The 60,832-nt window shown below is 33.5% G+C and overlaps 1 protein-coding gene and 2 long non-coding RNA genes across 3 annotated transcripts; 2 read left to right on the top strand and 1 right to left on the bottom strand.

Moving 5' to 3' along the window:
* Positions 1-4,671: 4,671 nt before the first annotated feature.
* On the top strand, positions 4,672-5,475 carry LOC134244164 (uncharacterized). Its single transcript, XR_009987173.1, has 2 exons — positions 4,672-5,055; positions 5,150-5,475. It is a non-coding gene; the product is annotated as an uncharacterized LOC134244164 (long non-coding RNA).
* A 16,400-nt stretch (positions 5,476-21,875) lies between these two features.
* On the top strand, positions 21,876-38,560 carry LOC134244163 (calpain-3-like). Its single transcript, XM_062726430.1, has 9 exons — positions 21,876-22,075; positions 23,664-23,853; positions 24,229-24,382; positions 24,665-24,875; positions 25,103-25,168; positions 34,356-34,447; positions 36,520-37,307; positions 37,753-37,967; positions 38,339-38,560. The coding sequence occupies exons 1-9, from the start codon at positions 21,881-21,883 to the stop codon at positions 38,558-38,560; spliced, it is 2,133 nt and encodes a 710-aa protein (XP_062582414.1). The 5' UTR covers positions 21,876-21,880.
* LOC134244162 (uncharacterized) lies at positions 31,622-32,742 on the bottom strand. Its single transcript, XR_009987172.1, has 3 exons — positions 32,443-32,742; positions 32,051-32,151; positions 31,622-31,665 (listed from the first exon to the last, which is right to left on the bottom strand). It is a non-coding gene; the product is annotated as an uncharacterized LOC134244162 (long non-coding RNA).
* Positions 38,561-60,832: the final 22,272 nt, after the last annotated feature.

Genomic DNA, 60,832 nt, shown 5'->3' with positions numbered 1-60,832 from the left:
AAAGAAAATGTTCAGTGAAGGGCTCATGAAGAAATTCGATTGCGAAAATAACGTGGAACTCTTACCACCTTACAAAATAGTATTTTTGGGTTCCTTTCTCTGTACTTTGTCATCATTGATTTTGATTTTGAAAAGGGGGGGGGGGCAGCCATAGGAAATGTTTTTTAACCTACCAGAAAAAAACTTGACAAGCAAAATTTAAAAAAATAAAGATAATTGCCCAATGGAAGGGGGTGGAGGGTAGGTAAGACTTCTTTTTCAGTACAAAATTTTCTAGATATAATACTACATTACACTTATTTGACCTTACTTTAACTATAAGTGGGGGAGGGGGGGGGGGGCAACCAGCCTTCAATGAAAATTTTAAAAAGTAAAAAGTTATGTTTGCAAAAAAAGGTGGGGGGACCCCCCTGGCCCTGTTGCTGCGTGCCTGTTTGTAAAGAAACTTTCAGGTAATCTATAATTTTCCCCCGGCTGATGACCTCCCATTTTACAAACAATACAACATCCTTATAGTTATAACCTATTAAGTTGTTTAACTATAATATATATATAAACGTACGTTAAAACAAAACGTTTCCCCCTTCAACCCCTCCCCCTTTTTAAAAAAATTCTAGATCCGCGACTGCCTTAAACTACCCTTTCATATCATTATGAAAAAAAAGTTGCCTTTATTTAATTATCATTTCATATCATCAGGATGAAAAATTTGCTTTTACGAGGGTTGTCCGGTAAAATCGTGGACAAAGCGTTTTTCTCGAAAAATAATGGGCCCATGAAGCTAAAATTTTCAGCAAATGTTTATATATCATTTTTAAGTGCATCATATTTTTTAAAATAAAATATACACAAAAATAAAGATTTTATTAAGCTTGAATGTGCGCCGGGTACGGTCCTACGGCATTCTCTCACCAGAGGACGCTACGCAAGATTCACTTGTACAAATTTGTCCGATGTCAAACATGCAGCTCACATTGCTTTAAGATTAACCCTTGGATTTCAACCATTTATATATAAATGTAACTCTTTCTTTCTGGTTCACTCTCTCTATCCTCTCTCTCTCCTAAAAATTATTATAACGTTGGTGTTGGAATTCACTTATTTCTAGTATTACATGAGAGCTAGGTGAATCAAAGTAAGGAATAATCAGATTATCATCATGCATGATTAAATAGTTTGGTATTGTGATTTTTCGAAATTTATAACAGTGTAAGGAGTCTTTTACACACAAAAAGTCGCATCTTGGTGCAGTGATAGTATTTGATTTTGAAAACAATAGCATTAATCGGATTGAAGTGTCTTTTTGTCCAATTTTGCCCCGCAAGCTATGCTATAATTGTTTGAGATTCTTCTTCTCTGTTCCTGGGCATTAAATAAACTACATGTAACTAAGTGCATAGCTATGTTGAATAAGTCTGCCTCTTCCAAAATTGTGAATTTCATGGCCCCAGGGTCAGGGGGTTTTAGTTTTAGGGCGGGGCTATATAGATTATATAGTAAAAAATGAATTATTTCTTTGAAAATCTTCTCTGCTCCTGAATATTAACTTAGCTAACCAAGTACATGTTGAATAATTCTGCCTCTTCCAAAGTTGTGAATTTCATGGTCCCTGAGTAGAGGATTCAGGAGTTATGGTGGGCTTTATTGATTATATAGTGAAAATGCATTAATTCTATAAAAATCTTCTTTTCTGCACCTGGGCATTTGACCAATGAACTATGTACATAGTTATGAGGAGGGAGGATGCTTCTTTGAGATTGAATTTCAGGGCCCCTGGGTCAGTGCTTCTTATGTTAGGGCGTATATAGTGAAAATGCATGGATCCTTTGAAAATCTTTTCCTTTGTTCCTGGGTATTATGACAATGATCTTAGTATGTATTTATGATAAAGAAAGTTGCTTCCTCCAAAAATGGTTAATTTCCTGGCCCCTGGGACAGAGGTACTTGGGGGGGGGGGAAGTACATAGTCTGGAAATAATGTAATGCTTTGAAATATGCACTTTGGTATATAATCAACAACATGATGAAATAAAATTTAAAAAGTTTCCAACATTTTGAAAGATGTGGCGACAGGGTCAGTCTTTCCTGTGGGATGGGGTGCATAACTGATAAAGTGGAAATGCATTTTCTCTTTGTTACTCTGATCTACCTTTAAGTATTAAGTAACCAAAAAATTGTGAATTCCATGGCCTCTGGTTTAAAACATGAATCAAATTCATTTGTTAGAAAGTTGTTGCATGATACTCAGGTGACCTATAGCCTCTTGCTTTTTTTTTTTTTTTTTTGAAAGGATGGGGGGGGGGGCGTCAGAAAAATTCATCTGATCTGAAAAACATTGACATGGAAAAAAAATGAAAGGAAAATACCACAAAGTTAATTTTTTTTAGCGGGGAGCTAACTTCGGCTTATTTAGCAGATTTGTTTTAGCCCGCTAAAATTCTCTAAACGCTAAGTTTGCACCCTAGTTTAGTGATAAGTAAGTAAGTAAGTAAGTAAATTTTATTTAAAGTCGGCATTGTATACATTACATAACAAGAAACATGAGCTCTGTAGAGCTCTTAAACCGATTATTACAGTTAAAATATCACAAGAAAACATTTACAACATAAATAAATATACAAAAACACATGTACATATATACACATACATATATGGCAGATAAAACGAATTTCAAGAATTAACAAATGTTAAGAATTTATATTTTCTTTAGAATTAGTTAAAGAAAAAAAAACAAACTTGAAAAGCAATATGATTGCATTAAGAGGAACAAAAATAAATATAACGTGAGTATTTTAAATAAATAAATAAAAGTCATATGACAATAATAAAAATTAAGCACTACGTTTAACCCTTAAAGTCAGATTAAAAATAACTGTTCTATTAATAATAATAAAAAATAAATAAATAAAAAACGATAAATAAATAAATTTAAAGTTTAGAAAATTAAAAATTCACACAGACATAGCTAAACCAAATTGAGAAAGAAAAAAAAATGATATATGTTCCTCATCAATACACATCCTGCCTAGTGATTGGGTCAGTCCCTACCTACATAGGCAAGATATGCATTGTTGTGAGGGTAAAGAAAAAAAAAATCTTCAGGAGGCCAAATATTGAAAGAAAATAGAATCCTGCATGGAGAGATTACACCGTTGCCATCATAAGATGTTACTCCAAAGGTTTCAGTTTCAGTCCCCAGGGCCCTTATTATAGGAAATTTTTAAAGTAAATAACAGGGTTTAATTTATAGATATAAAAGAAACACTAGAAAACAATAAAATAAAATGAGGTGATATCAGTAAAGCAAATGAAAGATTTCAAAAATAAATGAAAATTTCAAAAATAATAATAATTAAAAAAAAAAACTACATGAATAAATAAATAAATATTGTCTCATCAGCTATGCAGCCCCCATGCTGTGGTTTCTGCAGGAACTACATTTGCATTTTTCCTCCGTCCATGTTTCAATGATGATATCGAGAACAAGAGACACAAAAACGATCAGCCTATATTGCCAAATGTTATATAGTTTATTAGTTTATTTTGTATTTTTCTTTTTGTTTTCAAAAACTCCTAACGTAATGAAATTCATTTTAAATCTGAATTTCATCTCTTGCAGCAGCATGGAATCTTATCCGCAAAAATAATTGGCATGCTTTGATCAAGCAAATGATTAAAAAAAAAACGCTTTTCGATAATGTTAATGCCGAATACAGGAAATATAGGTCTCTTTTAGGAATTCGTAGCAGCAAAGGTTTCGGCAATAATTTCCCATCAAGTTTTATGTACATGTAGATGGAAATTTTCGTAAATGAGGATATTCATAAATGCAGATAATTTCAGTACTAGTGAACAATTCTTTTCAATTCTATACTTACATTGTGTATATGAGGTCTATAGTATTCAATTCTCGGATTTATCAGGTCTTGCTGTAAATGTATCTGATTCTGTGGAAAACCGTGAATAAAGGGAGGAAAATAAACATCTCCTACATTTTCAGAGTTGTTCCTCTTTGATCAGTAAGGGTCTGAGAACAACATCGATTTTACATTGTAAAAAGATTTTTGTTTATTTATTGTTGTTTTATTTAATTAAAGAAAAAAAAAACAATATTTATATCGTAAATGCATAAATTGTATAATGAAGACCATTAATCGGAATGTTATATAGCCAATTGAACATAATGAGAATTTCGGCAATGACAATGTAAAATAAAATTTTCAGAATAAAAAAAATGCGCTTTGATCAAAAATACAATTTATTGTATATGAAATGAAATAAACATTAAGGGATGGTATTTTATGTCTTGCTTTTTACGGAGTTTAATCGAGTTAATTAAAAAAATGCTTATTGATTGAGTATGGTACGCACAATCACAGCCAAGCCCCATATCCCAATTTTCTTTCATGCTTGATATGTATCGGGATCGTTTTACTCGTCGTTTTGACGCTTTATTTTTGACGTTAAATTTGACGTCACATCAAACGTTCAATTGAAACCGCAAGAGTTATCTCCCCCAGTGTGTTGTACGTCTTTAACAGCCACAAAAAAAAAGAAAATTTGAAACAAAATGTGAGATGATTGGATATCGTTTCATCCACTGTGACGTCATGTGACTATGACGTCACTATAGTCCCGTTTCTATTATCTCAACAACAATGGAATCGGAAAACAGACCTCGCAGGTTTATGAATTTTTTTAGACGCATAAGAAAAAGAAATCGTGTTAACGTTTACATTGAAAGACCTGATACAGAAGCATGCCAAGCCCGTCCAGCAAGGAAAGGTCTGCTGAATAGAATGAGGGACGCGTGGTCAAGGATCAAAAGAATAGGAAGGAATCGTGTACACCCTCAGACTCAAGAATCCTCTGGTTCATTACCTGATGCAGAGTCAGAAAGCTTATCTGAATTATCACTTACAGAAGGGATAGTTCTGTCTATTGATAGAACGCCATCCCTTATTTCACTAGTAGAAAGTCCGGCCAGGACTTGTCTGATTCCGTATAACGAGGAACCCGACAATGTGTTGATAGCGTGTTTTGATAGAGACTGAGGTAATAACAGTTATTTATTTTAAGAAATGTTCAAAATATTTAAGTTAACTTTGAAAATACATGCACTAATACACATTCATAACTTCTTTTTCAGCTTTCAGTGAAACTGTTTTGCCTTTTCCAAGAAAAGAAACCCTTGCAATGCTGTCATTCTTCAACCAAGGGATCAAGGGAAAAACATTTATACAAACGAGCTGACCCCATACTTTTACTTAGAAGTATGCATGTTGCTGGAAAGTGAAAAAAGGAAATGTATTAACTGACGGGATGTGGGACCATGTTGTAACTGTAGAAAATGTCACAGTGCAGATCGAATGAAAACATACACTTAAAAATTACTTTTACTATCAAGTTATTCATTTTATCTGGTATTATTTCATGTTTTGTTTTTGAATTGAGCAAGTAATATTTTTTTCTTTGCGTTGTTTTTGTTTGTTTCTTCTTTTTCGTTAAATAACCTAGCTGAGTCGGGTCAGTGAGCTATTTATCTTTGTCTTGCATTGTGTCTCTAGCATTAAAATGTTTCAGCGTCTTCCCTGAAACCGCTAAATCGCACGATTCCAACCAATTTTGACCGTGCAGAAAAATATCTATGGGTAAACCGTAGTGGGAAGTAAAAGTCAACCTCCGGGAGGATGGACTGAGGCGTGGGGCTAACTCAAAATGTGGGGGGGGGGGGGGTATATGAGACCTGAGCACGGAGAAAGTTTTAAAAACTACTAATTTTTGTGTGCTCTCATTAATTATCTTTTGTATAAGAGTGATGTTGATTCAAAGTTATGCAGTAAAACATGGAAACGCGTCAGTATAGGTACTTTGCAGTTCCTAAGTAGTACTTGTATGAAAAAAGTCAGAGGTGTTCATATAATTATGCTGAAATTGTCTTTGTTCATACAATTCAGGACCATGTTATAAAACAAAGGACTATTACCAATTCTACTTTCGTAATTTTTGGTTATTCTTTACGGTGATTTACATGAAATTTTATTACGATTAAAGAGAATTCAATTAATTTATATAATTTTATATAACTATACTCTCCAAAAATTTACAAGTTGTAGATACTTAAAAATGTGTACAAATTTAAGGCTTTGTTGTTAGTTCAAAGGTTCTGTTGAATCTCGAGAGAAAAAAAATAACACATGCATTTATTATTATATTTAAAGCAATATGAGCTGCAATTTTGAGAATTTTATTATTTTTTGCTGGTAAAATGTGTTATCATGATTAATTTGTAAATAATTTATACACTTATGACCAATAAGCCCAAAATATAGTTTTATAAATGTTTCAGAAGAAATATTGTGTACAACCGAATATACAGTATTACACAAGAAATCATTATTGTACAGGACGACAATAATTCAATTTTGCTTCAATCAAAGCTAATAAAAAATTTTCCATCGCAAATATGAACAACAGAAGTTTATAAATGTTTTATTTTTCTGTCATTGAAATAGTTACACTTGTAAGTGAAGCTTGCGTAGCGTCCTCTGGTGAGAGAATGGGTCCTACGGCGCACGGTCAAAAAGCTAAGGTTTTATTTGAGAATACACGAGTATTACTTCGAAATAAAAGTTTGAAATGGATAAGATTGGGGTAAAAATTATGCTTATTCGATTCCATAATCCATCTTGTCGTCTTTTTAAAAAATTCAAGGCACTTGGTTAACTTGGTTAAACACGGCGCACCGGAGAGCAATTCAGTTTCATTAAGATGTTGTTCATAATGACACCTTAAGAGACTTTAAATAAATACAGAAAAAGAAAAATATTAAAACATCACCAGATCTTTAGTATACAAATGAAATGGGAGTTTTCTTAGCGAAGTCTTTTTTGATCGAGTCCCCGGGTATTACAAAACATACGGACAAACTGCTATTGTAACAGCAAAAGACGCTGTCACTGTCGACCGTCGATAAAAGATTGTCTATTTAGTTAAATGATGCTGGGAAGATTGTCCGTTACTTACTCATAAATCTTCAGAAGATCGCATGTGTGTGCCATATTGGTTCCTCAACTGTTTTTGGAGACTCGAGTATGTGTATCAATGAAATTTCTGAATTGTAGAGACGCTGTTTTAGACACTTCAATTGACGTTATCATCCGTGCGCCGTAAGGCTATACAATGCATGAAATCTCATAATTTGTTTATTTATGCATATATCTATTTGAAATTTGCTATGTTTATTCATAAAATATGTTCTAAAGAGTAGTGCGAATTTCAGAACGTAGTGATGATAATTTTTCTCACCAGACAACTTGTCTACGATTTTATCGGACAACCCTCGAATTTCAGGCATTGTTAAATGATTTCATAAAGAGTGTAACTTGAATGTACTCTGTCATGATTGAACCTGGGAGGAAATAACGCAGATTCTGTTAATTAAATATCCTAACCAAAATGATATTTATGATCAAAACAAGATATTATTTCATACAAAGAAAAAAAGATGTGTTTGTGAAACACTGATGCCCCCGTATGACAACATATCAAAGATTAAAATTTTCTTTAATGCAAATTTAATAATATATTGGTACCAAAAGTAGGGTATTCCCACTGGAAATACAATTGTGAAATATGAAAGTAGGCTAAGGTTAAAATTTTCATAAGTACAGAAAACTTCAAGGTCATTGGTATCCAATAAAAGGTCTTGCCACAGAAAATACATATGTAAAGTATGGAAGCTCTAACCCTTACCGTTCAGAAGTTATGACCAAGGTTGAAATTTTAAAAAAGTAGGTCAAACTCCAAGGTCAAGGTCAAAGGGTCAAATGTCTTGCTATTAAATGAAAGCTTTGTCACAAGGATTGAATATGTAAAATATGAAAGCATTAGCCCTTACCCTTTAAAAATTATGTTCAAGGTTTGCTTTATAAAAGTAGGTCAAACTTCAAGGTCAAGATCAAAGGTCAAAGTTCTTGGTATCCAATGAAGGGTCTTTTTACAAGGATTATATACTAGTATGTGAAGTATAAAAGCCCTATCCCTTACGGTTCAAAAGTTTTTTCACAAGTATAAAAATCTCATAGGTCAAAAGGTTAAGATTATTGCAGCCCGGAGGACCGGGCTGCTCTATACATATAAGTTTAAATGTTGGTGCATGGAGATTGGGGTGGGAGTAGTTATTGAGAATTAAAGGTTTTCTAAACATTGAAAAGATTGTTAATCAGAATGTTCTAAATTACGAGATACATAATATATTTACTTCCATAAAGTGAATCTGTAAAAATAGATATCCTTTACATATTTAGTATAAAAAGTTGCTTAACATTTACTATCGAAAAAACGACAGATCCCTTTTTTTAGAACATCGAATTTTACTTCTCGCATAAAAACGTACTCTGCAAAATTCATGTTTCAAATTCTTAAATTGAAATGTAATACATTTTTGAATATAGGTGATGCATGTGTCTAACTTCAATTTATAATTCATGCAGTCAACATTTACATGAGGAATTGATCAAGTTTAAAATGGTATCGTTTTTGTTTGATTTTTATTCGACTATAAGTTTTCAAAATATTCGCGACTATCGTCGCCATCAATTAGACGCATGCCTTTTCACACATATCACAGCGGTTTGATGATCAAGTCTCCTTTCCATTGTTTACTTTATATATTTCCCGGGCGACAATTGATGGTTACATCAATGTTTACTTGTTGGTATCCAGTGGAAGGTCTTGCCACAAAGGATGCATATGTGAAGTAAAAATGTCCTGGTTACTACAGTTCAAAAGATATGGCCAAAGTAAAAGTTTGGAATTTTTGTGTCTAAGTGGGTCAAACTGCAAGGTCAAGGTCAAATTTGATGGTACCCAAAGAAAGGTGAAGTAAAAATGTCCTGGTAACTACTGTTCAAAAGATATGGCCAAAGTAAAAGTTTGGAATTTTTGTGTTTAAGTGGGTCAAACTGCAAGGTCAAGGTCAAATTTGATGGTACCCAAAGAAGGGTGAAGTAAAAATGTCCTGGTAACTACTGTTCAAAAGATATGGCCAAAGTAAAAGTTTGGAATTTTTGTGTTTAAGTTTGTCAAACTGCAAGGTCAAGGTCAAATTTGATGGTACCCAGAGAAAGGTCTTGTCAGAAGGAATACACATGTGAAATATGAAAATCATAGCTCCACTAAATCAAAAGTTATGGGAAAGGTTAAAGTTTTTGCGGACAGAGAGACAGACAGACGGACGGACACGACAAAAACTATATACCCCCGAAACTTCATTGACGGGGGCATAAAAAACAAGAAGAGAACAGAAGGCATGTGTGTGTTGTCCCCACCCCAATGGATCGCGCAATTCTGGTATTCTATCTACTAGTATTTGAGATCCAGTTATCCGAGGGTCTTATCATAAACAAGATTTAGTGTCGCTAATTGGTGTGAATAATACGTCGCTAAGTGGCTAAAATGTCAATGCATACATCACTAACAAACGAAGACAATCGTGATTTCAAACCTCGAACTACATTACTATGAAAATATTGGGCAAAATGTGTATGAGAAAAAGGGAGGAAATTGTTCAAAATTAAATACACATGTACCCATTTATTTGATAAATAATATGATAAAAGAAGAAATGACAAATTAACTACTGGATTTCCCTTTTTAAAAGTATTTTTGACAGATGTAATTTATCAGACATGTTTTTTAAGCAAATTTTTCAGAAAATAAAATGGATAACTGAAACGACAGCTGTTAAGACCAGTGCATTCAAATATTAACAATGGTAAAGCTCAGAGATCTTCATAAAATTTGAATTATAGGATTTTAAATCCAATTTTGGTTTGACTTTGGGATGGGTCTGCACGGCTAGGAAAGCTCGTTCCCCGGGTAGTGAGGGGTGCATGGTATATATATAGACTAAAGAAGTACCGTGAACCAAAGCAGCATAATGAAAAGACACCCTGATAGAAAACAACAAGCCCTCCAAGACTGGGGGTTGTACAGGAGGCCGACTTCCTCCTGCCCCCCAAAACAGTTGCAGAAACAATAGACATCAAACGGCAAGGAAGACCGAGTGAAGCAGGACAGCTAATAGACGATGTGGGATGAGAGCCTTTAAGAAAGCTCAGCATCCGAGAAGATCCCCTGTGACAAACAAACGTTCATCATTGGTCACTGGGGTGCAATATCTATGTACAGGGGAGGGGCACAGATTGCGTGAAAAATAGAGGGATACCAGCTGGACATTTTGGGGATCAGTGAGTGCAAATTGACTGGAGCTGTGAAGATGAGACTGGCCTCGGGGCAGACCCGTTATATACAGCAGGGATGAAACACTTTATAAGAGAGAAGTGGTAATAATGATCAAGAAGCAAGCAATGAAATCACTCATTATGGACACCGATCAACAAGATTCTATACAACAAGATACTGGAGAGTGTCGGTAATCCACGTACATGTGTACCACACATTGAAAAGGAAGAGGAGAAGGAGGTCCAATTCTATCTGGAGCTACAGGAGACCATGATTGGATGCAACATGAACGACATCATCATTATCATGGGAGACCTCAACGCCAGAGAAGGAAGTGACAATAATGGATTTGAGACAACTATGGGTATAAATGGACCGTAATTTGAAAATGAGAACAGAGAAATTAAGGCTGATTGAATTTTGTCAGACTAACGGAGTTGTAATCAAAGGAACAGTGCTTCCATAAAGACATACAAAAAGCAACATGGGTGTCTGCTATTGGAACAACGAGAAATCAGATTGACCACCTTCTCATTAGCGGTCAGTGGAGATCATCTGTTCTTGACACCAAGATCCAGAGGGGAGCTGATGCCAATAGCGACCACTACCTGGTGAAGACCCGAATCAGGCTACACCTCAGCACACATAATAAGAACAAGTTGAAACCAAGACTGGATACAAAACGCCTCAAAAATAAAGAAGTAAGACAAAGTTCAATGACTGCGTGAGAAAGAAATACGGAGAACACATGGAAAAGAAGGAGATATTAAGAAAATGTGGCAGCAGCAGAAGATGGCAAATGTGAATTCAGCAGAAGAAGTACCTGGTTTCAGTAAAGGCAAAAGCAAACCTTGGATCAGCAAAAACACCCGGAGGTTGATGAAGCAAAGAAAATACATTAAGGCAAAAATAGAGAGCACAAGATCAGAAAGAGTCAAGACTAGATGGAAGGAAAATTACAGGGAGAAAGACAAAGCAGTCAAGAAAGATGCGAGAGAGAACAATAGAAAATGAATGACAGAGACAGCTGAGCGGGCATAGAAAGCAGCCAAGAACGGGATGCAGAAGGAACTGTACAGCATAGTAAAGCAGCTGACCAGAAAGAGATATAGACAAACAGTAGCGGTGAAGAGCAAATATGGAGAACTGCTGAAAAATAAAGGAGTGAGGTTAGACAGATGAATAAAAAAAAACATTTTTGGGAAGTGCTCAACAGGGACACTCCAGAGTTACCACCACAAGATGAACAGGAGAAGGGAGAAGAGCTAGACATCTAAGTTGAGCCACCCATCATGCACACTGGAAATAAAGGCTACACTAAAGAAGCTTTGGAATGGGAAGGCCCCTGGAGCAGATAAAATAACTTCAGAAATGCTTAAGGCAGACCTGAATCAGACCAGTCAGAACTGAAGCAGACCTTTGACCATGGCCAGATATGGAAGGAAGAGAAGGTGCCCAAAGAATGGACCAAAGGTCTGATCTACAAAATTTCCAAGAGAGGCAGCTTACAGGACTGCAAAAGCTGGCTCTGGGAGTGACATTGCTGCCGTAGCCAGCAACATATTAAGCAGAAGCCTCATCAAAAGAATACAGGCTAGAGGTGACAACCCCTTTAGGAAAGAACCTACAGGGTTCCGGAGAGGGAGAGGGACTTTTAATCAGATCCTCTTCCTCAACACCCTGGGGTAAGTCAAAGAGAGGAATGTTACCATGTACATCAATTTTGTGGACTTTTAGAAAGCTTTTGACTCGGTGCACAGAGACAGGGTCGTCGTGAAGAAATATGGAATACCAGAAAACTTAAGATGGTCAAAGCCCTATATGGCGATTTTTAGTGTCCAGTGATTGATGATATCGAGACTACAGACCCTTTTCCTGTGATGACAGGTAACAAACAAGGATGCTATATGTCAGGTTTCTTGTTCATCCTAGTGATAGACTGGGTGATGCAACAGAATGTCAGAGAAAAGAGAACAGGAATAGGGGGGACTTCACCTCTATGCTTGAAGACCGTGACTTTGCGGACTACGTTACCTTTCTGTCATAAGCAATGAACCACCTTCAGTCCAAGACATCAAAACTAGAAGAAAACTCAGAAAAATTTGGGATGAAGCTGAATGCCAAGAAGTGCAAAGTGATGAAGATAAACAGCACGAGTGAAACCAGTCTGAAAGTCGGGGACAGTGAAGTTGCCGAGATGAGGAACTGCTGACATCAGGAAGAGAAAAGCACTGGCCAGCTTATCCTTCAGGAGTTTAACCAACATCTGGAACACCACAGGCATCAATAAAAGTTAAAAGTCTCCCTCTTCAGGAGCCTGGTCCTCTCTATATTGTTATATGGATGTGAGACCTAGAAGCTTACCAAGACAGAGGAAAAGAAGGTTGACTCCTTTCAGACCAAGTCTTCAGAAGGATTCCTAAGGTCAGATGGCAACAACATATCCCAAATAAGACAGTTCTGGAGATGGCAGAAGTCGAAAACATCAGTGGCGAGGAGAGGAGGAGATTGAATTGGATCGGTCATGTGCTTAAAAAGGATGCAACAGATGACTGTGTTGTAGCCCTCGGATGGACACCTATGGGGGGCAGGGAGGAAGCGAGGCCACCTCAAGACAACACCGTCACGGTGATGGATGGTGGAGGTAGAGCGAAATAATGCGGTCTGGAAGTCTTGGAAGACTGGACGCCGTACAGCCTTAGACCAGCCCCAGTGGGAGAAAGATGTAAAGGACTTGTTTGCCTCCTAGCACTGAGAGAATTAAGGTTACGGTTGGTTTAAAAAATATTTAATATTGTCTTAATGTATATGAGGTAAAATTCTGGCAAAATGTAGAACAATAAACCACCACCACCACAAACTTAGATTTCTACTACACAACAGGTTCAAAATCAATTCTATTACCTGCGGCCTCCCCAACATATAAATAGATTCTGAAATAGCAATAAGATCACCAAATTTTTTTTTATCATACGAAATTACGAACATGCATATATTTGTTCCCAACAAAAATTTTAATTTCTTTCTTCAGCTGATCTCTTTTGTGTACTTGTATTTGACATTATATTTCGTTTACACTTTACATTTTTAACTTTTAACTTTTAAGAGCCCCGCAAAGCGAACCATTCCCCCTCCAGATCATATACTAGTATATAAAACAACATAACCTTCGACATCAATCCCAATGTAAATTACGTCAATTCTGTTTTGTACAAGGACAAACTAATTCACACACAACCGCGATAATATATCTTTGCATATCCGCCTTACTACATTGTTTATCGAGACATATACATGCACATAGTTAAATAATTTGTGGAATCTGAGATAATTTTTTTCTTTCGGTTAATTTTCAAACACTAATATTCTTTATTTTTATACTTTACATATCTATGCATTTTCATATGAAGAAATTTCAAGAATTAGGTGAGGGTCACAACGTTACAGAAAATATTTAAAGGCCCCTAAAATATCATACATAATTTTGGGGGCAATATTGTTTACAAATAAGCTCGGCCTATGTAAAGATTATAAATTGAAAAACTTATTGAGGAACACAAATGCAAGTTAATTAGTCTTATTTTCTAAAGTTAAATTATAGTGCGATAGATTACTTTGCCTTCCTTGCTTCTCCCAGTTCATACGACCCTGATCTGCATGACATTTCTTCTCGTTTTAAGAGGGACCTTATTTTTTGCAAAAGGGTACGGCGATCCTCACTTTCATTTTTTTTTCAGTGTGGATACTCTTTTACAAGGTTTAAACTACATGTTTTTGAAATTGTGTTTCCAACCGCAAGTCGTTCGGGAAAAGCGATTCTTCAGCGTCATCCTTTCAAGGGATAGTTCATCAAATAAAAAAAAATTACGTTTTCAATTTCAATTATTTATTTCATATTCAATAAAACAAAAATATTTACATACATGTATGGACCTATTATTACATGTAAAAAGCTGCAATATTAAAAATAAAAACATTGTCATTGTCGCTAATTCGACTTCATTTCTTGACAAAAGGATGAGAATGTATATCACAACAGCTGTACATTGAGACATAAATTTACATAATTCCAATAAAAAGACACTGGTGTGAAAGTATACAGCGGTTATATGAGAAGGGTGATATAAATATAGTGTTGGTTAGGTATTATACATAGTACAACCGCGCGGATTCCTATATACACCTACCCTACCTGTGACATAGAAAAATATCGATCCGTTTCAGGCGGCGAACAGATGTGTCGAGAGCTCTCTTCTCTGATCCTGATAACTGTGCTCAGTCATTACTGTTCTTCTACGAGAAGGAAGAGAGATTTATTTTTTTTTCTCTCTCTTTTCAGACCATAGCCCGAAGAAACCCGCCATGAGTCAACATCGTAGTTTGTGTATCTCTCTCTCGGGGGAGTTTTTTGAGAGTACTCAGTGACCCTCCCCTTCATCGTTGTCTTTTTTTCTTGTCAAGGTAAGTGCTTAGAACAATAAATTTCAAATCTAAATCGATATGTAAACGCTAATTAGCGAGATGAAGAGCCGAGGCATTAATTTCTGTTTACCTTTTTATGTCCAATGATCATAAAAAAGATATTCTTTTTATTACACACGGTACTTGTATTTATTACGCTTAATTAATTCAGATCAATCTTGAGCAGCATTTTTAAGTATGAAGAAAAAAATTATCCATTTAATTTTCTTTTAGAATGGCATAAGACGTATAATGATATCTTCTTGTTTGTATACAGCGAACGCACCAGAGTAATTCTTCAATTCTTAAATACGCCAGAGTAATTTTTAAATTCTTTAAAACACCAGAGTGATTCTTAAATTCTCAAATATACCAGAGTAATTTTTAAAATCTTTGAATCCTTGATAAAAATATTTCGGAAAGTGTTCTTTACTGAAGCCATGAAGTAAATTGTTACCTTATTTCATATATACTGGTGTCTCATTATATCGCGGTACTTAAAAGCTTTTGCTTAAAAAGTAAATTTTTTATCATATATATATATATATATATATATATATATATATATATATATATATATATATATATTTAAAACATAAGTCTTATTTGCCTCCTAAATTGGAGAGTCTCATAGGAAAACATGGAAACTTGTGGTTGACATGGACTTCAATCTTAATTTTTAAATTTACGATGTAATTCTGCATAAAAATATAACAATTATACAAACTAAAGACTTTCAAAATATGAACTTTATCATGGATTTTTACTAGATTAAATGAAAATCGGTAAAAATTACGTTTTATATAAATACAAACTTTTCCGACGCATGTTCCATTCATTTTATCATCACAAAAATTTACATTCAGGTGACAGACAGATAGCTTTATACAAAAATCACATGGGCTATGTATCTAATTTTTTGGAATATACCGCGATACAATGGAACCCGCGATATAATGAGAATTGAGTATATATATATATAAAATTTATTTGTGATCTTTTATCAATTCGGTTAATACCATTTTAATAAAAAAAATACTGTTTGTCGTGTACAATTTAAAAATAGCTTTTAAAAATAAAACAAAAAGTGTTTTGTTTGAAATAATTGAAACTTTATATACAAAATATGATTTACGCTATCCATTACTTTGGTGCCGCTCATTACAAAATGTAAAACGAACGACATATTATTAATAAAATTAATAAAAGACAACTGAAAACGGTTTCCATGACAGCTTGTTTAATATTGCTCTATTACAGGTGACAGTAAATAATAATAGAACATGCACTGTTATATTCCAGTTCAATAAAGTACAGTGTTTATTTCACACCACTGCATCGTTAGTGATCATTCTGTTGACTTTGCGTGTGTAATTCGCGCAAAATACTGCTAGTAACTAGTGATTGATTGTTCCTTTGTATTATCTATCAAATCAAAATGGCAAACTATGTTCTAGATTAAATAAAGTCTGATCTTTCCTTTACACGCATATAAATCGTCTAATATTTTAATTCTACTCATTTCCTTACATATCCCAAACCTCAGACTGTGATCATGTTCGAAAGCACAAATATGTTCTTGTTATGACCTTTATATCCTCTTGTAGACAGATATTTTTTCTTAATCTGTTGAGAACAAAACATCGGGAGTCTGATCATCCTAAAATATCATATTTCAGATAGAAAATAGAATCTTTAGTGCGACTTAGAAAATATTGTCACAAAATTTTGATTTGAATTAATAACCTTGTATGAAACTGAAATATTCGTTGCCGTATTAAAGCTATATATGGCATATTTGATTTAAAAAATATTTTTAAAAAACGTGATTGAGTGATATACATGATATATGTTATTTTCATTCAAATTAAAACTTTCACCGATTTTGAACTTGAAAAACCTCACGTTTCCATAGTTGAATTAACTTTAAAATGTGTATATGTTATTTTTATGGAGTCGGTGGGTAAGCAAATCGGTTATTGGTGTAAATTTTTTGATATCTTTGTAACACGATTTATTTACACTCTGAAATGTCAACGTATTTTTTTCCCGTTTTTTCCCGAACATGACAGGAACACACGGCGGGTGTGGTCGTTCAGCAGGGGATACTCACTCCTCCATGGCACCTGATCCCACCTAAAACAAATAGAGTTTTTTTTTAATGGTTAAATGAACTTATTACAAATGTATCATATATGGTTTTAAGATCGACAAATGATTAAAAAAAAACAAACAAAAAACGGATGCATGGATATTGACCATATATGATGCAACAATATTTCTAAACTATTTAATTAAGAAATTGTAAATTCTATGCTATTCAAAGCTATTGTTTTTGTTTCTCTTTTTCCTTTGTCATCTTTTTAACTTTTTTCCTAATAAATAGATATAAATTTTTATTGTTCGTGTCGTTGGTCATATATAGTGCTATATATATTATATATATATATATATATATATATATATATATATATATATATATATATATATATATATATATATATATATATATATATACGACTTTTTACCATGCAGTTTATAGGACATTAGCCTTAAAAAAAATAAAATCAATGCGGTTTAACTTATCTATTTTACAAATATCAATATGACTTAAATTGTTTGGTTTTTTTTCATGATTTGTAAAAAAGAAGTTTGAATCATGCGTGTCCTAAAAGATCTTTCACACAGGGATCATTTTGGTCTGGCATCTTCTTACCAATACTTCTATGACAGGTAAAAACTAGTTTGAAATGTTCTGATTTATATAAAAGAATTTTTTAATGAAAAATAAAGATCCTGAGGAATAATCAAAACTCGATTCGGTCTTTGATGCAGTGTGTTTCAAACATTTTTAAGGAATTTCTTATTATCCACATATCCTCAATATTTTATAGCAGACATGAGTAGGCGTTCATGCCAAACAATATTTCTAAACCACTTAATGAACCTGTCTATGAAACCTACTTTTCATATAAATACAAAAGTAGTGCATTTAGCCATCAATAAAAGGACTTTGAAATTTATTATATGTGTATTTGTTATCCTTCTCCTTATTAACGGACACTGTACGCTCTTTCGGTGTCATGTACATGTTTACATGTAGTTTTTTTTATTAACTTGGTTTGCCTGTCCGCCCGTCTGTTTGTCACAGTATTTTCTTCCTTCAACTCCTCGTACACATTTGCAGTAGACAATCAATCTTTTGGAGTATGGTTATTGTGCAATGAAAATTAAGAGTTTTCACTTAAATAATCTAGGAACAAATATAAAAGAACACTTGCTCGTGGGTATAGTTTTCTTTTAAGTAATCATTTAATCTGTTTTAGCGTAGAAGTTGGGCCTAGACCCCAGGATCACAAAGCCGTCTTAAACGAGTAAAAACTTCATTCGTTAGAATATGATTCTTGAAAACTAAAATTAACAATATGAAAAGGAAACAGACTTATAATAACATTTCTAACTTCATATGGTTTCTATCTTAAAAACTTAGACTTTTGAAGTACTATTTATATTCCCGGGACCAGAAGTTAAATTATATTCAACATTTTCTTTTCATCATATTGTTGCTTTCATACACATAGGCGACAAATATGGTCCTTGGAACAGTTTAGTTTTCTCTTAAAACAATTAATTTTAGAATACTTTTGTTCTTATTAATATTCATAGGGATCTTAAACTTGCCATGGCAATCCATCTGTCGTTGTTGGTAGAAGAATTTATTGTGCCTTCTACTTAAGTTATTAGAACTAATTAACAACAAAATCTTGTCAACAGTACATGAAATTTTATAAGCTTTATTATTGTTCACAGAAAAAGAACAATACAGTTTTTTTTATACACGATGGCATTTCTAAGCCTGAGAGTCGTGTATTATAAACTGTCGCCTGCCCATTGCTATGCTTCCCGCCAACAGACCACTCCCAGTACTGTTCAAACACCTTCCTCTTTTAAGATACGGAAGTGAATTTTAATGACGATAGAACAAAGCCAGGGCTCATCGATATAGGACACAAATCAATGGCTTGACAACAACCATGATAGTGATTTAAGAATTCGATTTTTATGAAGCATATTTTTACAGCTGATTAAATTTTCATAAAAAAGGACAGCCTGTGTGAAAATAACAGTTAACATTGAGGTCCTGTGTAAAAATAACAGCTTAGATAGAAATTTCTTGTTATAAAACAGCTAAGATTAAGATTTTTTGAAAAATAATTGCAGCTAAGATTGAGATCCACTGTGAAAATTACAGCTAAGTTTGAGGTTCTCTGTAAAAATAACAATTTAGCTTGAGGTCCTTTGTAAAAATAATTACTTGAAAAAATTTGTTTCCAATCCTTTGGATTCATTCAATAAAATATGTTCAAAAAAAAATAATTACCAAGAATGAATAACAGTTTAGATTTAGAAAAAAAATACTACTGAGATTAAGACCCATTGTGAAAATTACAGCTACGATTGGGAACCTATGTAAAAAAAATATAAAATTGAGATCTTGTGTAAAAGTAACAGCTTAGCTTTAGATTTTGTGTAAAAACAACTGCTAACATTGGGGTCTATTGTACTTAATAATAACACAAGTAAGATTGAGATCCTATGCTAAAATAACAACTGAACTGGGGTTTTCTTTAAAATTTACAACCAAGATTAACCCTCTTTAAAAATGACGGCAAGTTGAAGTCCTATATAAAAATAACAACTAAAATTGAGGTCGTGTAAAAATAACAGCTAAGTTAAAGGTTCTCTGTGAATGTAACAATTAAGCTTGAGGTCCTTCGTAAAAATAATTACTAAGTCAGATTTAGGTCATATGTAAAACTAACAGCTAAAATTAAGAATGTAAGTAAATATTTTATTATAGTGACATGTATATATTTAGTTTTTCATATCAACAAATAGATACAATATAAACGTATATACATTACACCCGGCCCATTGGACCTATATGATTGAAATGCAATGGAAAAATAAAGTATAAGATTAAGATCTAGTGTTAAAATAACAATTACAACTGAGGGCCTATTTAAAATATCAACTAAGATTGAGGTCCTCTTCAAAAATAACAGGTAAGATTGAGTTCGTGTGTAAAAATAACAGCCAAGATTAAGGTATACTGTAAAAGTAACAGCTTAGATTGAGGTTCTCTCTAATAAAAATAACAGCCAAGACCGGGTTTTTTTGTAAAAATAATAGCTTATATTGAGATCTAGTGTAAAAATACCAACCAAAATTGATGTTCAAGGTAAAAAAAAAAAAGCTAAGATGGAGGTATTCCTGGAATACGTGTAAAAAAGTATCATCATTTTAATTAAATATGCTATCATCATAAATATTATAACATTATACACATCACCTTATTGTATTTTATACTATATCAAAAGAGGGATGATCACCTCTTTCTCTTTTAATAATGGAAATTGTGATTGCTTTCATCTAAGGCTTATCTACCATCTGTTAAGATGAGAAACTCACATATGGATAGATAATTATCAATCATTTACAGAATCACCCCTTTAAATTACTGATTCTGTCATATGCCTCTCATGGTATGCTGGAATGATATACACTTTAATTTTTAATCAAATATTAAATTTCTTTTGGAAAAACACACATGTTAAAACCTTTTATGAGTGACCATAGGTATGCTGAACCTTAAAAAACTTACATGTACATGTATCTTATAATCTATCTAGATGTTTTAAATATTTTGTCGTCTGCTATTGGTATAAGGATCTTTTTTCTTTTAAAGCTGAGCAAGACTCGTAAATAGGAATACGCCATTTTCGATATCATAATCTACGATACATCAACACCAGAGACCTGTTCAGCAGAGCGAACGTTCGCGAGCGCTCGCCAAAATTAATATTGGAGGTATAAGGAATTTTGGCGAGCGCTTGCGAACGTTCGCTCTGCTGAACAGGCCTCAGGGTATACTCTTTAGATTCGTCACACTGACTGCTTAATTGTCACGGGTACCGGCGTGGAATGGCGGTCCGTGTTCGTGCTGGTTATCTTGCATTACCTTTGTTTACATTTTATTGCAGCTACGTGTGTCTGTTTGTTTGTATACTGCACTGACCAGTACACCTATAATTGTAAGTTTCTTTGGTATCTTCCTTTCCTGCATTTGACGAAGTATTATTATTGTCGCTACTGAGTGCTGTATTGAATACGTCCGTCTACACCGGTGTCGACTGATTACACTGAACAGTGATAAAGTCATTTATGTATTCTTATGCTTATATGCAAGCTCACCGCAGCTTGTTTTTGCTAATTTTGTATAAGTCAATATAGGGGTCTGAAGGTATAGCGATTCTCCGAACAAAAATGGCGGACGCATTCTTTTTACGAATCGTGTTCAGCTTTAATATGCATTTAGATAAAATGCCAAAGTATGACATATATATGGACATGTTTTACGTATTAACGCGTATAAATATATACTGGTATATATATACGTTAGGATATTTAATAAATTAAAAGTTGGGTGTGGATTTAATGTCAGGATCTCGTGTGTCAGAATTATATCAAATTTCACGAGTAGGGGGTATATAAAATATACCCGTCTCACTCGTGAACCATGTATCACACACAACTACAACATGGTTTTCTGTCTATCACATTTTGGAAAAAATGCATTGTAATTGCCATGAATTGTTATGAATTTACCAATTCATAGATCCAAAACCTTGAATAATGCAGAAAAAATTTAGCTAGATTGAACATTTACACAAGTTATTATAGTAATGTACATTTACATGTAATGTAATTTTTTTTTCAAATAAATGCTTTTTCAGCTCGTGGAATAGACAATGCATTTGACAAACAAGTAGGGAAATGTGTATAGGATTGATATCTGATCAGTGGGTCATGTGGAAAATGGAAGAAGGCAGGGAAGGGGTGGGAGGGATATGAACTGTATGATGTCAGAAGACAACATGATATGGTTTATACAATATTCCTCTCGACCAATGAAATTTATAGAATTTTATCAGAGGCAAGATAAAAGTACATGGTTAATTGGAAAATTGCATAACGGAGAACAGATCATCCCTAACCTTATATATATATCTATTTCAAAGATCTACAAAGAAATAGGTATAATTATACATAAACATATCGTATATTTTTTTAATTTATGCATTTTTTCTAACAGAATAAATTTTTCTCTATGGCCGGAAATCGACATAGCAGCGAAGTTCCCTACCAGAACTATGACAAACTGAAGCAGACTATACTAATGAAACGACAGCGCGGGAAACATGAACTGTTTGTGGACCCTTCGTTTCCGCCGGATCTTTCGTCACTGACTTACGTCTATATAGGAGATGATCGATACGAAAGGACCAAATTTTCAAGACCTTTGGTGAGTTTATTTGTGAGGAAAATGCTGTACATTCTGAAATTGGAATTGAAATTAGAAATTAACTATATTAAAAAAGTATTTTGAAACATTGTACAACAACCTTTATATGGATAGATTATGTTAGAGTAATGCCCCGTTTTTGATGTGTGCATGCTATATAATGCAATAAGGCATAATTATAACACTTGTAAATTGATACAAAGTCTGGATTATTTACACAATGAAAGTATTCACATGTAGTATTGTTAATTGAAATATAAGGAAAGTGTTATGGTTGTGCATTAGAATTTAATTTTTTTTTCCCGCGACTTACTAATACGTACTTTCACAAGACCTTGAAGATCACAAATCCTTTAGGCGTCTACACCGATTATTTCTACAAAAGAATTGATTAAGATTACACTGATGTATAAAGAACGCTCTGAAAAGTTAACGTACATTTCTTCAAACAATAGACTTGTGTCAATGAAAAATGGAGGAAAAAATCCGTTTTTCACGTTTTTATAAGTACACACTTACTTTTTTTTGTCATGAGATCATTCTGAACAAATGCAAAATGTGAGTTCTGAAAAATCTCTAAAAATTGGAGTATATTAAACGCATGCTTGTGCATTAAATACAACAAACATATCAAATTCTACAAGTTTGAGACACATATAACCACGATTCAGTTTCACGTTTCTTAATTCGGTTATGTCATTGCTCTTTAGTCCGCGCTATCTCTGTGAGTGAATTCTCTACGACTTCCTTACAATAGATTTTCGATTGCCGTACTCGATAAACCATCTGTTTCAATAGATTACTGATGCAGGGACCTGTTGTGCTTACTTTTGACGTCTTCCTCTACCATTCGAGAAAAACATATTTTATTTTGCCATTGGGTCTTCCTTTTTAACTTTCAAAAAATGATATTGGTAACTAGGCTACAACTCAGTAAACCGTAAATGGTTAATTTAAAAAATATATATTTTTGTTTATAGTACATGTAGTATCACCTATCGTTTCAATGAGTCATGTTATTACTTTCAAATCCTTACTTGGAAATGCACTAAACTTCTAGTATATACATGTAAAAATAATAATTTGCTGCCTTTTGCTTAATAAAAAAGATGAAGGTAACGAACAGAGATTGATCTCTGTAAAACAAATATTTGAAGAGCGCATAAAACACGGACACCTGGATATTTCAGATGTGGGATTAGATGCCTAGAAAGCAAGAGAAGAGTCCCTTGTCTGGTCACACATGTTATACGACGTAATACTTTACCTCCAAGCTGTCAAGGCTTTAAAAGTCCTTATAGACTATTGAGTTAAAAGAGTTAAAATGATGATTATAATAGTAATGTTTTAACCATTAATCAAGTTAGTCAATTTCAATGTCAGTCAATTACATTTATTCATTGGTAAAAAAGACCTCCCATTCCACCCTTTTCACTGAAGATGATTTGACTTGTCTTTCTTTCTTTCTTTTTTTTTTTTAACCTGAAGTCAACCACGAACTTTGAGCTATAAGTGCAAATCTAGAACAATAAGATGCTTTTTCCAATACTGATGCAACTTGTGTTGAAGATTATTTTTTTTTATGTAGGATATCTATCCAAATGGAACATTCGCAGGTGTATGCGGAGTTTGGAATGTTGAGTTTCCATGGAAACATTTTAAGAAGCGAGCATGGTTTGAAGCTGCTATTCAAGTGCTCTCGTTAGCCGTTCGTTATATGGAAAAAGTCATCCCTGGTTATAGAAACTGTGAACAGAACTTCGACGAAGAGTACATTGGTAAATAAAAAAAAAATAAAACATTTAAAAAAATAAATCATCACTTAATTAAATCTCTTTCAGTATTTCTAATTAGATTGTTATCAGATGTACTTTTTTCAATATTTTTTTTTTTCATAATCAAGTTATTTGAAATTCCCAAAATTCCTTGTTAAGGTGCGTGTATTTGAAATTCCAAATATTTTCATGCCATTAAATTATTTGAAATTATAATGTTCGGAATTTGAATAAAAATTTATGATTCTACGCATTTAACAAAATGTCACGTTTAAAATATAAGTTTAGATAAAATTTAGTTGGAAAAACTATAAGTTCTTATTTTGCACGCTGAGGAATGATGACTCTATGCATGTTCTTAATTCACAACAATTTTAGGGGCCTTTCATTTTAACTTTTGGCGGTTTGGGAATTGGGTGGAGACCACGGTTGACGACAATCTTCCCGTTCTAGATGGAAAGTTGATGTACTGTAATGCTCGGGGAGAGCCACCAGAATTCTGGGGAGCCCTTCTGGAAAAGGCATACGCTAAGCAAGTATAGCTTCTTAGACGTAGGCGTTCAAAATAAACGTAGAGATATTACCAGACCAACTCATGTGGTGATAGAACATACCAGTATAGCACAGATGGTTGAAGACTTGTTGGCACTACTTTATCTTTAAAATGTTATTCATTCTAGAAATAAACTTAAAAAAAATGATATAAAAGGAAGTTATTTTCACAGAAAAAGTTTCAGTTTTAAAAAAGTACGTAAATGCAGAGTGTGCAAACGTTGAAAATCGAGACCATACGTATATTTCGGTTTATTTTCAGGTTTAATAAGGCCTATGAGACAATCGAATATGGTGATGTTCTGGACGCGTTAACGGACTTGACCGGTGTTATCTGTGAATACTTTACCCCTGACGTCAACCCCCCGGAACAATTCTTTTATACCCTGTACAGCTCAGTAGTCAATCGATCACTGGTAGTATGCTGGCGGAACGAGAAAAGACTCACTCGGACCGGATTCAACTTTGAAGGGGTCAGTTGTTATGTTTTATTTGAATGAAATGGTTTTTAAGAATATTGCACTTAATATATATATAGATAACTCAAAATTTATATTCATTCATGTTAATGACATCTTTAACATTTCACAGTGCAAAAGTACAGTATCACTTTTGGAACATGAATTTCTTCACATACATAGATACATGGTAATCTTTTGATATTTTTGATATTATGTTCGATTTTGTTTCTGTTTCATAGGCAGAAGACATAGCAAGTGATTTCGATAATAAAAGATATTTGCACCTTGTAACAGCTGTCACGAAGGTATTCACAAATGTTTACAATTCCATTTCCAATCTGTTTTTCAAAATATGGTATTGAACTATTCCTAATAAAAGGATTGTGCAAAATCATCAAAACTTCGCCCCTTATTAATATTTTTCTGTTCTTAATAACAAAATTGAGCATTCAACTCCGTCTACATGATAAGGTGTCTCGTCCCCAAAGTTTTACGTATACGTAGTCCTCTTTTTCCTCGTAGCTTTTCTGTATCGCTCCTCACCATTAATACACCTCTGCATTCTTCTCTATTATGCTATGAGATTCCCACTTTTCTTACAATTATTGTATCTTTCCTTGCATATACATACATGAATGTTTCATGATAAAATTTTCCTCCATCTCTTTTTTCCTCACACTGTTTCCAATTTTTTTAAATACTGTGCTCCTTTCCCCATCTCACCTGAGTATGCTTCACATATATTCTAACTTCCAGTGATTTTGATTATATGCTGATTTATATACCTGCACTCACGAATCACTTCATTCTGATACTCAGTGGAGAAAGGTTTCATACCTTGAGGGAGTTACATGTAGTAAATGATTTTTCTCAAACTCCAGTTTCTGTTATTTTTTTTATTCAAAGAGAATTTAGCCGCAGAAACTGTAGGTTATGGTTTTATAGTTTAGTCTTTGTCCATAATGGTCAGACCTATAATATATAACCATAACGCTACAGTTTCTGAAGCTATGGAGAAATATGATGCTTTATCAATTATCTCTTTAAATGAAAAAAAAATAATATAGGAACAAGCTTTTGAGAAAAACAGTAATTGAAGAACACTGGATATGGAACCCATTTCTCTCATTATACATATATAATTATGTGTTGCACATTTTATGTTCACTTTGGAAGGCGTGGAGTAAAACAGCCAATCGAAATCGGTTTATTATCCTAGGTGTTTTCAAAAAGAAAATGCATGGGATTAATGAAACACAATATGGATAATGGGGGAAGGTTGCTCTTTGAATGATTAGTTACTCAGCCCCGGTTGCATTCTTTCCATTCAAATCTGTATCCATTCGTGCATTATTTTTGGTGTACGCTAAATTCTCCATCATCTTCATCACTCATAATGCTGCATTTTACCCGGTTATACATCTTTCTTCTTTGTTGTTTCCATCGCCTCTAAAGATCTGTACCTTTCTTACACACCAGCCAAAGCTACTTTCTTTCACTGTGTTCATTGTTTTCCTTCCCCAAATATGCCTTTATGATTGCTTTTTTTAAATTTTTCATCTGTCTCGATTATAATGCGTGTTTTCATCCAAGATTGTCTTGATGATACTTTGTATTTTTTAACACTGTTATTCCTCTTTTAATTATTCAAGCGTTGAATAGCAATATGCTCTATTTGTCATCCATCATTTATTATTTTGATGTATACTTTAAGAGCCATTCTCTATAAGAACCAAAATTTCTCAATAATGGGTGGTAAGGTGATGTCACCGATTTTGATCAACACCCTTTCTTGAAATTTAGCAAAAAAAAAATTAATTGGTTTTTCCGTTACCATGGTAACCATACATGGCTCAAATATGGCCTCCTAGACGCCTCTCGCAGCACTGTTTTTGACATTTTTTAATCAAAAATAATTAAACAACCGAAAAATTTGAATATGAAATAAATATATCTGTTTAAGAACAAGACTGAAAGCAACAAAAATGATGCAAGTTATTTAAATTTGTCTATCATCATTGTATCTAATTTAATCACTAAAATCTCAATGTTTTGCTAAATTGACCATTTTTTGAAAAATGCATTTTTTTATACATTTTTGAGCATAAATTTAAAAAAAATGCAGCGACAGATTTTCATCTCAATCAAGTATAATGTGAATTTGAACTAAACGAAAAACATACAAAAAAAGAAAAGTTGTGTTTTTTCTTAAATCCAAAATAATTGACTTTCAAAATCGTTGTCATGGCAACATCAGAAATATTTCAAGATAGATTTACTTGTGTTTATACATATTTTTTGGATTAAAAATTGTTGGGAAAACTAAAATTTGGATCAATCTACATCTATCGCATATTAGTGCAGAATTTTGATTTTTTAAATAAGTTTTGCTAGTTGTCATAGCAACTGTATATGTCCATGTATTGTGCTTTTGTTGTCAAAAGAGACATAATTATGATCTTCATATTCAATTTTCATGTAAAAAAAATTCAATTAGCTCAACATTAATTCATTTGATTATTTCATTAAAAAATTTTAATGTGTTCATTGGCACATGCACAGTTGTCATGGAAACCTTTCAAACTTTCATTTAATATAATATGCTGTATAATGTTCTATGCGTGTGAGTTATAGTAATAATACTGGTCTTTTTAAGATCAGACAGAGGGTGATACATCGTAACATTGTAATTCAAATAAGACCCCATCTATTCATCATATGAAACAATATTGAGAAAAGGGATGAATCGTAGTTTATTCTAAAATATTTGAGTAGTTGCCATGGAAATAGCCATGTTGAATTTTCCTTAGCAACAAGTCTTTCAGTGTTTCAAGTGTTTAGACAATGGACTAAAAAGCATATTTTTCGTTTGACAGCGGAAAGACAAAATTAGATTGAAATGCTTTCAATATTTTTCTTTGGTAAAGATGTTTTTTACGGGGTATGTTTATTATGTGTTTTACATGTTTTATGCCCCAGTAATCAAAGAATATGGGTATATACATGTAGTTTTTGCCCTCTCAACCATTCTGTTTATTTGTCCACAAAAACGTTAACATTGTCCATAACTTTTATATTGTTGAGGCTATGGCTTTCATATTCAACATAATTTATGTATTCCCTCAAGATCTTTCATTGTGTACCAAAATATTTGATATATTGACGTTGGAGTATGACCAGTTTCGGAGGAATTTACCAAATTTTTACCTTGTCTACAACGCGTGAAATTTTGTGCTAGGGGTTTCATACCGTTACGTTACTGTGACAAGTCCTTTGGATGGATGTATGAATTTATAAAATATATATTTTACATTTTGACCTTCACCTTGGAATTTGACCCACTTTAACATTGGGAATAACTTTTGAGCAGTTACTATTAGGACCTTTATGTTTCATAATTGTATTCAATTCAACAAGGCCTCCCCAAACATACAAACAATATTGACATTTTGATCTTGGATGTTGATGTACTTTTGAAAAGCATTAACCATGGCCATATATTTATAACAATTGGTGCTAAGACTTTAATATTTCACTTGTGTGTTTCTTGTAAGGCCTTCTCATTTGTACCTTTTATTTCACCTTTCCACCTTGACCTTGGAGTCTGACCCACATTTAACTTTAGCCACGACTGTGCCAGTGTTTTCATATTTCACACACCTGTACATTCATTGAGACAGGTCGTTTCTTTGAGTAGCAATACTTTTCATTCACAAGAGGCCCATGGGCCACATCGCTCACCTGAGCACATTGGCTAGGAAATAACGCAGAAATCATTTCAGTATTGAGAAGTTTACATGGGGGTTGGAGTCTGGAATTTTAAATTACCAAATACCTGATGATGCTTCTATAAAACAAATGCCTTTGCTGTTTCTGCGCAGATGATTTTTTTTCCTATTCATTCATTTGATCTCTCCCCATTGTGGTCCAGCACTACCCCTGGGAGCCCTCATTTGAACCTGTATGACTTTGTACTACCTGAGAATGCCTCCATTTCAATATGATTAAACATGGCTATTCTGTTCTTGGGAAAAAAAATTTCCTTTATATTTCTAGGCAAAACTTTGATCCCCAATTATGGCCCACCCTATCCAGCCCCTACTTCCCATTCATGACTTGAACAAACTTGAATCAACACTACATGAGGATGCTTACTTAAATATATGACCAATCATGGCTTTGTGGTTCTTAAAAAAAAGAGTTTTCAAAATTTCCAGTGTATTCATTCCTGTGAAAAACTTAAATCGTCCATTGAGGGGTCATGATTTGAACAAACTTGAATCTACTGGTACACTACCTGACTACCTGAGGATGTTTTCACATCAGTTTCATCTTTCCTGGCACAGTGGTTCTGGAGAAGAAGATTTTCAAAGATTTTGCCTATATATTCCTATGTAAATCTTTGATCTTCAGTTGTAGCCCAACCCTACCCCTGGGGGTCATGATTTAAAGAAAATTGAATCTAAACTACAAAATGTACCTGAGGATGCTTCCATATGAGTTTCATCTTTCCTGGCCTAATGGTTCTTGAAAAGATTTTTAAAAGATGCCATTAATTTTTCATTAATTCATAATTATCTCCCCTTGGTAGAGGGATTGGCCCTTCATTTAAACAAACTTGAATCCCCTTTACTCAAGGATATTTTGTGGCAAGTTTTGTGGAAATTGACCCAGTGGTTCTTGAGAAGAAGATGAAAATGTGATAAGTTTACGATGACGACAACGACAGACAAATTTTGATCAGAAAAGCTCATTTGAGCCTTTGGCTCAGGTGAGCTAAAAAGAGGTTGTTTTTTAAAAAAAAAAAAGAACAAATCTGGTTTTGGAAATATGATACGTTTTTATTCGGTTAAAACAATTTGAAAAGCATTCAATGTTGAGAGATTTTGAGATTTTGACATCAAGCTGTTAAAAAGGAGAGTGGCCCATTACTATAACTGAATGAACACTAAAAACAGGATTTTACCTCAGAATTTAAATTGTAAAATTCTACACAAGGTTAGGAGAAGTCTACTACTGCACCCAACTTAACAATCACACAGAAGACTCTACATGAAAATCATAAGGAAAATATATAGAGAACAATAGTGTGCAACCATCTTTGGTACACGTGTAGATGTTTTCCTCCCTTTTAATTTTTGTAGGCAGACTGTTTCACAATCTCACTTGCTCCCTGTGATACTTCACTTTGAATTTGATGAAGATCCACTTCTGGAATACTTGGGAAAGAGATATACTTGAGAAAAGAAGTTATTTTATGTTGATATCTAAGCCATGGTTTCAGTAGAGTTTTTTCTTCATTTTCTGTGCATGTATCTACAATTTCTCTGACTCTTTACTTGACAGTTTTCAGAGATTGTTCAATAACCTGCAAAAAGATTAAAATATGCAAAAATTAAACCAAGTTATAAATTCTTTGAAAATACATGAAACATTCTATGAAGCTGAAAGTATTATAAAATAGATAAATGTAAATGTAGTGTAGTAGCAAAGGAGAATTGCATGAAGAAAACATATGGCTGGACCGCGAATCGAACCCGTGACCCCTGCATTACTAGTCAGGACTCAGGTGCTCTAACCACTGAGCTATCCAGGCTGATATCCAGGGTCCGTATAGCTCGAACTTCTACATTCCTCCCTCCTTAAATAGTCTTCTACCGGGAATCGAACCCGGGACCCCTGCATTACTTGTCAGGTGCTCTAACCACTGAGCTATTCAGGCCGATATCCACGGTCCGTATAGCCCGAACTTCTACAGTAGTTATTATCCCCCCTCCCATGTGCTTCAAAGGAGAGGGTGGTATACTGTTTTATCCCTGTGTGTCTGTCTGTCCATGTGTCTGTCAGTAGCAAATTTTTGGTGTCAGTTTTTCAGCAACTACTCATTTCAAATGCTTGAAATTTTTGCACATTCTTTACTGAGGCATGCCATCTGATGTCAACTTCCTGTTTGTGCATCTGTCCATATCATACAAAAGAAATTTTTATAACAACTTTCTCAGCAACTAGTCATTGCAGATTATTGAAACTTGAGCACATTCTTTGCTGAGGCATGCAGTATAGCAGGATTAAATTCATTTCTGTAATCTTTCTATTTCCCTGCATCTGCCCATTATTGAACTTGTTTAACATTAACATGATACTAAGTGTATATTCACATCAGAGTGAGGGTATTACTATTGTGCATTGGCTCACATACTTTTTTTACAGCTCTTTTAAAATCAGATCTGCTATTCTTGTTTAAACTTCACCAGTGCTGGTTAATACAGTGTAGTGCAAATTAAAATGAGGAAATATGCATCATCATAATTTTGTTTCATAGATCTTTAAGACAAAAAAATGTTGAAATAAAATTGTATGTAATGTGGGTTAAAAAGTTTATGACCTTGACAACCAAATGAAATTCTTAGTAGTAACTAATATATACATAAACAAGGCAAGAAAATGATGTCTGTATTTTTAATTTGATAATCGTCTTTGGGATTATTTAAATTTGATCAGGATTGGTCAAAATATCAAAAAAAAAATATTTCTTAAATATTTTGCAATTTAATTTAATTTTCAAAAAAAAAAAAATGACTGACTTCTAAAATTGTTCATTTTAGTTGTGACAATAGTTTTATGAAGATTTTAACCATGCAATATAGACCTTCATATTTTTCACTTATTAATAAACATAAGATTTTAAACCATAAGCATTTTGTTTGCAAATAAAAGTTTTTAAAATTATTTTCTCTGAAAAATGTCCATATCATGGCCTTGAATGAAGTAGCTCTTTATGTTCATAAAGGTGTGGCTGAGCCTAAAATAAATAAGCACAATAAGCACCCCTTCTACTGTAGTGACAAAAACATAGTGTTTACTGTTACAACATTGTTTATCCTGGAACTTTGTAAAATACACATAACATATATAATGCTAAAATATTTGATCAAATAAATTAAATTATTCGGTGTAAATTATATAATTTATTTTTGATTACTATATTTCCAATAGATCATGTATGTACCAGTAACCTTGTAATCATTGTTAGATGATGTCTTGTATAATTTTTTTTTTCACTAAAGACATCTTTATTCCAATTTGTTTTCTGTTTACTTTTAAACTGTTTATCATTATTATGAAATTTCTAAACGACAAATTAAACTATGAATGATAGCTTGCATAATGAATAATAAATTACAAACCTGATCATATTTCCTGTTTTGATTGTCGGCTAGATTTTCATCGGACATCCTCTTCATATTGTTTGAGCATTCAACTTCATGAGACAGGCTGGTACATAGAGCTAAAAGTTCAAATTGAATTAACTTTATTTGAGCTGATAATCAAAAGATATATCATTCATACAAATCTTGTTTTAATGTAGTTTTTTTTAAAAGTACTATATGCTTGTTAAAATAATTTAAGCATCCCCCAAACCATTGTTTAAATCAAAATTTATATTAACATTTGTTTAAACATTAATCATGTTATTTAAACCCTAATAAGGACATTTATTCAAAGACAGAAATGTGCACTTTAAAATAATAAATATTCCACTATACATACTAGTAAACACTGACTGTACAATGCTCACAGGTTCCAGGAAGAACAAGTCCTCTAGCCTCTGTGTATTTTGAGTACACCATTGACTGGGATCAGTCTGTTGGATTTCTGCTTCTCATGGAATGAATTATGATTCACCAGATTTTTTTAAAATAAGGAATGGCATTTGACACCAAATTTCTTCTTCGTACATCACTCAGTCACTGTTTTGTTTCAACGGCTGAGAAAAATGTGTGGAACAAATTTCCCTATTATCAGAACTGGACGGCAAAATACCACATTCTTTTAGTAATATGTCCTTATTATTCATATCAACTGAATTCAAATTAAATACATCTTCTGACAAGTGTAATTTGTAGTAAAAACGAAGAAGCAAACCAATCTGAAAGTCTTCTGCTGGCAAAAAACATTCCTTTTTTCGCAGGAAACACAAAAGAGTTACACGAAGGGAAATAACTCTTGATAAAATTTAGAACTTTTCTCTTGAAAAACAGCAAATTTACAAGGCTTTATTTTCTTTATTTTAAATAACACACCTCCAATTTTTTTAAGGTTAACTTATATATCTTTAATCTTTTTACAGGATTAGTTTTGTTGAATTGCGTTGCTGCGTTTATGAGTTTCAGCCACATACATTATAAAGGAAATAATAGAAAATGTGACAAAAGTATGACTTGCTGGTTTCCATGGAAACAGCAGTATCCCATCATTTTGCATATACCAGTATAATTGACTAGTTGTATGTATTAATTTACCAAAGTTTTATTAAAATCGGTGACTACATGGCTTTCCATCAAATTTTGGTGCTTATAGAGAATGGCTCTTAAATTCTTCGATATTTTGCACTATACCTGAACTGCATTCTTGCTTCTTGACATCTTATCGATATCCTTGTGATAAAATTATATTTATTGCTCCATTCTGTCCTCATGTTTCCATGATTTTGTTTTGTTAATTCCTTAAGTATACTTGTAATCGTTGTACTCAAGCCCATTCCACTACTATCTCGCACGAACTCCCCCTTCCATTGCAGGATTGCCTTTCATTTCTCGCCAAACTTCATGACCATGCTCATTGCATCATCTTCTCGTTCAGTTATGACTTAAATGCATTGTTGCGAATTTTATTTTATTAAACTGCATCATTCTTCATCTCCTTCGATTTCCGTCCTGTCCTTTTTCCATGAGATGTTTTTTTAAATCACTTTCCCTCGTATAATCTAGATTAAGACAGTGTAAATGTCATTGAACTTTCATTAATAAAACATTTTCACCCTTGCTACTATATCGTGCTTTTTTTGTTCCTTCGTATTTATCTTGCTTCTTTTTTCAGTATTATCCCTCCCGCTTATCCAAGATTAATTTTCATTCCAACTTAATTCCATCATGATCACCCAGTAATTTTTTATTATTTTCTTTCATTATGCGCATTTCTTTCTTTTTCTATAAGCGCTAGTGGAATGAAAGAAAAATCCGCTCCGTTTTTTTTTTAATTATATTTTTCGTATTTGATATTTAAAAATCAATTTGAGCACCTTCAAGTAAATAACACCTTGTACTGTAAGTCATACAATTAATGGAGATTTATTTCCTCTATTAGTATTATAGTCATATAAAAAAAAGCAACGAATTAGTTTATGTAAAATCGTAGTTTCTAAAAAAAATATTGATATTGTAAATGTATTGTAATTCAAATAATTATTTTCTCTCTTTATTTAGAAATTACATTTCCGATTTCTTTTTTAAAAGAAAAAAAAAACATGACGTGTAGCGTGATTTAATTGAGATTATTATTTTTTTAAAAAAAGTATCACAGATTATCAATTTTATTGTTTATAATTATATTTCATTTACTACTAATGAAAAACATGTCTTCACCTGTAACGCACTGTTGTCATGAAGAAATAGTTTTTCAAAATATTTTAATGATATTATTTTTGGAAAGTTCCCACTAATTGATGGAAGGGAAGTAGAAGTGGTAAGACTAAGGTGTTTCTTTCCTGGTGAACCAAAATGGAATGGAAAATTCTCAGACAGGTATTATTATCATTTCTATTATATTAATTGATATAACTCAATAGTAAAACTGGAAACATGATTTTTTTTTTAAATATTACACTTGGAATTTACTATTACATATTTTGTCAACAGGACTGTAAAACGTTGCCACTATGTTTTAGTTAAACTACATGTACTACATTAAATGAAATACAGTTGCAGCAGTCTTGTGGGCAATATAATCATTAATCAAAAAATCCATCTACAAAAGGTCATGGCGTTCGTGCTGATCTTACTTGCTGACCAAACCCGTAAACTAAGGTGAATACTAATGCAATGCAACTACGTGCATCCTGTCATCTCTATGGTAAAGTGTGGATTTTTGCTTTCTACACTAAAATTAAGGGACCTAAATATTTAACAGAATTTTTTTTTAAATACCGTGTATGCTTTCTTCAAATAAAGTGCAAACACTTCAACTTACTCTTGAAGATAAAAATATAATTATATAAGTATTATATATACTCAACAGAAAAAGAAACTCATATTCAGATTAAACAGGATAATCTAAATTTTCAGTTTAAATCTTAATTTTAAAAAGTGATTTTAGAGTGTGTTGTGATGAACATCAAATAAGTCCTATGTTCCAAATTGACAAATTAAGTTGATGTCATTGACGTCGCCTCCAAATTCTAGAGGCATACGTCTTTACCAATCCATATGTCCTTTGCGACCTCTAAGTGCTATTGGATTTCCAGTGCACGAATACCAGCTCCTCTCAGTCTTTTGTGAACAATTTGTGCATTTTATGCTGATTTCAGCAGTTTGTACAGCAGTTCCCAGTCGATTGCGCAGGTGCTGATGGAGGATCTGACGGTCCTTTCTGGGTGTGGTAACCCGCGAACGGCGAGTTCTAGGTCTGTCATCTGTGTTTGTTGCTGCATGGTGGAGACGTGCGTTTAACTGCTGCAAAGCCGATTGATGTACACCAAATGCAGTTGCAACTTCCAGTTGCGTAGTTCCGGTTAGAATCATTGTTAGAGCCTTATTGCGTTCATCTTTGTTTAGGCGTGGCATTGCAGCATCAACATTGCAATCAAAGAAAAAATATGGGTTTAATAGGAGTGTTTATTGTTTCTCTAAATGCAAAATTTCATTTAAAGTAGACCCTCGATTTACAAGAAATCATGCAAAACACTATTTTCATAAACACTATTAATCAAGGGAAATAATTCAACAATTGGGATTTAAAAGCCCATGATGTACTTTTAATAGGTCACAGGTATTTAATGATAAAAAAGATAGTTGTTCCATATACTTTTTCAAAAACATTTTGATGAGTTAAAATTATGCGTTTCTTTTTTTGTTGAGTATATATTGCATATAATGTACAAAATTTCTAACAAACGAGTGTGAATTTGTTTTTTGAGTTCATGACCCAGATGGACTGGTTTAACCACGGTGGCGATTTGGTACATTGGAAAAATTTTTAAAAAGTCTAAGAAACAAAGTGAACACAAAATGGATTTATGTACATGTATAAAATAGTGCTATATCTGCCCTATGTGTTAAGCATAGTTCCTGGTTATAATTTTTATCCATATCGAGTACTAGTAATTCCACTCGTCATGTAACAGGGATAAAAACCGACGAAACTCGATCTCTGAAATTCATTATGGAACTACAAAACATTGGAAACCCTATATATATATATATATATATATATATATATATATATATATATATATATATATATATATATATATATATATATATATATATATATATATATATATATATATATATATATGTATGTATGTATATATGTATAAGAAATTAAACATAGGATAAACATCATCTGATGTTGAAAATTGATTTCAAAATTTTTAACATTTATTAAATTTATTATTTTGAAGTCAAATTATAAAGCTTTTCTGGTTTAATCTAAAAATTACTTGAATATAGGAATTTTGTTCGCAATATCTTACCTTTGCAGGGACCTGCAGTTACAATGCATATTATTCTCTTGCATACTTGTGCTTTTATGATTGTCGTTTCTAAAATCATATGAAACAGAAGAGAATTAAAAAATCTCAAAATGATCATTTCAGAGATGCCACCTCTTGGTTGGGGGTAAACAAGGAATTTAACGAGAAATATACACCGCTTAAAACTAAAGAAGACAACGAATACTGGATGACGTTGAATGATTTTCAATGTAATTTTGGCGGACTAATAATTTGCAGTGGTACAGATCCTTACCGTGCGGAAGGATTCGGTGTTATGCGGTCATACACTTGTAAAACTGAAAATCTTTCTGATCTTGTTTATATTTTACACTCTCAGAGGAGACTTTCAGAACGTAGATCATCGAGTCTTAAGGCAAAAGATCATGGAAGACTGAGAAACCATGTCAATGAGAAAGTAAAGAAAACTGAGAAAAAAGTCAACGAAATTAAAGTGACCGAAACAAATCTTACTGTGAAAATGGACACTTGTCGACGCCACAGCACCGGTGACGCAACAGTAACATCAGAGAATATTACTCACATATCATATCCTGGATATATAACTGACCACTCGACGCAGGGACATAACATCAAATGCCAAATGTTTACTTCCAAAAAACACCATTCCTATCCACATGAAGAAATATATAACAATATCAACACTAGGGTTTCCTTCGACCTTAATAGTTCGAATAGTACCTCGGACATTTCAGTGATCATTTCTCGCCCGCATAGTGCACCAATGTCGGCAGGTGAAACAGACTCTAAGTATGGATCTTCAGGTTCAGTGTCTCAACTTACACAGAGCAATTTTCTTGCCACACGAAAAGACTTTTTCCGACCCAGAGGCGGATGGAAACAGATTATCGAGCAACACGGGAAATGGACTAGTAAGTCACTTAATATCTTGTTATAAACAGTGAGAAATAACATGGATTTGGCATTCTCAACAAACCCATGCCAAATAATAGATGGTTTCATTTTCTTTTTCATACAAAACTGCACATTTAGTAAGCTATACTTTAGTAGCTACCGTATTCTTCCCGAATATTTGAGAAACAGGTACCATCTGTATATGTGTAATGGTGTTCAAAATACAGAATTCCAAATTGACATTATTCAATCAAATTGTCATTAATCATTTCTTAAATATATTTTAAATGATATATTGTGTTTATAAAAATGAAGGAACATTTTAAGTGCCATTTAATGAGAGCAAGAAATTCTTTTTGGCATCTAAAGGGAGACAAAAATAGATTTATAAAATTTGTTTGATTATTTTGCCGAACCTTGAATATATAACTTAAGAACAAACGTTAATTTGCCTTTATACAGAAAGTACAAGTGGAATAACTTCTTCCAGTTTGGACGTATTGAGTAAGTGCTCCAGAATCTCTATAGCCTTATCCAAAAAAGAAGGAGATCCCAAGGATCAACAGCCTAGCTTATCTAAGAAAAACCTAGTGCTGGTCTCACTATTACAGGACTACAGACACGGTGTGGAACATTCCAACAATATGCCAGTTCAATTTGGATTTAGTTTGTTCAGGGTGGGTATACATGTATAAGTAAATTTAGGATCATTTCTTTAGTACTAGAATTTACAAAAAAGATTTTGTTATACCTTGTTTTCATAGGCAGTCTTATCTAATGAAGTGACCATTAATGATATATATATAATTATTATAATAAGAATTGTTGAGCGGATCTTTTTGCTTACTCACAGGAAAATAAAAGAGTAATTTATACTTTATTAAGAATATTCCTACTTACCACAGCTTATCTGTGATTTTAATGTTTTTTGTGAACCAAAACTTTCAGTCTTTAGTCATTTTATTTCTGAATTCAGCTGAAATAAGTTCTTTTCTTTAATCTTTATTTTACTGGTAACAAACATAAGTATTGGGTTAATTGTTCACAGTGTAAAAATGCTGAACATGGTGAGAAAAAGCACTTGTCCAAACTTCAGTTTATGTTGAACTCTGAATCCAAGTACGAGTCAAGGGAGTTAAGAACGAGGATCAGCCTCGATGACGGCTGTTATGTCGTCGTGCCATACTGTATGACGTCAGGTCATGACGGCGAATATCTCCTCCGCATTATTGGAGAAAAAGATCTGCTGGAAAACAAGAACGGATGGTAAATAAATCTTTAGATATTCTGCAACTTTAGAAAAATATAATGTCTGAAGTAGCAGTACCTGATTCATCTCTAAATTACATTTATTTCAATTACAGAATGAGTTAATTGCGTCTGCTTTTTGCTTTCAAAGTGTATTTTAAGTAAAATTGTGAATTCTCAAGGATAAATGCATTAATTTTATTTCTTTTTATTTCAGTGCCATTTCTTAATGAAAATGGATGGCAATCGAAATATATTTCATTGCCCTTTTTATGATTATTTTGCTAATTATCCTGTGGTTAAAAGATATTGTTTTCAACAAATATGAATGAAATTATTTTTATACGTTCATAAATATTATATTTCTTACATGTGCCTTTTATATTCGAAAAGACATTGTTTACGATGCTTACATATATGTACAATTATTGTGTAGAAACTTTTTTCAACTTTTAAAACGAATTATTTTAAATATTTAAATTTCTTAAGAGGTTAATTTTGAGGGGTTTTTTTTGGGGGGGGGGGTCAAAAGATCTTCATCAATGTCATTTTAATACATGTAAATTTATTAAAAACTTTGCTTTGGTTCTGAAAAGACGCAGCTAATATTTTTTTCTGTATATCAGCTATTTATCAGAAAATGTGTTAAATATTCTTATCATATTTAAAGTTTTCAGAGGTGCTACGTTGATGGTTTTTTAAAATAAAATCTAACCAAAAAATTACACTTTATTGTTTTTCTTGTCCTTTACTAATGTATAAAAGATTACCATCAGGTTTATTTTAATAATTTCCTAAGTATTACAAATAGTAGTAGTTATTTAACACAGTTTGTTTGTAAAATTCAAAACGGTTTTTTTTTCTGTCTCAAAAATAGACAGTACACGTGTTCCACTTACCGATGCATTTATTCAGTACTCAGCTTAAAAATCTATTAAACATTACAAAATAGGAGCGGAGCCTCCAAAACATCAGGAATGAGTATCCTCTCCTCACCGGTCATACCCGCCGTATGCTCCTTGTCATGAACGGGAAAAAATGGAGGAAAAAAATCCGTGGACACATCAGTGTGTAAATAATGGTCTAACAATCAGTTTGATATTTTAAAGTCCGGTAAGCATTTTACTAATGATAAATTGTATTTGCTAACAAGGTTATTGCATCGACCATAAAACTTATGATGACTATAAACGAGACTGTTGATATTCTTGATTCATCAGCTTGTTTATCAATTATAACTTACCGTTTTAAAACTAACCTTTTGCGATTTTTTAAAGGTCTTCTTTAAGGTACGTTGATACTCTGATAAGAGATATAACTCTTAATGACACAAATGTCTATTATTCCTTTATAAATTTGTCAAGTTTAAGTGCCTATTTGTCAAATTTTGCCCCGCAAGCCATGCTTTTATTGTTTGTATTTTATTCAATATATACATTTCCTCTGGAAAATCATAAAAGTTAAAGAAAAAATTCATATGAGTGAGCAAAGGGTTTTATAATCTTAAGGAGGTTCGATCCTGAGATTTTGAGCGGACCTTTATTACATCATTTTTAAGTTCTAACATTAAATCTGTATTCTACAATGCAAATTAAACTATATCCAAGGGTAAAAAAAAATTAAAAACCCGATTAATTTCCATTTAGATAGACTTATGTCAGGAACTATATTTTGTGACCGGAGATTTTTTTTAAAAAAGAAAACGACCAGTTTTTTCCTTTTAAAATGTATACAGTACTGCTAAATTTAGATTCCTATTTTTCCATGCTGATTGCACGTACACGTACACAGAGCTGGTTTTTTTAATTCAGTAAAAATTTTTTATGATGGTTCTGAAATATCTTTTAAATCATTTTCATGTATCCTTTAATTATGTGACAAATATAGTAAATATATTCTGAAAGTCCAGAAAGAAAATTGAGCCAAATTTAGCATTAAATAAAATGAACACATATGTAGTAAAACTAGTATTTAAAAATGTACATTGGCCCTCTTCTTTTTCTTTTCTATATATAACTTTGACCAATCTGCCTACATTCGGAAAAAGTTAAGATTTGAAATAGTTTTCTTGCTTGTTAAGTTTTCAATGCCAGAAAAATAATACTTTTGAGTGCAGAAAGGTCTATTAATTGATTATGTGAAGCAATTTGCAACTTTTTCATAGTCTTAATTTTAAAGTGTCTTTTTAGAAAAAGAATAAAATTGTATTCTGTTCTATGATTTATGTGGATAAAAAATTGGAGGTAAAACGTCCAAGATGTAGTTTTTGAATAAGACATATTTCAGTTAAAAAGGTCATATTAAATGTACTGTAGCGCCACAAGAAGCCCATTTTTTGTTTTCATTTTCATTAGGCTAGGTGTGTAGAAACTAAAAATAGACCTGGCTTGACAAAAAAAAAAATTAAGACTTAAATATCATCTATGATCCAACCTCCTTAAAACAATTAGAAATAAACAATAATGTTAAAAATATCTCTGGGAAATGAACTTAGTTGGTCACATGATCAGATCCTGTGACGCCTGAAGGACTCCTCAGTAGATTGTTGTTTATATTACTTATATGTATATTTAAAACGAATAAATTCCGATTAACACTGCATTTATTACAAAGATGGGTAGCCGTATTACTAACGTTGTGACGCACAATGACCTAGAAGCTGTTTGGCCTCACTGCTTACTATGATGTTCAGCACTCCAGTTTAGGAATTTATTGTTTATAATGTAAGAACAATGATTTCTACTGACAATAATTTTACTTCATTATTAGTTCTTGATATATATATTTGAAGTCGAAAGCGGTGATATCTCCTGTTTTTTTTTTTAGTTTACTTAACTTCAAAGGAACTTTGGGTTGAAAATGTAATTGCGTTCTAGGCTAATGATATAGTATCCAAAACATTCTTCACACAGAATGGATATTTAAATATCAGTTGTATAAGAAATGTAAAAAAAAAAAAATCCACATGTATACGCATTTAATGTTAACTGAAGTAAATAAAAGATAACATTGTCGATTTATCGTAGAAATCCAGGTTATTTTATTTGCAAGATATCCGAGACCAACATTTCAATGGTGTGTCCTCATGCATTTGTCTCAGTAGAGAATTTTGGCCACGAGCCCCTCGATTTATTAAATTGATTTATTGTTGTTTTATTTTGAATTAGAAAGAAAACGACATCCCTATAATTGTCATTATTTTAGAGTTCTAGAGGGTTATTTTTCTTCAAATTGAGTATGCAGGTTTTGTGATTCATGCTATGTTTTAACTTCCACAAGTAATAGGTACATTTTCTTTTTCGACCTAGAAAAACGGTTATAGGTCATTATTCAACGGGAGTCATTATTCCTCTAAATATCAGGTGCAACACATGAAAATAACTGATAACAAAAATATGAAGGGCACTTCTTTAGTTTGTTATGTCTTAAAACACGGTAAGGGGCTTGCTATCAGTTATATGTACATGTAAGAACGTGTCTGATCTTTAAAATTCGATGAAGGTTTACTTATGTATACATTTCAAACAGGAAAAGTTGCTTATCTATAATCTATTAAATGAAAATGTCAAAATATCAATGCTTTACCATTTCTTCAACTGGAGCTTATGAAGAATTTGTTGTTTTTTTTAAAAAATAAGTGCTTCAATGTCTTTCTAGAAAAAATATAAATGATTTGAAAAGAAAAATTGAAATATTTAACTCCAAAATTGACTTCATAAAATTTACTTTTGTAAAACACACTATAATCTTTATTAATAGCTTCATAAAGCCCATTGATACCACTATGGCAACGGTAAATGATGACAACAGAATAGGTAAGTCCTTTTGAAACTATAAACCACATAAACACTTTTAACATGCTAACAAGATAAAATGACTTAAGGTAATCTCTTAATAATATCTTTTCATTGAGATTTTAATTTCTACTTTAGTTTTATAATTAGGCCTTACTATAGTTATATAACTAGGCCTAATATGTAGCTCACAGCGGTTGCAATAGAGGATGCTCACTCCTCCTAAGCACCTGATCCAATGTCTGGAATTTTCAATGTCTGCAAATTAATTATGCCCCTTCTCACAGATTTGTATTGTCTATAGATTTTTGTAGATCGATCACTGTTATCTTCACGTTTTTCTTTAGTGAACCCAGGGAACCAACACTATTCTTAAGTTTTAGTTAGCGATTGGGCAATCAAAAATTAATTATAAAATGTTAATAATTGAATGTTTTGAGAGAAATGATTTATATGTTGTTGCAGAATACGAAGAATGCATAAGGTGTACTCAGGATTGCAATATAACTCTTCGACGCGCACTAGACTGTGATATCCGAGATGAATATGACAGTATCGTTGAATGGCATATCGTTTCAAGAGGTATTTGCAAGCTTTATCATGATTATTGTACCCCAGCTTGAAATGTGAGAGGATATAAAGTGATCAGGTTGTCCAGTTGTCTATTAGTCCGTCCGTCTGTTTCGCTTTAGTGTAGTCATTTTTTATCCGCAACTTCTTTTATATTTAATGAGATTTTCATAGATTCTTTGTTACATTATGTCATAGTGAATTTTTATTTTACTTTTTGATTGGATACATTTTTTGGGTTTCCGGTAGCAAAAAATGGACCTGGTCATTCTTTCTCTAATATTTAAAGATACCAATCTCCTATCAGCAATTCTTACACCACTGTATAAAAAAATATGATACTCTCATAGATTTCATTCAAACGTTAGGCTTCCCCCTTGGGTATACGTATTCTTGTTGATGTTTTAAGGCGGTGGCCCTGGAGGAAAAGTATGGCCCTTGAGTTAGACATGTTCGTAGGTAAAAGGCTCACTCTAGAGCAAGACTTTCGGGGGAGGTCACACTATGGAGGAAAGTTTTAAAAGTAGAGATGACATATACTTCCTTGAGGGTCCACTGGTTAGTTCCAAATCTCCCTATAGCTGAATGTTGTTGTATGGATTCAGGATATGTTATTTAGCACCAAATAATTTTGATTAGAGTATTATATGCACTGGTTTGTTTAATTAGATTGGGATCTTGTGGTTTTTTTATTACATGAAGTCGCTTGAAATTCTAATTTAGTTAAACTGAGATACCCCGGTATTAATCAAGTTTCCTCAAACAAATTTCTTATACGTCATTTCAATAGTAAACCTACCGTTCACGGTAGCTCAGTCGGTAGAGTGCTCGCTCCGTGGTCGGGAGGTCGTGAGTTCGTATCTCGGCCACGACTGACCTAGTCGTTAAAGTGAGTAGCAACTGTTCCTTCGCCATGCGCTCGGCACTTTGAAGTGAAAGTCGCGGGTCCTTCGGATGAGGCCTAAAAAACCGAGGTCCCGTGTCAGCGGCAGGCGTTGGCACGATAAAGATCCCTCACTGCTCAATGGCCCTGAGTGCCGAGTAAAGGTCAAAATTTGAAGCCCTTCACCGGCATACGGAGACGTCTCCATATGAGTGAAAAATTCTCGAGGGGGACCTTAAACAATATACAATCAATCAATCAATCAATAGTAAACCCTTCAAGGAAAATGATTAAACTGATAATTGGCATGATGTTCTGAGTAATCAATTTTAAGGCTGGCAATTAACATACAAGTTGCAATTGATGTAGAGATTTCAACAGCCTCGTTTACACGTGCATTTTGTTCATCAATTTGTCTTTATAATGACTTTAATAGCAAATATACCTCATCACACTGGCGCTTTTTGACTGATTTGTTTCAAACCAATTGTTTTTGTTTTAAAGAGCTAGGTTCACCTTATGCATAAAATGGACCTGTACTTATATCAATTACATGTAATTAACTATCACCCCCTATCCCATTTCATATATCAAAATAAAGAAGAGTCTTGGTGCTTTCATTTTCAATAATAAAATGGTGTGTTCCCGTTTTGCACACATTTGTAATTAGGTATAGAACAAAAGGTGTGAAGTGTGTTTTTATAGCAATTATAGTCTGATTTCTGGCTTGGATTTACCTGGATTTACCTGTGAATACCTGATTTAGCTTAATGTATTCTAAAGGGGTTTAATACAAGTTTATAAACATTTTGTTAAAACTCTATATATATTTATGCGAAAATATTTGATTTTATTGAATACAATATTACAGTAATATTTATTTAATATTATTTATTAAGTCCAATTTCTTAAAAAAAAATTTCAGTCTTGATAGGTGTGAAGTCTTGATTAAACTCTAAATGTATTTATTTTCTTACTTTTTAAATACAAGTTTACCTTCCACATACTCACTAAGTATGGTATAGACTATAGCAATTAAGTAATTATCTCACCTGGTAAAATTCCCGTTTTCACACATTTTTTAATTACCTGTAATTAAGATGTGTGCAAAACGGGAACAAACCAATAAAATTTCTTTTTGAGAATTCAGGTATTGTAAAACAGGCTTTGAGAAATTGAAAAGTTCTTGAAATTTGCAGTAAACATGCGTATTTGACTACCTCAGCAAAAAATTAAAATATGAACACAGTCCACGATCCAAAAAATAAAACATGTTTTTTGATCTTCAGAAACAGATATTTCATTATGTATTTGCATATTTTGGATCAGATGATGTGCTCTATATGAAATATTGAAAAAATACTTCAACTTTAGGCCATTTTCAAAGGAATTTACAGGATATAAGGAAAATGACGCATTTTATGACCTCACAATACATTGACAAGAGGGAAAATTACGTCATGATGAATAGATACATGTATGTTTTCATCAACACTCCAAGTCATAAATACGGGTGAGACCGATCAACAGGGGATGCATATTTCTCCTAGTCACCTGATCCCATCTTTTGTAATTTCCAGAGGTCCTTGTTCATGTCCTGTTTACATATTTTTTTGGAGGTTCCTAAGATCGATTACTGTGCGTTATTTTCACTCATTAGCATTGGCCATTTAAATAGGGTATAATGAAGAGTTACGTTTCCTCTTCTTAAAGTTCTGATTGTGTGGAAGCACACACATTGTCTAAATTATGACCAGTTGGTAAGGTGGGGTCACAATATGTATTACAAGGAGGAAATCTGATAAAGAACAGAATGAATGGTTCAAGCTTCTCAGGTGAGCGATGTGGCCCATGGGCCTCTTGTTTTTGTTTACAACGGGGCGTTCAATACTGAATATTGAACGCTCGTATTCGGAATGTTTCGGGCATACTCGTGTACGTAATACAAACTCAGTGTTCAATGAAAAGTCAAATTATTGAACGCTAAAATTCTCTAGATTTTTGGTAGTTTTTTCTTAAAGACTATTTATTAGCTATATAATAAAAATATTTATTCCATTTGCCTAGGTTTTGATAGTACATTAACGATAACGTATTTTTCTCATTCTTTAGATAAGGAAACGGTATTTATTCCTGGCGAAAGACGAATAAGGGTGCCTATTAAAGAATGGATGTGTGGTGAGGGAAAAGAAAAATATCTTCTTTTGCAGGAAATTGAGATATTATCTCACAAAATAAAGGAAACCTCAGTAAAACGGCTACTTATTCCTCTTGTGGTTAAAGGATCCGGATGGCCACCTATCAAGATACTGAAACCGTTTTTGTTTTACATACATTTATTCAGAGGATGCACACTCACATTTTGCCATCCAGACGAGGGGGTATTTATTTCTATGATGGAAAAAATTGATAGTCTTCTGGAAGGTGAATAATTTAACTACATGTATCTACTAAAATTCATACATGTCATAAATATATATAAAAATGCATTTCCTTTTGCATTTAGATAACATTTATTTTGATTTTTTTCTAGGTGTACAAAGGAAAGAAAAAGAGCCTGAGGTAATTTTTTTCAGATTAAAACCAACTTTAGATATGAAAGTTCATCAGATTGTGTATTCCGCAATTCTGAAGGGTGGACTGAGAGGTGGGGGTGTTCCTAATCTTAAAAAAAATCAATAACTCATGTCATGTCCGGATTCAACGGCCAAACACATGAATATATTAATAAACGCTTGAAAAGTGGGAAAGTATATAGTGATTGAGATGGCTTTCCTTCCGTCTGTTACTCTAGAGCAAGACTTTTGGAGGATGTCTCATTATGGAGGAAAGGCTTTCTCTGTTCCAGGGGTATTAAAAACGCCTCTAGTGTATTATTAAGTATACATGTAAGTTGTTTCATGATACATGTATGTCCTTATTTCAATTACCTGTTAAATCGTTCGTTTGAAAATCTTAAACATTTTCCAAAAGAAGGAAAAAATCATATTCCAAAATGTGAATAGACTTTTGGAAAAATTGTACACTGTAATGAGTTCAGGATACCAGACTTTTGCAGAAATACGTCATTTCTTTATATCTCCTATTGACCCTGGAGTAAAAAAAAATTCCAAAACATTGTTGCAACTCTTATAGACTCCCAATCATATTCTGAAATGTAAATAAACTGTTTCAAAAAATGCAAGAGGAGCTCAGGGAATCAGGTTTTTGTTGAAAAACTTCCTTTTTACTAACAATTGATGTCAGAGGGGAAAATAAAAATTCCGAAACCTTTTTATTTTACCTACAGGACACTTAGAATTTTAAGCCAAAATATGATGTGTCGATTATTTCTTAACATGAAAATGTAAGAGGACTTTAAGAATCCACATTTATTTATTTTTTAATGTCACATATGACCCCCATTATTCCACCATGAAAAAATGAAATTTATAAAGATACAAGAAACCATCAATCAAATTCCAAAATTTTTGCATTTTATTTAAATGTGCTTCATTCGTAATTTGGTAGTGCATGAAAAGTTTTTTTTTTCTTTTCAGGCATCATTTGACACTACATGTACTCTTCGTGCGGCTCAACATTATATCGAATGTGCAACATGTGGAGAATATGCAAGGTTTTATTGCAATACGTGCCATAAGAATGTTTGCAAAACGTGTGCTGACGCCCATCTGAAAATTGAAGAGTATGGCGATCACGAGATAGTAATATATAAAGATAGGAGACAACAGTTACCCTTGGAAAGCTGTAGAAGTCATCCAGGAAAAAAATTAGATTTGTGTTGTTTTGAATGTCAGAGAGCCATTTGTTCAAAATGTGCAACAAAAGTTGACCACACAGGCCATAAATTTCTCGATTTAGAAATCACTTACTCTGAAAAAATTCAAAATGCTGAAAAAATAATTGCCAACATTGAAAATAACCTCATTCCTAAATCAGAAAAATATATTTCGGAATGCAACCGAAAAATTGCACAGTTTCAAAGTAAATCAATATTTGTTCGTAGGGAAATAGATGAAGATTTTAAACATTTAAAGAGTGTTGTAGAAAAAGTCTACAAAATGAAACTGATGGAGCTAGAAAAGTTAGAAAACGACCTTTCTGATGAACTTAATAAAGAAAAGAAATTAGCAGAGGGCTATTCTGATATTTTGAGTCGTCTTCTTGGAAAATATAAGGAAACTATAGAAAGCAACAAGCCTTCTGAATTGATTTTATTGATGAACTCTATTACTCTTCCAGACATCCCTAATTTTATGATGGAAAAGGATATAGTGTATACAAAAGGAACATGTTTTACAACAATAAATAATGTATTTGGAGATATTTCGTTGCGAGCGTCGAGTACCTTGGTTTGACACAAATACATGTATGAAAAAACATGACATTTTTATCCAATATTCATGGACAACATGATTTATCCTAATACATGTATATATCTATTGATCAATTTTAATTCAGATAGAAGGTGTTTTATTTTCGATTTATAAAAAAATAGTTAAATTTTCACAATTTTTAGCTCTACTGGTCAGAGACCAGAAGAGCTTATGCGATAGTAATGCGTCCGTCGTCCGTCCGTCTGTCTGTCTGTCTGTCCGTCTGTCTGTCTGTAAACAATTTTTCAAAATGCTACTTTTGGTCTGATTTCAGTATAACTTGGCACACAAGTAGACTACACTAAGATACATAATTCTGTGTATCGGTTTCTGATTTCGATGAACGGTGTTGCCGTTGTTACTAAAAATAGAAGTTTCTGTGAAATTCTTTCAAAATGCTAACTCCTCCTACAGTTTTGGTCTGATTTCAGTATAACTTGGCACACTAGTAGACTACACTAAGATACATAATTCTGTGTATCGATTTTTGATTTCGATGAACGGTGTTGCCGTGGTTACTAAAAATAGAAATTTCTGTGAAATTCTATCAAAATGCTACTCCTCCTACAGTTTTGATCTGATTTCAGTATAACTTGGCACACAAGTAGACTACACTAAGATACATAATTCTGTGTATCGGTTTTTGATTTTGATGAACGGTGTTGCCGTGGTTACTAAAAATATAAATTTCTGTGAAATAATTTCAAAATGCTACTCCTTCTACAGTTTTGGTCTGATTTCAATATAACTTGGCACACAAGTAGACTACACTAAGATACATAATTGTATATATCAGTTTTTCACTTCAGTGAATGGTGTTGCCATGGTTACTAAAACAAGAAATTTCTATTAGATACTCTCAAAATGCTACTCCAAATACAGTTTTAGTCTGATTATAATATAATGTGGCATGCAAGTAGACTACACTAAGAACATAAAAGGACTTAATCAAGGATCATTATTCTATTTATTGTTGTTGAAAAGTTTCAATTTCCAACTGCTTAAGTACTTTTCTCTTCCTTTGCTATAAGTACAAACCAGTAAAGCTTCAGTCTCGACAGAGACTTCTGGTTCATATGTATTGTGATTAACTTCGATGTATAATGATTAAGTAGATTGATTGTATATTGTTAAACTTTAACTTCCCGGCCTCTCGAGAATGTTTCACTCATGTGGAGACGCCGCCACTTGCCGGTGGAGAGTTGCAAATTTTGACCTATGCTCGACACTCAGGGCCATTGAACAGGGAAGGATCTTTTTCATGCCAGCATCTACTGCGACACGGGACCTCAGTTTATAAGGTCTCATCCAAAGGACCGGTCTCCACGTCCCACAGTTGGATTCGAACCCGCGACGTAAGGATTAACTCCTTACTTCGCGACTCTAGAGCAGACGCTCTAACCACAGCGCTACGCGGGAAACTTGATTAAGCAGAAAAACCCCTGAGTAAATATACTTTTCTTTGAGAATTCGGAGACATTTTTATGAACATTTTTCAATAACTCAGCTACTGATCGAATTGCCGAACCTGAGGATCATCATACCTTAAATGTTATACTAGTATTACACATCAAGGTCCTGTTGATATATCTGTTCATGAAAGGCCGAAGGACGAAGACTAATTCGCCCAGGTGGTACAGTGGTTAGAGCGTCTGTTCTAGAGTCGCGGAGTAAGGAGTTGATCCTTGCATCGCGGGTTCAAATCCCACTGTGAGACGTAGAGACCAAACAGATTAAACTGAAGTCCCGTGTCGCAGGTATAAATGCTGACACAAAAAAAATACCTCAATGTTCAATGGCCGTAAGTTTATTCATACATGATCTTCGTTTTTCTAGTACATGTATACTCTGGTACATGTATATCCTCTTCCAAAATACTATAAAAAACTTGATTAAAACACATGTGCCAAGAATTCAAATTTAAAAAAAATTTAAAAGAGATATTCTCAGACAGAAAGAATAACGTGGAGGTGCGGTAAGAAATTTTAAAATGCTGAGACTATAATCAAAGAGCTCGGTTTATGTTGTGCATAAAACGGCCCTGTTAATGTAAATATATCAATTGATTGATTAACATTTGATGTTCAATTCCATTTGAAGCATTAAAATAAAATAGAGACTTAGTGCTTTCCTTTCCTATTATTTTTTTTCTCCTAAAAGTCCAGGTCTTGGAGAACTGGATTTTTAAAATTCCAATGTTCTTGAATGTAAGGTAAATAGGTATATTTGAGTACCTCTGATGAAGAAAAATAATATGCGCGCACTCTCCGATCTTTTAAATAAATCTTTTAAAAATAAGTTTTTTAATCCTTAGAAACAGTTCTATCATTTACTAGTTGCATCTTTTAGATCAGAGGTTGCGCTCTATATTAAATATAAAAAAATAGCTTTAAAATTGGCCGTTTTTGTAGCATTTTTCAGAATATGAGGAAATTGACGCATTTCGTGAATTCATTTAATGCATTGACCAGCCAGAAAATTACGTCATATTTGATAGATACAATGCATTGTTAACTAAAACTACGCAGATTCAGTTTTTCGGAAAATTCATAGGGCCAAAAAGGCAAAAGTGAACCTTGTTCTTTTCGAACAGTCGGTAAAGTGTGATGGCATGTTTCCGTATGTGACCCCTGGAGGACTAAATATAATAATATTAGAAGATACACTTGGTTTAAGATCAACCCAGGAAAAAATACTAGATCTAGAATTGACTTCTCTCTGATATCCAATGAATAAATGGCCTTTGTAGATAAGGTTGAGATAAAGTCAGTTTATGTATATATGCCGCATATACACTAGACAAAATTGCTAACGCACCACTTACTATTTCTTTGTTTGTTTTAAATTTGAACGCAACAAAATCTTATTAGTATATTATTTTAATAGTTTATTATAATACACAAAAAAACATGATTTGTTGTAAAGTTATTGAACAGTTGCGCTGAGCACAGTTTATGAAACATTGGTACCTCCAATTATGAGATTCACACTTCAATATCTGGTATGGCCTCTATTTGCTCGGATAACAGCTAGGCATCTTTGCCTCATTGAATTAATGTACATGTAATTGTGTAAAAATCTTTGTGGCACATTGTTCCACTCATTCAAAATGTCCCTTTGTAGTTCTGCAAGATTTCGTTGAGCAGGAAGTCGTCGAATTCGCCTATCTACCTCGTCCCACTAATTCTCAATTGGGTTAAGATCTGGACTACACGGCGGCCATTCTAAAACCCTGATGTTGTTCCTCTGCAGCATTTCTCTTGTCGTCCTTGCGGTATGACATGGAACATTGTCCTGCATAAAGATCATCCCGCGATTTGCTCGCAAATGTGGTATTAGGCAAGGACGGATGATGAGATCCTGATATCTCTGAGCATTCAAATTTTGATTCACGATTATGGCCTGAGTCTTTGTATGTAAAGAAATCCCCGCCCAGATCATTACAGACCCTCCTCCAAACTGTCCCTTCTCTTTCACACAAGGTGCACTGTACCTTTCGCCTCTCCTGCGATAGACTCTCAATCTTCCATCTGAACGCCGTAAACTGAACCTTGTCTCGTCGGTAAATAAGACATTTGCCCAATCAGCACGAGTAAATCTCAAATGTCGTCTTGCCCACTGCAGTCGGATCTGTCGATGTCTTTGAGTCAATAAAACACCAACAAATGGCCGTCTTGCCCGCAAACCAACCTCTTTAAGCCGATTTCGCACTGTTTGCGCACTGATGTTGCGTTGATGGTTACCAATGATCATTGTTGATGTTTCAACAGCTGTGGTGCCTCTGTCTCTCAGGTGAGATAATGCGACGTGTCTGTCTTGTCCCCTAGTAGTTACCCGGCGCTTTGGAATTCTTGCTCGGTCCCCCACACTTCCGGTTTGCACGAATTTCCGGTACAACCTTGAATTGAGGTGTGGTGCCTATTTAACACTGTGGCTACCTAGAAAGATATTTTTGTCATTAAATAAGCTTGCTGCATCATGTTTTAGCAATATCATCGGCAATCGTTAAATTATTTAGGTTTTAACTTACCTCTCTAAAGGAACACCCTGCAGAGACCATACCAACTGCCCTGTCACGCTCTTCTGTGGTCAAACGCCGCATACCCCGTCGGTTTTTTTTTGTGAGTTTTTATGATTGCATGCGACAATAATAAGAACACAAAAAAGAAAGTAACGATTTATTTTTCCAAAAAGCGTGAGCACGATTTTTAAGCATTTCTAAAGACCAGCTACGCTTCAGTTAACATTGCATACATTTATCCGTTTGGGCATTTAAATGTCTGTTTTATAACTAAGGCCACCTATATAAACATTAAATACATCTAAAACAAGTTTCTAGCTCACCTGAGCCGAAGGCTCAAGTGAGCTTTTCTGATCACATTTTGTCCGTCGTCCGTCCGTCTGTCTGTCCGTCTGTAAACTTTTCACATTTTCGACTTCTTCTCAAGAACCACTGGGCCAATTTTGACCAAACTTGGTACAAAGCATCCTTGGGTGAAGGGGAATTTAAATTGTTAAAATGAAGGGACATATCCCCTCGCAAGGGGAGATAATCAAGAGAAGACAAAAATAGGGTTGGGTCATTAAAAAATCTTCTTCTCAAGAACCACTGGGCCAGTAAAGCTGAAACTTATGTGGAAGCATCCTGGGGTAGTGTAGATTCTAAATTGTTCAAATCATGACCCCCGGGGGAAGGGCGGGGCCACAATGGGGAATCAAAATTTTATATAGAAATATATAGGAAAAATCTTTGAAAATCTTCTTCTCAAGAACCACCGGGTCAGAAAAGCTGAAACATATGTGGAAGCATCCTGGTATATTGTAGATTCTAAATTGTTCAAATCATGACCCCGGGGGAAGGGCGGGGCCACAATGGGGAATATAAGTTTTATATAAAAATATATAGGAAAAATCTTTAAAAAATCTTCTTCTCAAAATCCACTGGCCCAGAAAAGCTGAAACTTATGTGGAAGCATCCTGGTATAATGTAGATTCTAAATTGTTCAAATAATGACCCCCGGGGGAAGGGCGGGGCCACAATGGGGAATCAAAGTTTTATATAGAAATATATAGGAAAAATCTTTGAAAATCTTCTTCTCAAGAACCACTGGGCCAGAAAAAGTTAAGCTTATGTGGAAGCATTCTGGGGTAGTGTAAATTCTAAATTGTAGGAATCATGACCCCTGGGGGAAGGGTGGGGCCATTATAGGGAATCAAAGTTTTAAATAGAAATATATAGGAAAAATCTTTGAAAATCTTCTTCTCAGGAACCACTGGGCCAAAAAAGCTGAAACATATGTGCCCATGGAAGGATCATGGGGTAGTGTAGATTTCAAAATGTCTAAATTATGATCAGCGGGGTAGGGTGGGGATGCATTATGTATAACAAGGGGGAAATCTGGTAAAGAACAGAATGGTCAAAGCTTCTCAGGTGAGCGATGTGGCCCATGGGCCTCTTGTTAGCTCTTCTGTGCCAATTTGTGTGGTGTGCGTCGTGCGGTGTGCGTTAACTTTTTAGAATATTGGCCATAACTCAAGAACCCCTTTGCCAATTATTGTCAAATTTGTCACAGGGTATCCTTGGCCTAAGGACTATCATTTATACTAAAACTAGGGATGGGGCCCTAAAACAAGGGGAGATAATCACAAAAATAAAACAAAAAGTACTGGTTGCTAAAAAATCTTCTTCTCCAGAACCACCAGGCAGATTTTTACCAAACTTACATACAAGGGCTGGGATATGTTGAAGATTGAAAATTGTTCAAGGCATGACCCTGGGGCAAAGGGCGTGGTCTCAAGGTCACTTCAAAGTTGACCAAAATGTACACTTATTAAAACATTGATATTTTGCTTACTATACAGACTAGGATCATCAATTCTTTTAAGTTGATGCATCTCAGGACTTGACATCATGTTAATACAAAAGTAGGTCGTGGTGACCTACTTTTAAAATTTTACGGGCTTTTGTTTTCAAATTGATTTTGAGGCATATTTTGGACACTTTAAGGCCTATGATCATGAAACTTTGTCAGTTGGTGCATCTTGGGTCCACAAACAACATTTCAGACACCGAGAGGTTTAGAATCACCAAATCTTGTAAGTTGATGCATCTTGGGGCCTTAAAACATATTGAAGGAAAAGTAGGTCACTGTGACCTACTTTTTAAACTTTGCTGGCATGTGTTTTCAAATTGTTTAAAAGGCATATTTTGAATGCTTTTAGACCTATGATCATTAAATTTTGTCAGTTGATGCATCTTTGGTCTTCGGAGAATGTCGACCAAAAAAGTAGGTCACTGTGACCTACTTTCAACATTTTATGGCTTAGTAGATTTAAGTATCTTGGGTACTTATTGGCTTAGAATCATCAAAATTTGTGAGTTGATGCATCTTGGGTTTTTGGAGATTAATGACCAAAAAGTAGGTCACGGTGACCTACTTTTGACATTTTATGGCTACATTTAAGTGTCTCAGGTACTTATTGGCTTAGAATCATCAAACTTTGTCAGTAGATGCATGTTGGATTTTCGGAGAACGTCAACCAAAAAGTAGGTCACAGTGACCTACTTTTGACATTTTATGGAAATTTTTATGTATCTCACTTACTATTTGGTTTAGAATCATCAAACTTTGTCATTTGATGCATCTTAGGTTTTCGGAGCATGTTGACCAAAAAGTAGGTCACCGTGACCTACTTTTGAATATCTTAGGTACTGATTGACTTAGATTCATCAAACTTTGTCAGTAGATGCATCTTGGGTTTTCGGAAAATGTCGACTAAAAGTACGTCACTGTGACCTACTTTTAACATTTTATGGCTTTACTTAAGTATACTAGGGTACTTATTGGCTTAGAATTGTCAAACTTTGTCAGTTGATGCACCTTGTGTTTTCGGAGAATGTTGACCAATAAGTAGGTCACTGTGTCCCACTTTTGAATATCTCAAGTACTTATTGGCTTAGAATCATCAATCTTTGTCAATTAATGCATCTTGTGTTCTAAGAAAATTTCAATCAAAAAGTAGGTCACCATGACCTACTTATAGTATTTTATAGTTACATCTAAATATCTTTAGCCCTAACTTGCTAAGAATCATCAAGCTTTGTCACTTGTTGTATCTTACGTCTTAGGATAGATTGTATAATTTATCAGAAGAGCGATTCAAGGCCCTTTGGCCTCTTGTTATGGAACATTTTCATGAAAAAATTGTAGTAATCAGTTTCATATACATGTATTTGCATTATTTTGCATTTTTTGCTCTTCTATATTTGGTGCTGATGGAATTTACAAAATATCAAATCAAAGCTCATTTTATCATTTACATCATGAATTCACTGGAGAAGAGAATGAACAATTAATAAAGACAAGCTACTTTTGTTCCCTCTGATTTTGTCTGATTGTCATATAGCTGGATGCTTTGGTTTATAAAAGGACTTGTTCCAATCACTTATATTATAAAATGATAAAAAGGAAAGCATTTAATCAATTTAATTAAATAAAGCCCATTATTTGAGATAATTCTGAGATAAAATAATGCATGTATAAGGAATTTATCCGTGTTTTAATGAGAGTGATAACCGACTGAGAGACACATGATATTTTTTTATGTTTATATTCAAAGTAGTGATTTTCTAATCACCAGTCCTGCATGCACTGTATTGCGTCTCATCGCTCAAAGTTTTTGCTTTTATGAAATAAGTACGAATGTTAAAACAATTGATATCACAAAAAATGTGAATTAAAAAAATGCATGAAATTTTGTGACTTTGAAGTTATTTCAAACTTGTGCGATCATAATCAGAACAAATGCCCGTATGACGCCATTTCAGTTTGGTAGTGTTGCGGAGGGGAAGGGTGGTAAACCAAAAACGTTGAGTTGGATGTGGGTGAGCACTACCAAGAGCTTATTGACAAGCAAAGAAAAAAATCATAAAACCTTTCATTATTTTTATTACAAGCATACATAAATTATGTTTGCCATTGTATATTGGCAAAAGAAAACCCCGATCCACCCCGGTTTCTACGGTCATGGAATACTGTTTGATGCTGAAGTAGTTTTAAATAAGTTTGGTAATAGAATTTTCAACAAAGTTTTATATACAAAATAAATTGTTCCCAACTAGTTCCGTCTGGAAGCGCCGTACAGATTATTGGCGTCCGGATTAACGAGGCCCCACTGTATGTAAAGAGGGATTGGGGTGAGATGGGAGGGGGAAGTCCTGTGATATTGACTGACCATTTTCACAATATAACCTTGCTATGGTTTATTTACTGTGTTACAGTGTGACGTACTGGTTCGATTTAGATTACAACTATACAAGGTTCAAGGAATCTCCTATGATATCACTTTGTGTATCCAGCTATCGGCAGGTAATCTCTGTTTTAATATTTAATTTATTAGCTGACAGTCGTGTTTTGTGTAATATTTCCTCCCATTATTAAAGATAACATCTTTACTTCAGTGTGAAAACTGTATCGGTTATCTTTTCAGCTGAGGGGCGTGATTTGTACATTTATTATAAAGCTTTTTAAGAGGGATTTGCTCCTCTGACATGTAAATAGTTTCATTAATATGCGTATACTGTTTTCTTCATTAATCTTAGTTGTTAAGATTATATAACTTCAATTTTTTTCAATTTAATGTTTACAAAGTTGACTCGAGGAAAAAGGGGAGGTGGCTCACATAAAAGAGATTGTTAGATTGTAAACTGCATTTCTCAATTTTATTGAATACATATTTTCAAATCTTACAATATATGAAAATAAAAACAAGATATTTGATTACATTTTTCAAAATTGATACATGTAAATAATTCCATATTATCGATGACACTTGGCGACCAGAGTATGTAATTCAATACTGATCTTTCTTCCGATATACATAATATAATTTCTCTCGTTTCAGAGAACAGACACATGACGTCAGCGGGTATGGTGTTTCATTTATCACTTTCAATTTTTTGTTTATCTCTTTTGTTGGCAAATTGCTTTTCATTTCTTTACAAATCTTATCTTCTTTTTAAATAAATGTAAAATTTAATTTGTGACACTATTGTGCGTTTTCAATTTATACTTCATCAATTAGCAGGAAAAATAGAAATTTTCGAAAATTTTTTTTATATGATAAAACTTAAGAAAAAAGTTTTTAATTAATATTTTGAGCTTTTTAAAAAAAATCGCCAGAAAAAGGAAATCGCACCTAGTTTTTGTGAAGTAATTGTGTTCTGTTTTTTGTTTTTATTTGGTTAACTTTTGTTTCTGTTTGTTTTGTTTTGACATAGAATACGTTTACGAGGATGGGAAGTTTGAAGTAACTGAGAAAATGAAGGAAGACTTTGACAATTATGGTTATATAATGGTCAGGTAAAAAATATTGAACAGTTACATTTAGTGTCCTGCTTAGGGGACATTAGAGTTCATTTTTTAAACAATCAAACATGCATATTAACTGTTTGAATTTTTTTCTTTACGTTATAACAGAAAACTTCTAGATACTGCTGAATTACAAAAGGTGAAAGAGGTGCTAGAGAACAGTGATGAAATAACCAAACACGCATATGGCGTAAGTATTCGAGATGTCTAATAATATAATCAAACACGCATATATGGCATAAGTATCTGTGGTGTCTAATAATAATCAAACTCGCATATGGTGTACATTTGTAAGACTCCCATGGTGTCTATAATATTATAGCCAAACACGCATATTTCGTACATGTAAGTATCCGTTGGTGCCTAATAACCAATCACACATATGTCGTAAGCATACTTGTGGTGTCTAATATTGAATATTGACATGATTGTACAGACAATGTGGAATCAAAACTTTAAACTTTTGCGTTTCATTGTTTGCGTTTGGTTTTTGTACCTTTCCTTTGCTCTTCAGTGTTGTTTTTGGTATTTTTTTGCTTGATTTTAACTTTTTTCCTCCAAATTTCTCATTTATGAACATGTATAAAATTTCTGTACTTGAAGATTTCGTATTAATCGCTCTCAGTAAAATTACTAGTATACGTTCCTATTTAATAAGCATGAATATTTTACTTGAATTTTCATATGAAAATTGTAGCCTCACAAATATATTCCTTCGAGTTCAAGTGTGTGACCTTTTTACAGCTTCCCGATGGGTCGGGGAGGGAGTGTAAAATGGTCCTGTGGAGCCACCCAGGGAATGACGTCACAGGGATGGTAGTACGCTGTGAAAGATTTGTCGATACCACAGAAAAGGTAAGAATTTTAGATGATTTCAAGTGTGTTTATAAAATGTGAACACATCGAATTTGTGCAATTCATGTCCTCTGAGGCAAAGTGTATACTTTTAACAGTGGCGTAGCATCGTTTTTGAAAGTGAGGGGGGGCAGCCAGAGAAAAATTTTTGTTACTTACCTGAAAAAGTTGACAAGCAAAAAAAAAAAAAAAAAATTCTAATTTTTCCCATTTTTTTTTATTTTTTTTGGGGGGGTGGGGGGGGGGGTATAGGTAAACTTTTTTTTCTCAGTTTCAACTACTTTTAGTACCAATTTTGATACTACATTTTCGGTATATCACTAAAAGCCTAAGGTGGGGGGCCAACCAGGCTTTCAATTAACATTTCCTTTAGTATAAGTAAGGTTGGGAAAAAAAGTTGGGGGGGGGGCAGGCCCCCCCCCCCCCCCCTGGCCTTCTCCTGTTGCTACGCCCCTGTTTAAATACATAAACATTCACTCAAAAATTTTTAAAATTATAAATACATGTATAAGATAATTATGGAAAAATAAATGAAGTAACGTTATTTTTAAAATCTATTGGGGGGGGGGAGCATTCCAAACATGTAACTACTGCAAATATACTTAATTCTGAAATAACCAAATCCTAAAAACTTCATATGATAGTATTTGTAGAGGGTTTTTTAGCTCACCTGAGCCGAAGGCTCAAGTGAGCTATTCTGATCAAAATTTGTCCGTCGTCTGTCGTTGTCGTTGTCGTCGTAAACTTTTCACATTTTCGACTTCTTCTCAAGAACCGCTGGGCCAATTTCAGCCAAACTTGCCACAAGGCATCCTTGTGTAAAGGGGATTCAAGTTTGTTCAAATAAAGGGCCACACCCTCATTCAAGGGGAGATAATTGGCAATAAATCAAAATTTGGTGGCATTTTTTAAAAATCTTCTTCTCAAGAACCACTGGGCCAGGAAAGATGAAACTCATGTGGAATCATCCCCAGGTGTGTAGATTCAAGTTTGTTTAAATCATGACCCCCGGGGGTAGGGTGGGGCCAAAATGGCCGATCAAAGTTTTACATAGGAATATATAGGAAAAATCTTTAAAAATCTTCTTCTTAAGAACCACTGGGCCAGCAAAGATGAAACTCATGTGGAATCATCCTCAGGTAGTGTAGATTCAAATTTGTTCAAATCATGACCCCCGGGGGTAGGGTGGGGTCAAAATGGCTGATCAAAGTTTTACATAGGAATTTATAGAAAAAATCTTTAAAAAACTTCTTCTCAAGAACCACTGGGTCAGGAAAGATGAAACTCATGTGGAATTGTCCTTAGGTAGTGTAGATTCAATTTTGTTTAAATCATGACCCCCGGGGTAGGGTGAGTCCAAAATGGCCGATCAAAGTTTTACATAGGAATATATAGAAAAAAATCTTCCTCTCAAGAAACATTGTGACAGGAAAGATGAAACTCCTATGGAATCATCCCCAGGTAGTGTAGATTTAAGTTTGTTCAAATCATGACCCCAGGGGGTAGGGTGGGGCCAAATGGCCGATAAAAGTTTTACATAGGAATATATAGGGAAACCTTTTAAAATCTTCTTTTCAAGTACTTCAAAGCCATGCTTAGTGATATTTATAGGGAATCATCCTCATGTAGTGTAGATTCTAGTTTGTTCAAATCATGACTCCCCTGGGGGGTTAAAATTCAAGACCCCCCCCCCCTTCCCCTCAGTAAACTTTCAGTTCTAATCTGAAATGTGCTTTTTCTTAGCCAATTGCTCAGGTGAGCGATGTGGCCCCTGGGCCTTTTGTTATAGAATAAATTTTAAATTTTTTTAGGTGGTGCGTTAGCAATTTTGTCCAGTGTATGTATATTATATTATATTATATGTACATACATTTGTAGGCGTCGGAAACAAATTGAAGGGGGGGGGGGGGGCTAAACCAACAAAAAAAAGGTAAATCCCAATTTTCAATGTTTTTTTTTACCAAATATATACATAATATATATATTATTATGTATAAATTTGGTAAAAAAAAAAAGTCCCCCCTAGCCCCCCTCCCGGTTTTGACGCATATGTATCATATCAATTCACTACTAGAAAACAGAAGACAATTAAAATTTACACTTAAAAAGAGTATGTGATAAAAATATGTCATGTCACAGTTATTAGCATCATAGGGTTTGCACGTAGCCATACACGTATTTTCCTCGTGATACATTTACCACAGACATAATAAAAAATAAGAAAAGAAATTAGCAAAAAACAACATATCATTCCTCAAATCTATCATACTTATTATTTGTAAGAATATTGGCAAATCTGTGTACACTTCTTTTTTCAAAGTGCGTCAATATAGTTGATATTAACGCGCTTTGAAAAGGAACATTTTTATTACAAAGTGTATTAACTTTGTTCCAAATCTAACAGACTTTTAAAATAAAATTCAAAGTGCGAAAATTTTTAAAAGT

This window comes from Saccostrea cucullata, unplaced genomic scaffold (genome assembly GCF_032062105.1).
Source record: "Saccostrea cucullata isolate Sc308-1 unplaced genomic scaffold, CSIRO_AGI_Scuc_v1 ctg512, whole genome shotgun sequence".
Classification (NCBI taxonomy): Eukaryota; Metazoa; Mollusca; class Bivalvia; order Ostreida; family Ostreidae; genus Saccostrea; species Saccostrea cuccullata.
The sequence above is the reverse complement of the archived record's forward strand: the minus strand, read 5'-3'. Positions and strand labels throughout refer to the sequence as shown.

Excerpts from the sequence above, each read along its gene's own strand:
- LOC134244163 (XM_062726430.1), top strand. The coding sequence starts at position 21,881 with ATGGCCGGAAATCGACATAGCAGCGAAGTTCCCTACCAGAACTATGAC. Across the intron at positions 25,169-34,355 it reads TTGTAACAGCTGTCACGAAG|TTCCCACTAATTGATGGAAG; the intron begins GTATTCACAAAT and ends ATTTTTGGAAAG. Across the intron at positions 34,448-36,519 it reads AATGGAAAATTCTCAGACAG|AGATGCCACCTCTTGGTTGG; the intron begins GTATTATTATCA and ends TGATCATTTCAG.